Source organism: Lutra lutra, chromosome 15 (genome assembly GCF_902655055.1).
Source record: "Lutra lutra chromosome 15, mLutLut1.2, whole genome shotgun sequence".
In the NCBI taxonomy this organism is placed as follows: Eukaryota; Metazoa; Chordata; class Mammalia; order Carnivora; family Mustelidae; genus Lutra; species Lutra lutra.
The window spans coordinates 46,497,015-46,569,103 of record NC_062292.1 but is presented as its reverse complement, the minus strand read 5'-3'; the positions used below and the strand labels follow the sequence as shown (position 1 = coordinate 46,569,103).

At 34.9% G+C, this 72,089-nt stretch overlaps 1 protein-coding gene and 1 pseudogene across 1 annotated transcript; both read right to left on the bottom strand.

The window, feature by feature from the left end:
- Positions 1-47,705: 47,705 nt before the first annotated feature.
- On the bottom strand, positions 47,706-48,999 carry LOC125086158 (zygote arrest protein 1-like). Its single transcript, XM_047705322.1, is given in 3 exon segments — positions 47,706-47,890; positions 47,893-48,502; positions 48,505-48,999. Coding segments are annotated over 3 exon segments (1,290 nt in total).
- A 3,964-nt stretch (positions 49,000-52,963) lies between these two features.
- Positions 52,964-54,095, bottom strand: LOC125085585 (peroxiredoxin-2-like; annotated as a pseudogene).
- Between the last annotated feature and the right edge of the window lie 17,994 nt (positions 54,096-72,089).

The window sequence follows — 72,089 nt, the reverse complement described above, 5'->3', positions numbered from 1 at the left end:
GTTAATTTTAAGTTAAGGGAATTATCCTTGAGCATATGGGTGGGTCTATTAGTTGAAGGTCTTAAAAGTGTAAATGAAAATTTCCTAGAGAAAAATTCTGCTTCAAGATTGTACAGAAATTCTGTCTAAAATTTGAGGCTACTACATTGCCCTACAGAGTTTGGACTTGCCAGTGTTCACGATCATATGAGTCAACTCCTTAACATAAACCGCCTAACTCTGTGTGTGTGTGTGTGTGTGTGTGTGTGTGCATGTATGCCTGCACAATGTTCCTCTAGAGAATCTTAATTGATATACTGATAAACCAAGAAAAGAGGATGGGAAAGTGATTAAAAAACATTAAACATTTAAGCATAAACAACCACTTCAGGAAAGAGGATATACAAATGGTCAATAAACACATGAAAATGTGCTCTAACTCATCAGTTATCAGTAAATGCAAACTGCAGTAAAATGTCATTTTACACCAACCAGAATATCCAAATTTAAAATGACAATATCAATAGCCACTAAAGTTTTTGAACATCCAGAACTTGCAAACATTATTGTTGGAGGTATAAGTTGGTAATGTTATTTTAGAAAAAAAAATTGACAGTATTTAAACATATGTATATCCCAAGATAATTATATTTTTGGCGTCACGTGCTATAGAACAAATGACTATATTCACCAAAAGAACATGTAAGAATGTTCAGAAGCATGTTCAGTATAACCACAGACATGACACAACCTAAATGTTTGTCAACATGATTAAATCTCCATACATCTCTCTCACTCTCTCTCTCTCTCTTCCCCATCTCATCCCCACCCTCTGTCTGTCCCTGTATATCCCTTCCCTTAATTTTCACACCTGAGTAGAAACCTCTTCGCTGTTACTGTATCCAAGGGGCAAAACTATTCTTTATACTGCCTTATTACTCTTCCCAAACCTTTGTAAATAATCCTTAATAATCTCTCCTCAAATTAACCAATTTGAGTGTGCCTTATCTTTCCTGCCAGGACACTGGCTATTATAATATCCATATTTTCCTAGTTTGAGTAGATGCTTTCAACAGAACATCCTTGTGACGTGTTCTTCCAGGCATAGTGTTCAATTTTTGCTATTTTGTTCAAGTGAAATAGATTTGGTAGACCCGCTCTGAATGTTGCCTGATTTATACTCCACACTACTTACATTTAATCTATTGCTTCTGCATTTATTAATCCATATGTGAAATTATTGATTAAAAATTGATGAATTTTAAAAAGCTGATCAATGTCATGTTAAAATCGTTTTGATTCGTGGATGCTTTGCTTTTGAAACATGTTATAGCTCTGAAGTTGGAAGAAAAATATCACAATTTTATTAATTGAACTCATCAATGTGGAAGACTTCATGTTTTTCATTCTATGAGGAAAAAAATGAAGAGGAAATTATTTCCCCTGAATTCAAGCACTCCTAAACACTGTACTATTCAAAGTGCTGTTTTATATTTTTATTTAAAGATTTATCTGTACGTATACACTAAGAAACAGAAGCAAAATTTATAAGACAATCATTCCATCTTTCAATATAAGTACAAGGTCCATAGCAATTGGAAAGCAAAACAAAACAAAACAAAACAACAACAACAACAAAAAGATCACAACATCTAGATGTCCCCCAAATTACCAAATGTTAGATACTGAGGATGAATAGACAATATAGTCAGGAAGCCTATTCTAATTACGACCTGTTACAAAAGTTGGAGTTTGAGCAGTGTGTGTGTGTGTGTGTGTGTGTGTGTGTGTGTGTGTGTGTCTAGGGGGTGTGTATGATGACCCAGCAAGGCAGGATACCTGATGTCCTCTCAGGTTTCAGATTTTAACACCACTAAGTTAAAAATAGAACCTGCATGCGATTCAGCAAATCCACTACTATGTAACAAAAGGAAAAGAAAAGAGGACTCTGAAGAGCTATTTGCACCCCCATGTTCATTGCAACCTTATTCATAATAACCAAGATATGGAAACACTTAAATGGGCATCAGTGAACAAATGGATAAAAAGTATGGCATATACATATAATGGAATATTATTCAGGCTTAAAAATAAAGAGGAAATCCGATCATTTGAAACAACATGGATAAACCTGGAGGGTATTATGCTGAGTGAAATAAGCCAGACACAGAAAGACAAATTCTTTTTGAACTCACAGATGGAATCTAAAATAGACTCACAGAAGCAGAGAGTAGAATGGTCGTTGCCAGTGGAGGGGTGAGGGGGTAATGAGATGGTCAAAGGGTATAAAGTTTCAATCATGCAAGGTAAATGAATTCTGGAGAGGTAAGTGCAGAATGGTGACCATAGTTAGCAATATAAATTGTATATTTGAAATTTGGTAAGAGGATAGATCTTAAAATAAATCTTTTCAACACACACATGCATATACATACCCATGTGAAATATACAGATGATGGTTATGTTGTTTAACCTGATTGTGGTGATCTTTTCACAATGTGTACCTATATGAAAACTTCAATGCTGTATAGCTTAGATATATACAATTTTTATATGTACACAAAAAGATAGTATCATTACTATGTCTGTCCTTTCTACCCTTCCTCACACTCATCACTTTTTTAGTCTCCATATTTTTCAAAAACAAAATGAAAGTGTGTGTGTGTGTGTGTGTGTGTGCACATGCATGTGTACTCACGTGCATGTGTGTTTGAGTTTGATGGGACTACTTTTTTTAATATCTTCTCTTCAGTTCAAATGTAATGGGCTTAAAATTCATGTGATAGACATTCCTAGGCACTCATACAGTCTATATGAAAGAGAAATTATTTCCATCTTGTACACCCAAGCTCCCTATATCCTATACTAAGGCTTTGAGACTTCTGTCAATTGAAAAATTAAGTTTTCATTGATTGTTTTAAAAATCACCTAGAAAGAAAATAATCATAGAGCAGTAAACCAGTTAACATAATATAACCTAAGGACATGCCTAATGCCATGAGAAATAACATTGAAATCTCCAAGTTAGAAAAATATTATGGAAGAAATTATCTTCCATTTTCCTTAAGTTTGAGCCTATAACTTTTGTCTTCTAATTTAAAACTTGGTAATCTTTTGTCTGCAGGTCTACTCTATTATTGCTATTAAAAAGTTCTTAGATTGTTATTAAAAGCTCTAGAGATCTGCTGTACAACACTGTACCTATAGTCCACAATAATATATTGTACACTTTAAAATTTGTTAGAAGGGTAGATCTCATCTTAGGTGCTCTTACCACAATAAAATAAAATTTTAAAAACTCAAATTAATTATGTTTACCTCAGGCCTAGAAAATTATATTCAGTTTGCTTTTGATGTTATCTAGAAAAAAAATATTTTTAACTATTTAATGGAAGGGAGAGAGTGGTAGTTGTATGTAATATTAAAGTTTCTGTTCTCAATAATAGATTACAATTTTTTATCATTCCAGTGATATGCCTAACTTAAGTGCTCCATTTTCCAGCCTATCATTTCACCACTTGGGCATATTCTAACCAATTAGATGAAATCAAGTAGGTTATGTGCTACTGCTCCTTAAAAATAGGTATCCTTCTTTTCTACTCCAGTTTTGCATATAAAATTCATCTACTTTTCATTTAAGCTTTACCAAATAAATTTGGAGATTTAATGTATTTTTCTGATTTTTAACATATCTCCTATTGTTATTTGTGAAAAGAGAGTCAGGCAAATAACTAATGATTGTAGGATTTAATTAATAGTTGGGCAAATATGGGATATCAATCATTATACTTTATGCTTTTGAAAATAGGTTATTTATGAAAGATAGATATTATTACCCACATAATAAAATGCAAAATTACTGCATCAACTACTTTTAAAAATTAATCAAAACCAAAATAGCTTAAAACATTAATAAGAGACTTAGTTTTCTAGTTAAAGCAAAGGAGATTTAAAAAGATAAATTTGTGGGGCGCCTGGGTGGCTCAGTGGGTTAAAGCCTCTGCCTTCCGCTCAGGTCATGATCCCAGGGTCCTGGGATTGAGCCCCGCATCGGGCTCTCTGCTTGGCAGGGAGCCTGCTTCTCCCTCTCTCTCTGCCTGCCTCTCTGCCTACTTGTGATCTCTGTCTGTCAAATAAATAAATAAAATATTTAAAAAAATAAATAAAAAATAAAAAATAAAAAGATAAATTTGTAAAAATAAATATATATCTTTTATTGAAAAAAATATATAAAATAGGGGTGCCTGGGTGGCTCAGTGGGTTAAGCCTCTGCCTTCAGCTTAGGTCATGATCTCAGGGTCCTGGGATCGAGCCCCCCAGGAAAACTGCTTCCCCATTTTCTCTGCCTGCCTCGCTGCCTACTTGTGATCTCTCTCTCTGTCAAATAAATAAATAAAATCTTTTTTAAAAAGTATATAAAATAAAGTTACATTTTTATAATACTAAAATATGCTATCCCTATTATCTAAAAATGAAAGAGTTTCTTTCAAAAATAGTAATGTCTTTATTTGAATGCTTCAAAATAGGTTTATGCAAAATGTGCCATGGATTAGTTGATATTTAAAACATATTCTAATTTTTGTATATATTATTACCTAATTATCAATAATTTTTAATTTCAGAAATACACATTTGTTGATAACAAATCATGTTCTAGACACATGCAAGGTAACAAATACTTATTTCACTCATATGATTTCATTGCTTATGGGGTCTTAACATTTTCATTCTTTTCTTTCTTAAAAGCTGTAATAATAAATAACAATGACTTGAGTTTAATTTTTAAACCCCAGTCTTTCAGACAAATACCATCCCCACACTGTATTCCTCTCATCTAGACTTGTTCATCTAGGCTATTTACCTTCCTTTTCCATTTTTTTCTAATCTACTTTTCAATCAATTCTCCTAGCCATCTTCCCTTCAATTCTTTTTTTTTTTTTTTAAGATTGTATCTATTTATTTGAAAGAGAGAGAGAAATCACAAGTACGCAGAGAGGCAGGCAGAGAGAGAAGGGGAAGCAGGCTCCGTGCTGAGCAGGGAGCCGGACACAGGGCTAGATCCCAGGACCCTGGGATCATGACTTGAGCCGAAGGCAGAGACTTGAACACACTGAGCCACCCAGGCACCCTAGAAACTGATAACTCCAATAAACAAGAAAATGTTTGACTCTTGGAATGATAAATATAAAACTAATTTAAAGTATACCCTATTGTGGCGCCTGGGTGGTTCAGTGGGTTAAGCCGCTGCCTTCGGCTCAGGTCATGATCTCAGGGTCCTGGGATCGAGCCCCGCATCGGGCTCTCTGCTCAGCAGGGAGCCTGCTTCCTCCTCTCTCTCTGCCTGCCTCTCTGCCTGCTTATGATCTCTGTCTGTCAAATAAATAAAATCTTTAAAAAAAAAAAGTATACCCTATTTATATGAGAATAGATAAATTAACTTCAACAGGTTGTCATATAGCACAGTGTACAATTACTAAAATGAATAATTTAATTGTTTAATATTCAGTTAGAGTGCCTCCATGGTAACAGCTTGTGTTTTTATTATTTACCTTCAGTAAAGAAGGATGGGAGGTTCAGTTTTATGTTATATCTCAAGAGCGGCTAATGAGTCTTAATTTTAATCAAAGTATCTCTTATGAAAATAAGTAAAAAGATTGGAGAGTATTGAGAGAACAAAGAATGGACAATGAAAGCCTCAGGCAAAAAATTTGCTATTGACAGAGGCATTTAATATACAATCTTTGGGTGGTAATTTCATTAAAAGAAGATTAAAACTAGGCACATTTGTAATTTTTATCTAAGTCAAGAATTAAGGTTTTGAATCAAAATTTGAATCCAATGTTGCTTGATGTTTCATTTTTAAAAAGCTAATGTCTTTGAGCTGGATAATGTGCTATGTCGTTGAACCCTTGTATCAATTCTATGAAGTTGCACAATTACGTATACTTTTCAGTGAACACTGTGATTGCACAGAGAGGTTATTTAACTTCCTTAAAGTAACATTGTTGTTAAATTATAGACTCAGATTATGAATTTAGGCAACATCCACAATCTCTGTTCTTGTCTATTCTATTATTCTTAACATTCTACTATTGCTTAAAATATTCACTGATTTCCCTATCACCCTTTTGCATTCAGGAGTGGTCCTATAACTTGCCTTGGTTAATGGATTTGGTAAAAATGACATATACCACTTCTAATGCAAAGCTCTAAAAGCTAGTCCAAGATAGTCATACATCTCCCATTTTCCATGAAACTAGTGAATTACATGCAGTCACTCTGGTCCCAACATGAAGACAGTGTGGAGCAGGATTAGTGCCAACCTGAGATGAACCCATAAGATAAAAATATTCATAGCTATAAGTCACTAAGAATTTGGACTGTTGATTATTGTGGTATAACCTAACTTATCTCAACTGATACAGCTCATAACCACAATATTATTTGGTTTTCAACACAGTATGCGTATACTTAGTGCCAAATCACATTCAATATTTTATCAGTTAATATGTATGTCAGATAAAGGTGATACCTGGTTACTTTAGCTGAAAGAACAGTATAAATTGTAAGCCAATATTAACTAGGGTATATGTCCTTCTGCTTGATCTACTGATCAAAATTAGAGAAAGTCAAATAAATAAGCTAAGCCAAAAAAAAAAAAAAGTGGGAGAGAGAGAGAGAGAATTTCTTGTTATGTAATAAGACAAAGAATGTTTAAATAATCCAAAGCATGGATCTTGTTTTTATGTCTCAAATAAATCTTACTTAAAATAGCTTGTTGTTTTAAGTAAGTGAAAATTCCACATTAAACTGAAAATGTGTTCATCTTTTCCCCAAGACAATCTAAAGTGAAGTCCAGTAATTACATCTAGAGATAATTATCTATTTTTCTAGTTCATATTTTCCAGATGACATTTATTTCTTCATTAGTGTCATCATAATGCCAGTTTAGACTTTCCACAGTCTTTAGATTAAGTGATGTTTAACAACTCCAATATACACAATACAAAAAGAGAAATTACAGAACATTCAAACAGAAATCTCCATTTAAGAGAAAAAAAGGCAAGATTTTCACAAAGATGGCACCAAGTGTGAAGCAGGAGACTTCTGGCCGTCCTGAAGCTGAAGCTAAAGCAAAGAATTTGAAGACCAAGAAAGTAGTATTTAGAGCCAGAAGAAGAAGGAAAAGGAGGGAAAGAAGGAGATGGAGGAGAAGGAAAAGAGAAGGAGAGGAAGAAGATGAAGAAGAAGGAAGAAGAGGAGGAGGAGGAGGAGGAGGAAGGATTAGGTCAGGAGAAGGTGGGGGAAAGAAGATGCACAAATCACCCACTTTCTAGAAGCCCAAGACACTACTACTCCAATGGCAGCCAAAATATCCTGGGAAGAGCACCCCTGAGGAAAAGCAAGCTTGACCACTATGCCATTGTCAAGTTCTTTCTGACCTCTGAGTCACTCTGAAGAAGATAGAAGAAAACACATTTGTGTTGTCCACACACTGTGGATGTCAACACCAACAAGCACTAATTCCAGCAAGCTGTGAAGATACTCTATGGTATTGTTGTGGCCAAAGTCAACACCCTAATCAGTCCGATGCTTTGAGGAAGGCATATGTTCCACTAGCTTCTGAATACGATGTTTTTGATGTTACCAACAAAGCTGTGAAATGTGTAAACCTGATGATTCACAGGCCTGTACCCCTGGGGCAAATAATATATTATATGTTAATTTTTAAAAAATTGAGATCATCTAAATTGAGCCTAGCTGGTTAATTCCAAATATAAACTTTTTCATCATTAAAAAAAAGAAAAAGAAAAGTATAGAGTGGTCAAAACTTCAGAGCATATACCACATTGTGCTAGAGTAAAATACAAGGGTCTTCCAACTATGAAGTAATGTGGGTGCCTTCACCAATAATTTATCCACACTTTTCATTCTCTTTGAGTGAGTACTTTCTGTCATGCCCCTGCTCCATGTTTTCTAAAAGGAGTATACAAGAGAACTTTATTTCAGCTCTATGGTATTAAGAGTGAGCCTTCTCCCCCCACCCCGCCCACCAGTAACAAGAACTGGGTTATATTCAGAGATGGAGAAATTATAGATTCTTGTTTGCTAGTCTTCTTTGTCAATATTTTTTTAAATCTTACTAACTACATAGAATTAATTTCAAATAATTCAAAACTAGTAACTTCAGTGATAATAATTGTCTAATCATATTTTGAATATAGGTTTTTTCCTTTTAGTTATCAACAGACATGCACTTTCCACAGTGAATAAAGAGTAAATTAGTTTTGTTTCCCTAACTGAGTCTGAGAATGGAAACTGTAACATTTTAAAATGAGGGCTATGTTGTAGTAAAATGAACAGAATATCAGTTTATACAAGAATACGGGAATTCTCATTGTCCTATGCCCACTTTGATGCAGTCCATTCGTGACTTTATGGTTTGCCATTTATGATGACCCATTCTGAAATTCAATTTCTATATGATCAAGGACTTGGGCATCATGCATATTATAAAAACAATTTTCATTAATAGAATGGATATCTATGTAACAGAATGTGATGGGAATGTCTATTCAGGTATGGCTAGATCCAGGAGCTCGAGTAATTTCATTAGAGCCCTACTTCCTTATTTTAAGGTTGTCTTTGTCATTTCTTGCGTTGGATGTGATTATAGACTTTCTCCAATTGTAGCAAAAAATATGCTATCAGCTTTACATTCCTCTACATATAGAACTTTTGATCTAAAATAGAAACTGGGGCACCTGGGTGGCACAGCTGGTTAAGTGTCTGACTCTTGGTGTAGGCTCAGGTCTTAGTCTTGCAATTGTGAGATCAGCCCCACATTGGGGTCTGCTTAGTGTGGGGTCTGCTTCAGATTCTCTCTTACTTGTCCTCTGCCTCTGTTTCTCCCTGCTTGCACAAGTGTGTACATGTGTGCCTGCTCTCTCTCTTTAAAATGATAAATAAAATCTTTAAAAAAGGAATTCTTTTTCACAATGTCTGTAAATTAATTCCAAGGAAGATTTGGGTGATCTTTGCTTGTGTTCCATGTTTACTTCTGTAGAAAGGATTGGAATTAACATAAATTTATGATCTGTCCAAGCTGCAGATTTTTGCCTATGGGAAAACCTTGGAAAAGGTAAGGGACAACTAACTTCCTTCCTTCCTTCTTCCTTCCTTCCTTTTTTTTGTATTTCAGCTTTATTTAGGGATAAAATTGGCATATAAAATTGTAAGATATTTTAAGTATACATTGTGGTATATGATATACATTGTGGTATACACTGTGAAAAAGATGCCCTCCATCTAGTTAATTATATCTACTACCTCCTATGTTTATCTTTTTGAGTGTGTGTATGAAAACGTTTAAGTAACAAGAAATAAATCAAGCAATCACTGCAACAAGGGAAAATAGCAAAGGATTCAGTCTATAAAACTAGGGGTCAAAGTCTGAAAGTCAAGGACCGTGGAAACAGACTTAAAAAGACTGAGCATGATTAGAACTTTAAAAATCCAAAGATCCTGCTGTCTATTTGTAGAGAGCATAGTCGCCTGAATAAGTTTGTTGCCAAGAGCTCTTTATTTAGCTAAGTAAGTATGTCACACTGAGTATGACCTCTATTTTTTGAAATTTGAAGACACCTGTTAACAGTATCTTTGTTACATGTTGGTTTCGCTATTTTAACTATCTTTCTTTCTTTTTAACTTTTACCGGTTTTGCTATGATACGAGTTGTCTATGTATATTAATTTCCTACAGTGGGTTAAACAAATTACCACAAATCTTGTGACTGAAATCAATAAAAATTTATTATCTTACAATTCTTGGGGTCATAAGTCTGAAATGAGTCTAATGGGGCTGAAATCAAGGTGTTGATGGCACTGTGTTCCTTCTGGAGGATCTAAGGGAGCATCTGTTTCCTTGCTTACCAATTTATATAGATCGTCAGCATTCCTTGGGTTTCTGGCTCTTTTTTCTATTTTCAAAAAGACTCATTCCAAATCTATTCCTATTGTCACGTCTCCTTTTTCTGATTTTGACCTTCATATCTTCCTCTTATAAGAACACTTATGATTATATTGGACCCCTCTGGATAATGCAGGATAATTTTCACATCTCAAAACTTATTAATCCAAGCACTTCTGCAAAGTCTCTCTTGTCAAATAAGTTGACATAGTTGTAGATTCTGGAGATCAGGACGTGAAAATATTAAATGGGTATGAGTCAACCTACCACACCTACCATATGGATGTTTAAATCAGTGTTTTAAACAAATCTGGGAATTGTTAACCATTATTTTCAGCAAGGGTTCGATGTCTTTTTATCTCCCCTTTTGCAATTACAATTTCACAAGTGTTTGAATATTTGATATGTTTTGACAGATTTGTGAGATTTTGTTCATTTTCTTTCAATCTTTATGTCTTTTTTTTCTCCAGACTGGATACTTGCTCTACAGAAAAGTTCCCTGTTGCTTTCTTCTGCAATCTCAGATTTCCTGTTGATTTTTCCTGGTGAAGTTTTCACTTCCATCATCATATTTTCATCTCTAGAATTTCTATTTGGGTGTTTCTCATAGTTTCCATTTTATGTTAACTTTTTCTAGTTGTTGACTTGATGATAGCATAATTTCCTCTCCTTCTTTGGACAACTTTATATTTTTCTTGAGGATTCTTCTCTGCTAAATCAATTGTCTGATCCCACTCAGAAGCAGTCTCTGCTCCCTGTTTTTATTCCTGAGTATGGTTTCCAATTCCTGTGTCTCTGCATGCCTATTTTTTTGAGTTAAAACTGACATTACAAATAAATTGTTGTTTGGCTTGGATTATAATTTGCTCTTCTGAGGGTTATTAGTATTTATCTCAGTTGGTAATTCTTTTGTCCTTGTTGAAATGAGCAGCTATTGGTACCTCTTCTCAGATTTTGTTCCTGCTTATCCTCATCAACCTGGGAACTAGGATTCTGAACTATTGATATGCCTTAAGATGAATTAAAACAACCAAATATTAGTTGATCAAAATTTTTTCATCTGAGAGGGAATATTCCTTCATGCCACCAGGGATTAAAATGCTAATAATCACACAATCTGCAATTATCAGGACCATAGATTGAAGGCAGCAAAATATATAGGCAAAATCAAGACTGGGTGATAATCATAGTAATTTGTATTATTTTCTCGTGATTATTTGATTTCCTCTTGTTCTTTGTCATGCTTCTTTGCAGGCATAATACAATTTCCCAAACTATTGAATTGGAACTCCTGGACATTTGACATGCTTTGATTAATGAGTTATAAAAGGATTTGACATTTGTCTTATCTGAGCAAAAAGCCTTAATATATTTTGTTGAATTGTGTACTCCTGCATTTCACCATAAAAATATGACCCACATAATCACTACTCCTTTAAACCGAGTTCCACAATAAGAAGACATGTGCAGGTGAGTCTAGCCAAGCCCAGAGAAACCAGGAGAGACCAAAAGAAGAGCCGTAGTTGACCCACATCTCTTATGTAATATGGACAAAGAAAAAAATTGCTGTTGTAATCCACTGAGCTGTTAGTGATTTCTGTGACTATAGCAGAAAAAGGTCTAAAATAGCAATCTTTTATGTCTTCTTAAGTGTTTGAAAAAGAGTACATACTGCTTCCTACCTTAAGATGTAAACAATAAGAATACTGGAAATTAAATGTGTAAGTAAGAATTTGGAGTAATGAAATTTTTTTGTTTGTTTGGGGTTTTTTTTGTTTGTTTTTGAGTAATGGAATGTTTGAATGTTGATAAATCATCACAAAATTGAGGTAAAATTTAATTAAAGATTTTTATGTTATTATTGGCTTATAATTCTCTTACATAATTTGGAGAAGGAGTATAATGGTTATCTACATATTTATTAAATTTTTATCACAGCTAATGATATAGCATATTTATATACTCTCACTGGGTATTTGTATAATAAGTCTAATAAACCTATGAGAATTATCAGTCACCTGTTCTTAGTAACAATAACTTATACTCAAGGTGTTTCTTAGATAGTGGAGTAGAACAAGTAGTAAATTAGAAATAAGAATGGAGGGGTCGCTCCTGGGTGGCTCAGTCATTTGAGTGTCTCCCTTCAGCTCAGGTCATGATCCTGGAGTCCAGGGATTGAGTCCCATGGTGGGCTTCCTGTCCAGCGAAGTGCCTGCTCTCCCTTTCCCTCTGCCCTTCCCCTGCTTGTGCTCTCTCTCTCACTTACTCTATCTTAAATAAATAAAATAAAATCTTTAAAAAAGAAAAAGAAGTGGGGTGCCTGGGTGGCTCAGTGGGTTAAGCCTCTGCCTTCAGCTCAGGTCATGATTTCAGGGTCCTGGGATCAAGCCCCGCATCAGGCTCTCTGCTCAGTAGGGAGCCTGCCTCCCCCTCTCCCTCTGCCTGCCTCTCTGCCTACTTGTGATTTATCTCTCTTTCTCTCTCTCTGTGTCAAATAAATAAATAAAATCTTTAAAAAAAAAAAAAAAGAAAAAGGAGAATCAGGAATGATGACATCTGAAGTAAAATGTTTAACTTAGGGTATTTCAAGCTAATCATTACTCAAGCAGTATTTTTTTCAACAACTTTTTTTGTTGTAGTTCAATATTTAAGATACGGAGAAGTTCTGTGGCAGGCACAAACAATTGCATTATTTAAGGACAGAAACAAAAAGTGTACAGTACACAAAATGGATTCTCAGAAAAAACTCAGGACAAATAATTTCTAATAATGAAATCACTGACAAGTTCACCTATCTGATTATGGACATGTCTATTTCCCCCAAAATATTTTCTTTCAAAATATTACAAATCAACAGATATGGTGAAATGTAAATAATCACAACAAAAAATTATATATACCCTTCAACTTGATTCTATAATTGTTAATTAAACATTAGTTGAGTTACACAATTAAAATTTGTGACAAAATTTGAATCACTGAACAAAGTGGTTATTATATATCATATAAAATTTAAAAAGTACATTTTTCTGGCATTTGTATAATAAAAAAGCCTATCTTATCTGATTCTCCCTGGATATTCTCCACACTAATAGAGGAAAAAAAGTCTTATGATTTATTTGTATGCAGTTCCACAGAAGATTTAATGTCAAATTCTCAAACACTGTGTACTTGGGGCATTTTTCAGAGAGTCTCATTCTTTGAGGGGCTGTATCTGAAGTAATTTTACTTACACTATATTATCTCTACAAATGAAGAGAAAACAAGTAGCAACAAGTATTGTACTTCCCTCTGTGGGGAGGCGAATAGAATAGTAAGAAAATAAATTGCTTTTGCTGTGCTATCTTTTGATGTACTGCTTAGCAGTAGGTGGTCCTCCTCTGATCATTGGTTGACTGCCTTTAGGAACATTTCATGGCAGTTCAGAGACACACTCCTAGGAATTTTATAATTGGAGCAGAATACAAGGACTCTACAAAGAGTGATACCCTAAGGACAATCTGAGAAATAAAGACTATTACAGGCTGAAAAAACAAAACAAAACAAAAAAAAACAAAAAACACCTGAGATAACTTAAAATGATCATCTTCTAATATATTTTTCCCTTGTACATTATATCATTGTGGGTAAATAAACTTAGATAGCAGTGTTTTGTGTTCAAGTTATTATGATCTTCATCATATAACTGAATTATTATATATGGAAAACTACAAAAACGTTTATTCATGGTTTCTGAATACCCATTAGGTACTGTTAAATAATATTATAATCTTTCTTTACTTTAACTCCAGGAGAATTAATCAGAAAATGATAAACACACACACACACACACACATGTGTGTAATATACATACACATACACATATATATACATACATACACACATATATATGTGTGTGTATGTGTGTATAAAATACATGATAAATATTTTCACTCCTACATAATAAAATATTTATACAATATAATTTTTTTGCCAGACTCCTGCTAGGAATTTTAAATATGTTATTTTTCTCACTTTAAACCTCCTTTTCTAGTATGAGAAAATCGGAGCAGAAAGTAAGGCTGAACAGCTAGAAATTTCCAAAGTCTGGTTTTAAACCTTAATAAGTCTGACTATAGGGACACTTGAGTGGCTCAGTCGATTAATCATCTGCCTTTTGCGCAGGTCATGATCCCAGGGTTTTCAGATCTAGTCTTGCATAGGCTTCTTGCTCAGCAGAAAGCCTGTTTCTTCCTCTGCCTGCAGCTCCCCCTGCTTGTGCTCTCTCTGTCTCTTTCTCTTTCTCTCTGACAAATAAAATTATAAAATCTTAAAAAAAATCTGACTGTAAGACTCAAATCATTGTCATATTAACCCAATCGTTAACAGGATATAATATTTTAATATGCATCATTAAACTGGGAATAGACACAAACACATACATACATTTGTAAATTATATTGTACTTCAAGTAAAAATAACCTCAAATTTTCATATTTTAAAAGATTTTTGAATTGCTGATCATATAGTAAATATTAATAAATATAGATATTATAGACAAAAAATCTGTATTAGCTGATTGTATTGTTCCTTGCTTTGTCTGAGAGGAAGCTCAGACCCACGATTATGACCTTATCCAACAATTGGAAAGTGAATTATGGTGTGTTCATTGTGTGGTGTTGTTTGGCATAGGATTTAAACAAATAAACTTATTTTTTAAATTTTCATTAACTGTATTTCTCTTCTTATATACATGTCTGTGTGCCATCAGTTTATTTTTTTTTTATCTCATTTTAGAAAAAAATACATCGTAGTAACTTTGGGACCTAGTGGTAGACATAGAGTTATTAAAATTGACACCAAAAGTATAATCTATAAAAGGAAAAACTGATATATTATACTTCCAAACATCTGCTCTGCAAAAGGACAGGATAAGAGAATGGAAAGAAAAACAACAGGCTGGGAAAAAATATGTACAAACTACATGTCCAACAAATGACTAGTGTGAGGAGTAAACAAGAAGTTGTCGAAAATCAAGAATATAACAATCTAATTAACAAATAGGTAGAGAATAAGGGCTATTTCTCCAAAGTTGGCATACCAATGGCAAATAAGCACCTATCACAATGGCTTAAAAAAATAGTGACAACACCAAACATTGATAAGAATGGATGGAAACTAGATTACTCATATGTTCTGGATAGCAATGTAAAACACATTCCTCTGAAAAACAGTTTAGGAGTTTTTAAAGAACAATTCAGCATGCAACTACCATGTAATCCAGTCACTGTGCTCTTGGACATTTATCCTAGAGAGATAAAAATATATGTCTATGGAAAAAATTGAATAGAAATGTTAATAGCTTTATTCATAAGAGTAAAAAACTGGAAACAACCCAGATGTACTTCAGTAGATGAATAGTTACACACACACTCCTAAAAGAGATGGCATCGAGATCATGGCAGCAGAAGGTATCCCTCTTTGTGCTCTCCCTCCCTACCCCTACCTTAACAACTAAAATTTGGCATCCATTCAGAAACAAAAGTGCCTCTGTGGGAGTTGTGGGATTCAGTACCATACACCAAAGGACCCAAGAGGATTCTCATCTACCTGTGCTTTGGGTAATAGGCAGACATATCTTGGTACGAGCTGTGAAACCAGCAAGACCATGCAAGGCAGCCTCAGCTTCTCTTGGCTGAAGTCAGGGAACATTGAGAGAGCATTGATTTGGGCAGACATCCACAAATGAGAGAGCTTTTGAAGAAGACCAGGTTTCCTGAGGAGAGATTCCAGCACTCTACTGAGGGTGGGGGAACACAAGTTTGGATGTACCGGCGAGAGTAAGAGAAACCTTGCCAGCACCACCCCTTCCTTAAGCAATCGATCATATATAGGATTATAGGTTAATATCCAAAATATTTATAGAACTCATACAATGAAACAACAAGAAAAAAATCATCTGACTTGAAAATAAGCAGAAGAGGGGCACCTGGGTGGCTCTGTGGGTTAAACCTCTGCTTTTGGCTCAGGTCGTGATTCCAGGGTCCTGGGACAGAGCCCTGCATCAAGCTCTCTGCTCGGCAGGGAGCCTGCTTCCCCCTCTCTCTCTGCCTTCTTGTGATCTCTTCTGTCAAATAAATAAATAAAATCTAAAAAAAAAAGAAAGAGAGAAAGAAAGAAAATAGGCAGAAGAACTAAATAGCATTTTTTTTTTCCAAAGAAAACCTCCAAATGGCCAACAGGTACATGAAAAGATGTTCAACATCACTAATCACCTGGGAAATGCAAATCAAAACAACTGTGAGATACCACCTCGCATCTGTTAGAAGGTTCACCATCAAGAAGATGCACTGTTGGGAATCTAAAATGGTAGGGCCACTATAGAAAACAGTATAAAGTGTTCTTGAAAAATAAAAATTAGAACTACAATGTGATCCAGAATCCAGATCATTTAGAGACTAGATCTTAATTTCTACCACAAAAACAAAATTATGATTGTTTGATGTGATAGAGGTATTATCTAATGTTATGGTGGTAATTGTATTATAATCTATAAACCTGCCAAATCAACATGCTGTACAGCTTAAATACACATGTCAATTATATCTCAAAGGAAAAAAAAGGACTATAATGCACAAAACAATCTAGTATAGAAGGTCTGGAGTCTAAAGACTTGAGTGTTCTTTGATAATCATTAGTTGTATCACCTGTAAAATAGGTTAACAATGGTATTTACTTCATAGGAGTTACTGTAAGTATTATTACATATGCATATGAAATTCTTAGCATAAAAACTAATCATAATATGGGCCAAGTGAGTATTAGTTATTATGATTTACTTGTGTCCTTTTAAATGTAGTTACTGAAATACATAAAATAACAAAGGAATAATAGCAAACACATTTATTTACTGATGAAAATGGAATATATTTTACAAATACCATGTAATTGCCTAGGGAATATGATACTGAAGTGTTTATAGTGAGAGGAAGTTAAAAAGACTTAATTATCTACAGAAAGGAATTGGGAACCAAGTCTTGAAAGAGATTATTTATATAAATTGAAAAAAAAGAGAATTATAAAAAAATAAAAAAGGAAAAATCTCGTCCCACAGCAATAGTGTACTACTACCCACTAAGCACTAAAAAGTACAAATTATGAGAATCTCTGTACTTTCTTTATCAAAAAAGTGAACCAAAAACTAAAATTATATTTATGTATATATATATATATATATATATCTTCTATTTTATCTCTAAAGACAGTTACCTGCTAAAATTGGGGAGAGGGGGAAGAGGTAATCTCCAAGTTCCCTTCTTTTTTTTTTTTTTTAAAGATTTTATTTATTTATTTGACAGAGAGAGATCACAAGCAGGCAGAGAGGCAGGCAGAGAGAGAGGAGGAAGCAGGCTCCGTGCTGAGCAGAGAGCCCGACGTGGGGCTCGATCCCAGGACCCTGAGATCATGACCTGAGCCGAAGGCAGCAGCTTAACCCACTGAGCCTCCCAGGCGCCCCTCCAAGTTCCCTTCTGTTGTGAATGTTTTAAGATTATTTCAGAAGCCTGGCATATATATAAGAAAATAATTAGATTTACATTTTAAGAATTAAGTGGTATAAACAATGAAAACCTTTTGGGATGCTATGACACTGATTACTTATATTTCATAAAGTTACAATATATCTATAAAAATTTAGTATTTTTCTGCTAGTGAAGATCCATCTAAATTTATATTACATATAAATATGACATAATTTAATGATTACTATCTGCAAAATTATGATGTCTTATATACCACATAAATGTATTTTTCTGATAGTGTTAATATTTAATTTAGAAACATTTGAATTTGAAAAGAATTTAATGTATCAATTTATGATAAAATATTCTTAATAGATAATAAACACTTTGTTAAGTATTTGGAATGCCACTTTTTAAAAAGATTTTATTTATGTATTTGTGAGAGGGAGAGTGAGAGAGAATACGAGCAGAGGGAGGTGCAGAGGGAGAAGCAGACTCCCTGCAGAGGGTTGGGGGAGCCCAATGCAGGGCTTGATCACTGGACTCCGAGATGCTGACTTGAGCCTAAGGCAGGCACTTAACAGACTGAGCCACCCAGGTGTCCCTAGAATATCATATTAATTTTATCTAATAACATTAAACAGACAAATGAATGAAGGGAATAGACACATTGAAAACAACTATTATAAAATCAGATGTGGATAATATAATTAAAAAAGACACCTGATTCCACATCTGTGAATCATAGGAAGAGACACTTTTAAGGTGTTATGAAGGATGAGTAGAATTTTAGTCAAAAACCAGGAGGAGACAACTTAGGCAAAGAAAATATTTAAGCAGAGACACTGAAGGATCATTACATGTGTAAGTAGTAATCTAAGTTTTTCATACAACCAGAGAATATGTCCTGTTGATTTAGTAATGGAACTAAAACAGCTGTCTACATTTTGTATTCTGAGACATCCAAAATGGCTTCCATGTCCATAAGAGGGTACTCCAGAAGATCCATTATGCCTAGAGGAGAAAACTTGTATTTATTTTTATTCACAAATAAAAGAAATATTACTGATAAGTAATTAAAACAACATGTGAAGTTGTCTTGTATAAATACAGTATTCCAAGGGAAACTGGGTATTCCACAATATCCAAAGGATTGGAAAGTTAATCCTCTCTTCATTTGTTAACTTCTCACACATTTCCTCAGTCTGCCTGTACTGAATTAAGTGGGTTTATATTTTAAATAATTTTTAGTAAAAGTAAATCTCCCTTCATTTTGGAGAAAAATTTAAAGCTTTCTTTAAAGAAATTATAGAAATCCTATGTAATTGTTTATAGATTAGAATGCTTGATATAATTGAAATATTGATCTTCTCATGTTTATATATATCCAATGATTTTCAATTAAATAAATTATTTTGGGTTATTTTGTCACAAACAAGTTTTAATTATAATAAAATCAAAGACTCAAACTAGCCAAATTGATAATTTAAAAGAACAAAGGTAGGGCTGCCTGGGTGGCTCAGTGGGTTAAGCCTCTGCCTTCAGCTCAGGTCCTGATCTCGGTTCTGGGATCAAGTCCCACATCAGGCTCTCTGCTAGGCAGGGAGCCTGCCTCCTCCTCTCTCTCTCTCTCTCTACTTGTGATCTCTCTCTCTCTGTCAAATAAATAAAATCTTTAAAAAATAAATAAATAAATAAATAAAAGAACAAAGGTAAGTGGAAGATTGTGCCTTATCAGATTTGAAAAATATAATGAAATCTTACTCATTAAAATAGTTACATATTTTGGTAAATATTAAAAAATTAATAGAACAGAATATGGAACAGAGATTTGGATCTACACTTAAGTGAAAAGTTTTTTTATGATAAAGATTCCATTGCCAAGAAATGTGGAAAAGATGAACATTTCAAAAGATTTGCTTGAACAGATAAAGAAAAATATATTTTTCCATATAAAGAAAAAGTGAACCTTGATAATAGATAAAGAAAAAGTGAACCTTGATCATACAGAATCCATAAAACATAATTTTAGGAGAGAATATAGGAAAATATGAGTTCATGATAGGAGAGTATTTCTTAAATGACACATAAAGCATGGATATAATAAATATTTGACTTTATATAGTACACTATAAATAATATTTCACAATGATCAAAGACATGTAGAAGCAGGCAACAAATTTGGAGATACCATTTAGAGCACCAATGAAAAGAAAAAAGTTGAATATAAACTATATATATAAAACTATATATTTATATATAATATAAACTATAAATAAACTATATATTTATATATGTAAATATAAACTATATATACATTATATATATACACACACACATTTGTTCCTGTATATATCTATTCTTCTGAATTAGTAAGAAAATATAAATAATCTACTAGAAAATAAGAGAAAAAGAACAAGAATTTCATATTATTTATTTATTTATTTATTTTGGTAATAACCGGGATTTTTAAAAAATGAAGCAAAGGCATTAGTTCCGGAAAACATCTTATTAATCATGAAGGAAATGCAAAGAAAAATCATTATGATGTGTTAATTACTATTCCACAAAAATATTGATATCTGATAATACTAAGTAGAACAAAGAGAACCCTCATATTCTTCTGGTGGTAATATAAACAACTAGAGCCCATTTGGACACAGTATTATTATCAAAACACTCATACCCATAAATATTTTTCTGTTTGTCCACATTTGTACAGCCTAGTAAGTTGTTGATGGCTGATTTCCATTTGATAAAACACTGACCATGACATTAGGGTACACAAATACATTTAATACTATCCCTGCCCAAACTAAATTTACTACACTGAAAGTCTGTTTTCAGGTGAATATTTGATAAAGTCTTGCACTTGTCTAAGACTGTGGGCTGTTATATCAAAAACACCATAGTCTGGACAGCTAATAAACAATAGAAATTTCTTTCTCACACTTTTGGAGACTTGCAGTCCAATATCAGGATGCCAACAGAGTCAGGTTCTGGTGAGTTCTTTTTGCTTTGGGGGTCATAGATAATACCTTCTAGTTGTAAATTCACATGGTAGAAATAAGGAGAAGATCTTTCAGGACTCTTGTATGAGGTCACCAATGCCATTCATGAAGACTCCCCCATCACGACCCAATCACATCCCAAAGATTCTACTTCCTAATGTCACTACCTTGGAGGTTAGTATTTTGACATATGAAGTTTAAGGAAAACAACTATTCAGACTATAGCAAGTAGACATGTCCAAAACTAAACCATAGTTTTATTTCTCTTTAATAGAAAATATTTGAAACAAATAAAAGGGTTATCTAGAAAAGGATAGAAAATTAAATTATTATATATTTCTATATTGTAATACTGTTCAAAAGAAACAAGTCACAGAAACATATAAATACTATATTTATATAAATGATTACAGCACAGAACATAGCTTGATTCATTTATCATTTGTTATGAGTAATACTGTCATCCTTGATATTATCTTTTTTGCTCAGCTGCAAACAACTTTTGTTAAAGATCCAAATCAGAGTACACGCTTATTTCAATATGCATTCCTGGAAAACTCAGTAAATACTAAGCTGTGGGGAAAAAAAGGGGGGGGAGGTTGTTTTCATGAGTTAAATGAAGTTAGGATTTAGGACCAGATCATTATATACCAACTTTTCACCTATATGGAATCTATATTTATATGACTGTGCTGAACACTTCAGGGACTTTAGAATTCCTGGCCCCTATAAACACATTGTCGATAACAATTTCCTAATCATGGTAATGACAAAAGGTCTCCTAACTCTTCCAACATGATCTCAAGTGGTGTTAACATCCTCATGGACAGCCTCTGATCTAGTTACCGAACAAAATCTAGGTGATTTGGGTTTTTTAATGAACAGCATATGGCAACTAGTGAGGAGACTACAAAGAAATATAAATAGACAAGAAGAGACCTACGGACATTCCAAACATTAGAGATCTTTCCTCGGGGAATTCTTATTTTGGGGTTGCCATGGAAATAAGACTGAAGAAGATATTTTAAGGTTTGCAAGAAATGTGTGTAAATTTTCCTCTCTGAGACTAATTTGTGTTGGGCATTGCTTGATATCCATAGTTTGGTAGCTGAAATTTAGGCAATAATATATTCTGAGACTCAGCCAGATCATGCCTGTCTACCCTATACTATCTTGAGTCCTTATGGAGCCAGGGTTAATGACAGGATGAGCGATACTTCTGGAAATACCTGGGTTTTCCAACCTTTAGGATCCAGTAACACTGATCTAATGTTTTCTAGGAAATTGCATCTACTTTAAATAACAGTGTCAAAAACTAAAAAAATATAACCATGAAAATTATAAAAATGAAGACTAAAAAAACAAACAAACATAAAGAACTCATTGCACCCTGAGGATGGCAGAATGGTAAGCTGGCAGGAACCAAAGCTTTGGGCGACTTATATTCTACGAGCCTTGGATAGGTGACTTCTGAATTTTTAATTGAAAGTCTTGAACCTCTTCACTTTAAACTTCTATTATTTGACTTACTTTCTCACTCATAGCCTAATCCTAATTAATACAGAATTCCATACCTGGACATAGGATATTATAAATGACTATATTCTACATATAAAATGCTGCACTTAACTAAAAATCCATGGTGTTCACTTTGTAGGTAAAAAGGACTTAAATATTGTAAACTGATGAATTGATCATTTTTATTGGATTGTAGAATAATATTTGATCAAACTTTTAGTTGTCCATACTGAGGTGCTATGGTCTGAATGTTGGCGGCTTCTACTCTATTTTTGTAAAATCCTAGAACAGTCAGTTTGTGAACAGAGATGAAAGGAACATATCTGCTCAGGGTGATTTCTGGTCTATGATCTGATCGTTGGTGTTTTAGAACCATCCATATTCCAAATAGAAACAATAATAACCAGTAGCTCATAGTGGTATGATTAACAAAAAAGGTGCCCTAGAAATTTTTTGAGACCCTTCCTAAGAGTTCTGTACTAGAAAGCTGGGGCCAGCATAGCAGTGAAGATCATTTTAAGAGTTCTTTTTGCTTTAGATGACCTCAAAAGAGCTACCTGTCAGGTGATGGTGATAGTAGGCCTAACATGACCTCAGTAAGTAAAAGACAAACTCTTCAGTCTTTATGTCTGTACAATTATTTGTCTTGGCTGCTTATTTATAAAACTGTCTAAAAGAAAAAAAAAATTGAAGCCTGTTAATTTAGGGGGAATTTATTGCCACAGAGACAATAAATGGAACCTGAGATATTCTGTGATTTTTCAATCCCTGAAGAAACTCTTGAAATCTCGAAAATATACCAGCAGGATATAAGCTGTAAAGGCTTTGTAGCTATAAAGTCAGGCATACTGCTCAAAGCTCACCTCGAATACAGTCATGGACTTTCAGAGCCCTAGAGACCATCCCATAAAGCAAAGTCATGGTCCCTGGAAGACGTCCACTGAGGGATTTCTTCCCAGAAAAGAAGCAGGCTGTGCTAGATGGGCTAAACAAGGAATTTCTTCTGCTGACATAGAAAGGGACCTTTACTACTTCAGCTCAATAGGATTTGATAAAGTGTACGGACCGGTAACTGCTTTGTGTTTCTTTTATTCCTCTTTTCCAGACAGATCTTTGCAAGCACAGTTATTCTTTTACTCTATGTTAGGGACAAATAATATGTCCTTTATTATACAGATCACAAGACCATAGGATATTATACCTTATGACAGAGAAAGCTGAATATAATCCTGAGATCATGAACTTTAAGCTGAATGTGGTAATTAAATGGAACTTTTCTTTGGGAAAGTGAGAGACGGGATTTTTATGAGTGTCTAAATGGACTGTGGCAGAGACAGCTAACTGTTCCACAATCTCTGCTCTCTTCTAAAATCTAAGAATTCTATCTGAGCATGTGGCTTCACCAAACTAAAGTCCACTCCTTGGCTTTCTTAGCAGCTGGATATAGTCATGTGACAAAGTTCTGGCCAAGCAGAATGGATGTAACATCTAGAAAGCACGTATTAAAAGGAGGGGAGATGCCCTACTCTTTTCTTTCTGCCTTCCTGAGGACTGGAATGTGGGCATGAAACCTGGAGCTGCCATCGTCATTTGAAGCAGGACAATCACTGCCATTGCTTAGTTATGACAGAGCAGAAAGGTAGACAGTTCTCGGTTCTTGGACATCTTGTGTATCCACCATAACTGGCCACAGAAAAGGAATCTCTGGACATGAGAAAATTAAAATTTTAAAAAGAAAAAAAAAAAGAAAGAAAGAAAGAAAAAAGGTGATTTTCTGCAATATCCAACCAAACAGTGGAGTATATTTCTTCTGGTTTCTCATGATTCAAAAAGGCTCTGGGGAGGGAAAAAATTCCCTAGAAATAATCAGCAGGAGACAGATACTTAAGCAATCTGACATTAGTTGATATTTATCTATTTCAGTACCATTTCCTTAGAGCATTTATTCAGGATCTATAAATGAGGTATGACAGAACCCCTGTGGCTATTATTGATAAACAGTTTTGAAAGCTCATATTTTTATTTTGTTGTACTAAATTACCAAAAACAGTGACTACCACTAAGGTAATGTGTCATCCAAAATGGAAGCATAGTATTGAGCTTAAGAGGATTTGTGTGTGTGTTTATATTTTTTCTCACTTAAAAAAAAAGTGTAGGGTGTCTTGTCTATTAATTTTATATGATGAGTTCCCCAAACATCAGACTAGAAATATATTCTAAGTGATGGTGTTTTCATTAAAATATTTATCTTCTTCCATGGGTAAATAAATAAAGCATAGAATAGTCTTCACATTCCATCTCTACTTTCAACTCTACCATATTTCTTCTTTTAGCCTGCCTGTGTATTTATTGTTTACTTTTTATTTTTTATTTTTCTAGTCATAGATTCTAACTCTAGCTTCAGGATGATAATGAATCTATGGCTCTATGAATAGTTCAAAAGGAACTGCCAATAGTAGTTATCATATTTAAAACCACCAGATGCAGTTAAAATATGAAGTTTCATAAAAAACTCAAATGCTTCTCAACTTTTGATTTAGATAGCTCAACTTCAAGTATGATAGGGCAGAGCAGTTTAATGAGCAGCCTTTGGAACAAATATACTACATAATTCACTCTTTTGCTCACCCAGAAAATTCGTACTGCTGGTATTAAAAGTTCTTCTGGTTTCCAAATTAAATTATTTCTGAAGTTCAAGTAAGTCTTTTCACAACTCAGAGGGTTTAAAATAATGATGAGAGGATGAAAAGCAGGGCAAGAAAAATATAGGTATACCATAGACTGGTCTTATTTCATTTATATCTGCATATATTGATCAGGCACATATTCCTAGTTTATTAAAAAAGGTCCTTCCCTGGAAATTTTAGGTTGCCAAAAATGGATGTGATTTGTGATTTTTGAGATTTTCCTTGATGTCATTTATAAGGATTATAGTCACAGGGTATAGAAGAAATTATGAAACATAATTTTTAATTCAGATACACTTAATATTAAAACTGAAACCAGAGGCGCCTGGGTGGCTCAGTGGGTCCAAACCTCTGCCTTTGGCTCAAGTCGTGATCTCAGAGTCCCGGGATCGAGTCCCGCATCAGGCTCCCTGCTTGGCAGGGAGCCTGCTTCCTCCTTTCTCTCCCTGCCTGCCTCTCTGCCTACTTGTGATCTCTGTCTGTCAAATAAATAAAAAATAAAATAAAATCTTTAAAAAAAATACCATACAGACCTTCCATTTTTGCTTGAGAAAGAGGGATGGAATTCCTTGTAATTGCAGGCTTTCCTTGAAGGTATAGAGTAGTATCTCTTAAACTTTAGATTAACTCAGGGGAACAAAGCAAAATGAAGATTTCAGGCAGCAACCATACAAACTGATTTATTCCATGGGACTGAAATCTGTATTTGTCCAAACTCTCAGGTTCATCATCAGGTCCACTTTAAAATGCAAAATCATCTTTAGTTGCTGCTTCTCCCGCCCCTTATCATTTTATCCTCTGTGGGCCAATACCACTCACACTCTATAATCTCTTGGAGAAGAAAGATCATTCCACACACTTCACTACTCAAAGGCTATGTATGTATGTACGCACTTGTGTTTGTTTTTCCTATTCTTTATTCCTTTCCCTCTACCTAATTACACATTTATTAACAAATACCCCCAGAATTGGATCTAACTTGATTGTGGCTGGAGGAAATCTCAATCTAATTTAAGGGCAAGAGTAGACCCCCAAAGGAAAGGTTTATTTGGAAGGGAAACTTTGTAAGTATATATAGTATTTCATATCTTACTTAACTATTCCGAGTCTGTTACTTGTACATGAAATCATCAAATTTATTTTTATAAAATAAACTGCCAAAAGTTGGCATAAAACTCTTAAACCCATGTATTTTAATATGAATTCTTCAATACTGATATTTCATGTTTATCTCATGTTAAGTTCTTTAACTTTAGACCTCTGAATTAATTTTAAATCTCATGTTGACATTCTTTTTTTTTAAATCAAACTTTAATCCCTATCAGAAGACAACCAATGCTTTTTGTAATAAATGCATTTAATTTTTAAAGATATTTTTCTTTCTTCTTTTTTTCCTATAATTTTGTCAACTTCTAATTCTCCATTTATAGTTTAAAAAGCAATTTCCCATCTCTTATTTTTTCCTTTTATTTGTACACATGGATTTTCTTTGTTCTTATTTTGCATTTTGGCTTTGGTTTTTAACAAAAGATGACAAGACACAAAACCAGAGTAGTGGTGGCAAAGGAAGTGGCTGACATCATGAATTAGAAAGTCTTTATTCGCTCAGGTTCCTCTTTTGCTCTTTCTTAGTGGTTTTCCAAGAAAATAATACATTTTTTTAAAAAATCACTATGACTCTAGAGACTCACCATTCTTCTCAGCCAATGATATTTCTTCTTGGAATAGAACATACTATTTATTAATAAAGTTATTTTTTCAGATGTTTCTATCTGTGTAATCATTACAAGTAGAAGAGTCAAACTCCATTCTCTTCAATAAGTACAGTGGAAAATTACAAAAGCTGGCAAAATAGCTCCAAAAATGTTTTACATGTGAAGTATTTTAAAAACAATTCTTTTTTTTTTTTTAAGATTTTATTTATCTATTTGACAAAGAGAGAGATCACAAGTAGGCAGAGAGGCAGGCAGAGAGAGGGGGGAAAGCAGGCTCCCCGCTGAGCAGAGAGCCCGATGTGGGGCTCGATCCCAGGACCCTGAAATCATGATCTGAGCTGAAGGCAGAGGCTTAACCCACTGAGCCACCCAGGTGCCCTTTAAAAAACAATTCTATCAAACATGTAATCAAGGATATTGCTGATATTATTTAAATTACTAGATATCTTGAGAGGGAAGAGAGATAATCACCATAATTTCGGTGGTTCATTTTTTGTCCCTCTTTAGTAGCTTAGCAGAGAAATGGTTCAGTAGGTTTGAGTTGAATCAAGAGGAGGTCAGGCTGATTCCAGGTGCTGAGACCAGAAGAATGCCCATTATTCATGAGGTTACTCCTTGGATCAAGGGCTTCCATTGCTATGATTCTAAATGTTTCTCCTCCCACCATTGTATACATGAAGTTTATTCTGCAGAGTCTCTCTCAGCTGGGGTACTGGTCATGGTCCCTACAGATCATCTGTAGGGTAATGAAAGTTTGGGAGTTTGTGTGTTCTACTGATTTATGGCTAGTAACATTTTCTGCAATAAAACCCATTTATATGAGTACTGGGTAGTACTAGTGGATGTATGTATGCTCTGACCCATATGTAAAAAAGAAATAAACAGGAGAACTTTTCTGAGACTGATCTGCTAAACACACCTCTCTCATGAGATGAGTCAGGATCTGAAATCCACAAGACATTGATTGCCAATCATTTTGATAGAATATGAGGTGGTAAAGCAGGTTTGGAGACTGAGGGACTAACATGCCATAGAGTGGCAACCCCTAGGCAAGGACCCCAACCCCTGATATATTAAAGAAGCAACTGGAGTTGCCTCAATCAAGGAGACTGAAAACCTGAGAGCCTGAGGTAGAATGCCATGTGTTACTCTGAACCAAATAGTAGATCTGCTACTATTCCTGACCCTATAAGACTTGCCCAATAAAAGCTGTGTGTGGAATATATAATTCACCATGGTTTGCTTGACAAGATAGCTAAAAATTTATGTACCAACATGTTAGTTTAATCAGAGTTTGCAGCTGCTAAAAACTGAAATGGATGTCTGACAAGAAAAAGCTAATACAATAAAAAATTATACATTCATTCACAAAATCCTATGAAACCAACAAAATAATGTTAATGACACATACTATATTTTAAGTATAATCACATTCTACACATAAGAAAGTATTTGGTGGAAAACTAGTATGTATTTTATGAGTCTATATAGGGAAAGTGATTACACAAAGTTATGTACCAAAATATTAACACATGGCTACAGGCAGATTTCCATTTAACCTGTATTTTCTAACATTTTGCAGTAAAAGACAGAATACTAGCAGAAATTGGTAGTGTACATCCTTAATAATAATTTCACTAATATTTGCTTTTTAGGGATTTCGCCTTCCTGGTTTGCCTAAGATCATTCCAATTTTAGCACTGAATGTCTCTAGAAACCACATCAGTGCCAAGCAAACCAGGTGGCTCATTACACTATATACATAGGACAGTTAATAAGCATCCCAAGTACTAGAAGCCACTTAATAAATATTTGCTGAGTGACTTATTGCTAGATTACTGCATTAGTCATCTCTGGAAACTAAGGTAACAAAACTGGAAGCGGAGCCAATATACTCTAAGATCAGAAATTACTGTAATATGTAACCCAGACTGCTATGTGCTCACAAGACATCTTTCCTCCTTCTTTTCCCAGACACATAACCACATTATGTTTGCAATGCTACTTTGTTGAGCTTGGGATGATGAAATATGAATGTAAGTTATGTGCTCCATGCCAGGGCCTGATGCATAAAAACCTTTGGTAAGCTCTGTCATGTTTAATTGCCTTATCTTTTAGCTAGATGCTGAGTATCTAGCCTTAGCAGAGGGCTCTGAAATTCTAGGTGTCAACAAAGCCCAAGTCGGAGGGGCTATGAGTCCCTGAATGACTGTGTAAAATGCCATAAGCAAATCAAGAAAAACAGATTAGACTTTGCATGAGGGAAAAATGAACTTTAGTTAATATTAGTAGTCACTGACATTTAAGGCTTGGTTAGTTTGGAATCTAAAGTTATATAAGTACTTATATAATCACTGGAACTTGTCATATTAAGAACAAATGAGTGTTCCTAATGATGACAGATAATTTATTTTTAATTGAAATATTTATGATTATGTGACCTATGAGAATAGTTTACAAGTAGGCAGAGTCAATATTTCCCTTTTCTGGTTTTGCTTCTCAAAAAGTATAAAAAATAATTGGTGTAATATTCTTATTTCTATGTGTCTAAGAAACTGACCTTTGTAAACATATTCTTACTTAACAATTAGAAAATTAATTCAGCTTTATCATCAAAGATACACTGTCCACAATATATGAGTAGAACTGTTTATACCTGATCTATCCAATTAGATCAAAGTAGACAGACTGGACAATTTACACAATTTTTATCTAATAACAAATAGAAATTCATGGACTCTCAGCTCTTGAAATGTTTATAACATGGCCCATTTGAGAAGAGCAGCAACAGTATTAAGGTCATGACAAATTAAGTGAGACAATTTTAAATGTTTTAAGTGACCCACCTTGTTATATACCCTCTTCTAGGTGTGAATGACTCCTCTTTTTCTGTGTTGTTTGAATTTAATTTTAAGATTTGATTTCCATAAAGCCTAGCCATTTTGCCCTTTGTCAAGCTCTCTAGCCAAAAGGTTGTCTGCTTCATTTCCATTAATAAAAAGAACGTGTTTTTAAACTTTAACTAGATTACCTTAAGGGCAAAAAATGAATATAACTGTGAACTGTTTTTCAAGTAGCTAGATTTCCAACTCAGAATGATTGATTGCTCAGCAAATAAAAGCATTTTTAGGTTATTTCCATTTTTGTTAATTTTTCATTGCTTTTAGTTATTGAAATTGAGGAAAATGTGTAAGTAGTGATTTTCAAATTTGGGTTCCAGTCAAGTAATTTAATCAATCAAAATCTAACATAATGATAATATGAGTAATTTTACGAGTATAGTTATTTTTATAATTGTTATGTAAACATACATATTTTATATTTGCCAGGAACAACTGAGTTGTACTCTGTTAAGGATAAGAAAAGCTTAAAAATTCAAGGTCAGGACTTTTCATGCAGGAAAACTTGATAAAATGTATGCGTTCTTAACTATTTCCTCATTGCAAATAGATTTAATCTTATACCACTTCCCTATTTGTAGGTACATATTATAAATATTTATTTTTAAATGATCTGCAAGTATATCATCAATATTGGTTGTCCTGGTGTTTACAATGCACTTCTTTAACTTACCATACTTCATACGGGACCTCAGTTGAGGTAAATAATCTTTATAGTTGGATATGAGCATTTCTATCAGGTTTGTAGAGTGAGGATCCAGTTAATACAATCAGGAGTTGAGCTGGGTTATCCTTACCTTCAGCGCAGCACGTGTTCTAGTGTCCTCCAATGGCTAACTGTGCTTCCTTGTGCTTAGGGTGGAGTCTGGGGACCTCATGGTTTTCTCTCCATTTTGCTGCTTCCCCACTCAGGTTTCAGCTGTTCCTGCTCACCCATATCCCCGATAGTCTGTCTTTTCATGCAGCTGGCCCACAAGGGGTAGATAACTGTCTTTATTATTTGATGGGGAGCTTGTGGAGAAGGCAGGGGTTGTTGTCATGTCATGTCATGTCAAGACCTGTTGTCATGGTACAGCTACAATCCTGAGTCTAAATTCCTTCCTGACATTATTTTTTCCCCTTTCCCTTTGTTCAGCCCATGATAGGCAAACCCTTTATTGCAGTTCTGTTTGAAATCTAGAGATTCCTGCTCCTCCAACAGGAGCAGAAGACCCCTGCTTGGTTTAGGTATAGGACATTTCACTTACGATCCTTTGGGTCCCATCCCCAAAATAGGCATTTTATTTTCTTTCTTCCTCTGAAGTTTCAAAAGAAATTTGATTTTAGCCTGGGTGCCCGAGAATTGCCTATCTGTCCTATAGAAGTTGATCAGTTTTGTTTTTACTCGTTTTATAGAATCAATTGATTTTTTTTTTCCCCCTCTCTCCTGGGTTCTGAAAGACAATTTTCAGCTTCTTCCACCACAGCTTAAGAATTTTACTTCTTAGGAGAAAAGGTCATAGGTATATGAACAGGGTTTTGTGCTCATTCCCTCACAACCGCCAAGACCTGCTGAACATTTATGTCACGTAGGAAGGCTCTCTGTGGACTCCTGCACTAACCACCGTTTTTTTCATGAGCACTTAGTAGAAACCCCTACTAAAGAAACTTGTGACAGTTTGGGATTCTCATCTTGTATTTCCTACCCCAGTTTTTGCTAACTCTCATGAAAACTCAACCTTGGCTGGAACATGGTCTTTAATATTTTGCTGATTTCCTCTAATTTGCTTTTAAGACGGCTGCCACTTTTTCCCTTGCTCTGGCAAAATTGAAATGTCCCTGCTACTATTTCAGAAACTTCTCCCCCATTGCAAGTCAGGGTGTGGATCATCCTTTGAAGTCAGCTGTCAGCTCTCTGATGTGTTCAAGATAAATATATATAATTTGTTCTCTTCCTTATGGTTGAATTAAAGCAACATTATTTACGATGTTCCATGCCCTAAATTTCCGGTTGCCTTTAAGTTTTGTTTTGTTTTTTTCCTCTAATTTTAGTAATTTGATTATGATGTGTCTTCATGTGGGTTTGTTCATGTTCCTTCTGCTTGAGGTATGTTAATCTTATTGAAACTACAGGTGTCACAGTCAGAGTAATGGGCTCCCATCCAAGTCCAAATCCAGAGAAACTGTTAACATGTTATGTTACATGGAAAAGGGGAATTAAGGTTGCAGATGGAACAAAGTTTGCTAATAATCTAACTTTAAGATAGGGAGATTATCATAGATAAACCAGGAGGGGCCAATATAATGTTAAATTAACTGTGAAATGGAAATTGGATTTGAGAATTCCTGAGCAGACAAAGCTATTTAAGCAAAAGGAAATCTTGCTTATTTTATGAACAGAAGCTTATTTTATGAAACTTTACTTACATTATTTCTTGTAAATGCCTCTGATAATCATAAAGGAAACTTGTCATTTTGCTAAATGGTATAAAATAATCACTTTTAACCAATTCTCTGTCATATGGAAATCCCCACTGGAATAACCATCCATTGTAAAGATTACACAATTTCTTCATTTTTATTTTATAAGACATCCTGTAAATTCACATCTCTAACCATCAGTTTTTATCTTTTGAAAGCTCTCATTTTGAGAACTGTTCTTATATGCACAATAAACTCTTACTAGACACTATTTATTGATTTTTGTGGTTTAAAGTTTGTTATCTCCAGATTTTTTACAGTAATTACAAAGACTTTTTAAAAGTGGCAGCTGAAAACAGAAGATTCAGTGTCAGGGTGAGGCAGTGTGAAAAAGATTGGGCTGGTCACAGTTGGCATTGAAGATGGAACGGGTACCAGCCAAGGAATGCAGGCAGATTCTAGAAGCTAGAAAAGGCAAGAAAAGTGATTTTCCCCTACAGCCTCCAGAAAGGAATGTGATACTTCTGACACCTTGATATTAGCCCAGACCCACTTCAGAATTCAGATCTCTAGAAATTTTAGATAACAAATTTGTGTCATTTTAAGCCACTAGGTTTGTGATAATTTGCTACATTAGCAATGTGAACTTAATACTTTAATATTAATATTTAATATTCTTATCAAAAATATATTCATTTTTATTCAAATAATGTATTCATTATTAACTCAAATATATTTTCCTCTCTCCCCACTCTCTCTTCTTGTTGGATTCCAGTTATGTGATTCCAGATCAATTGATGTTAACACACAGTTCATTAGTGTTCTACTCACTCTGTCCTTTTATTTTTTGTAGCTCATTACATCTGTGTCATTTATTTGGCTAGGTTCTTTTGCAGTATCCTATAAGTAATCTTTTCTTCTGTGGTATTTAATCTGCTGTTATTCCCATTTAGTATATTTTTCATTTCAGATACTGTATTCTGCAGTACAAGTTTTATTATATTTTATTATCTTTTATTTTTTATTTTTTTTTCTCCTCATCACATTCATGTTTGCTTCTACTTTCTGTTTTCTTTTTTTAAGATTATTTATTTATTGGAGGACAGGAGCAGAGGAGAGAGAGAGTCTTTTAAGCAGACTCTGCACACTGTGGGGCTCGATCTCACCACCTGGAGATCGCAACCTGAGTCGGTTAAGTCAGACGCTTAACCGACTGTGCCACCCAGGTGCCCCCTTCTACTTTCTTAAACATATGAGTTATATTTATAATAGGTTTATTAATAGCTGTATCTGTCTTTTCTACTATGTGGGTTTTTTTTCTATGCCAGTTTCTGTTAATTGATTTTTATCCTGTTTATGGTTCTATTCTGTTGCTTCTTTGGATACCTGGTTATTTTTTATTGAATGCCACACATTGTGGATTTTACTCTGGTTGGTGCTGAATTTCTCTGGTTGGTGCTATATTTTTGAAAATGTCACTGGACTTTTAAGGTATAGTTAGCTTATTTTTAATCTATTTAGTTCTTTAAAGATAAGTTTTAAGCGTTGTTAGAGCAGGTCCAGAGCAGCCTTTAGCTGAAGCCTGATTTTACACCAGTAGTAAAATAAAAAAAAAAAAAAACCACTCTGAACATTTGATAAGGTATCCCTTGTTTTAGGAGGTTTTTCATTCTGGTTGACTGGAGCATGAACCAGTCACCAGCTTGTGTGAGCTCCAAGGATTATCCTGCTTACACACTTCCTGTAGTCTCTTCCCTGGCTGAGGTTAAATTCTTCTCACCCATGCCTAGTTCAGAACTCTGCTCAAGACTCAAGAGGACAATTATACAGATCTCCTGAGCTTCCTCTCTTTCTGTAGGATCCTCCTCTCCACTATTGTGGCTTCTAAATTCTAAGCTCCTAAGCATCTCATCAAAGAAGAAGCTCCCATCTAACCTTCAATGAACTCTAATTCCTCAACTCAGAAAGCTTACTAAGCTCTGTTTAGGAACCCCCTCTGTTTTATAACATGGAAATTCTCTCCAGTCAATAAGTTGGACCAAAGGAAAACTCACCTACTTCATTTCGCTTCTTTCATGGATCAATTTCCTGTGCTTCCTAATTTCTAGCATTTGAAATGTTTACCATATATTTTATTGATTGTCTATTTAAAGGAGAAGAGATATGCCAGCCCCAATTACCATGTGGTGGCCAGAAGCACAAATCCTCAAATGCAGAATAATTCAATTTTCTTTCTTTATAGAGGAAAAAAAAGATAAAAGAATTATTTCCCTCTGTTTATCTAGGGAATATAAAGAATCTCAAATAGCCTAAATAGAATGAATTAAGATAACAAATCTCCAAATGTTATAAAAAAAATCTTAATATGTTCCAAAACCACATAATGATTCCATGTATTTTTATAAAAGTCAAGATTAGAAACTGGAGAAATGTGCTATTCTAGTGTAACAGATATATGCTAATTTATTTTACAGAATATATTATATTAATAAACCCTGAGAGTATGTCTCTTTCCCAAGAACAGAAATGATGCACAGTGACACTAAAAAAAGTATTGAATTATGAATGTCAAAAAGTTCACCTACTTTTCTAATAATTTAAGCCATGTATATGTAAATTGAGATATCTTATTAATATTGATCATCTAAAAATATTATCTAAGTCTGGTGAGATCTATCACCAAAGGTATCATACAGTTTTAATAGCCATAACATGTGAGATAAAGCTATTATATCGTAATAGCTATTATTACATTATAATAATACCAGAATGAGTAAAATAAACACCAGTCATATAAACACTGTGTTCAAAAATATTCTCATTTATAACGTCATTTCTCTTAGTAGAAAATGGGGCAAAACAACTATTTAAGTAGTATCATTGATAAAGTTAATGATTATTAAGACAAAAAACTGAATTTTTGTTTTCCTAAATTGTATTAGATACTTATTACAGAACAATGACATAGGTAATAATTTTACTAAAACAATGTTACAGAAATGACACATTAGTTTTGTAAAGGTAACTTCTGCTTTTATCTGACTTGAATAATCAAAAGGTTTATTAAGAAATTCCTAAACTCAAAAAGAAAAAATTCCTAAACTCAGAAATCAGCAGCATAGACAGAAAATATAATTGTCTATGAGACATTATTCTAGACTATTCATAAATAAGTTGTTTATAGGGGAAAAATCCTTAATTTGTTTGAATCTTTATGAACCTGCCAATTTCATTATGACTATAAATGAACCAAAATGCAAAGATAATTAAATTAAGCCACTGGGATTTTAAAAGTCATACTACTTTCTAGTCATTGGACCTCAAGTATTGCTAACTGACAATTTTGTCATTAAGGGAATATAAAGCCATGATATCTAAAGGTAATAGCCGACAACTTGAATACTTTCCTCTCTCAGTAAAGGCTTCCAGTGCTTTAGCGGTGTCTAAACCTTTGTCAAATACCTACTGGTGCTATAAATCCAAACGCTTATCTGAATAAAAAAAGGAAAAAACATTATTCTTACCCTGGATCCTAATGATGAGCATGCTTTTTCTTCTCTTTTCTCTTCTCTTTCTCTTTTCATGAAAATCTGAATTTTCTAGTGACTTCTGAGTGTATTCACTGAAGGCAAATTTTGTGTTTTCAGACTGCTTGAAATGAAGTTAGTAAAAGTATTTTGGAAATCCTGAGGGAGAAGATGTAGGGGAGTGAGGAGAAATGAATCCAAATGATAGATAATGTTCTCAAACCCAAATATTCTTTCTTTTCTTTTCTTTTTTTAAGATTTTATTTATTTATTTGACAGAGATCACACATAGGCAGAGAGGCAGAGAGTGAAAGAGGGAAGCCGGCTCCTCGCTGAGCAGAGAGCCCAAAGCAGGGCTCGGTCGCAGGACCCTGAGACCATGACCTGAGCTGAAGGTGGAGGCTTAACCCACTGAGCCACCCAGGCCCCCCTCAAGCCCAAATATTCTTTCAAGGGTCAGATTTGTCAATTCTTTGCCAAGATATAATTTGTGAGAAATTCCTTTATGAATACTTTCCCTTCAGGAAAATGTTATCTTCCACTCTGGATAAAATTTGCATTTTTATGACATCATTTGAGAGAAGTTGGTAAAGAATTCAGAATAAAATATATCATTCTTGGTGGATCTTCATGGTGAGAACTTGAAATCTCCAGCTGACACCAGAAAGGATGTAAGCCCTGCAGGAAACCACATCAGAGAGCTTACAAGCAAATCTTTCCAGCTCAGCTGAGTCCCCAGATGACTGCAGTTAGCTAATAGACAGATTTCTACCTTGTAAGAGACTCTGAACCACAATCAGCTAAACTGAACTTCAGAAACTGTGAGACTCGAAATGTTTGTTGTTTTAAGGTACTGAATTTTGGGATAGGTTTTAATATATCAATAGATAATTAACAGAACTCATCATTAATTTATAAAGAAACTGAGGCAGAGAAGGATTAAGTGATTTGCCAAGGTTATTTAGGAGTCAATGACTACTTTAGATTCTCTTCCTTGCCTAAAATATCCATTTCCCCTACCACATTCTGCAGTAATCAAAACCCTAGTAAGTTGTGGTTCAGAGAAAAATGAGCCTTTCACAAACTTAGTGAATCTCGAATGATCTAAATCAATCACGGTGATCCCACTAGCTATACTGATTGAAATTTAAGAGACTAAGATGTGGCAAAATACTGGCCAATGAGGAAAATTTGTTGAGGGGCATATGAGTAAGGTTTTCTCTGATAAAAAAGAGGTGCTAAGGTAGAAAAACTTATTTCACTGCTCCTTGACATTATTATATATGCATCTAGTAGCCGGAAATTATGACAGGCATCTGGAGGCATGGAGAAGTAATGGACTTCTTATGGACTGAATGAATATTTGTTATCCCCCAAATTCATATGTTGGAGCCCTTACCTTGAGTGTGATGGTATTTGCACGTGGGGTCTTTGGGAGATAATTCAGTTTAAACAAGGTCATGAGGGTGGAGCTCCCATGATGACATTTGTATCCTTGTAAGAAAAAGAAAAAAAATTTCAGCTCCTTCTTTCCCTCCACTGATTTGTACTAAGAAAAAGTCAACTGGGGACATAGTGAGAAGGTAGACATTCGGAAGCCAGGAAGAGATCTCTCATCAGGAACTGAATTAGCTGGCATCTTGGACTTCCTAGTCTTCAGAATTGTGAGAAGTAAATGTTGTTTTTTTTTTTAAAGCCACTCAGTCTATGGTGTTTTATTATGGTAGCCTGAGCTAAGACAAGACTTAATAAAAAACACAGAGTGAAAAAAAATACAAAGAATTTAGGATTTGCTGACATGGGTATGTTAACTGATCTAATCATGGAATAACTCTCCATCTATCACATAATTACTTGGCACAGTGGTTAAGCTATTTTTGTTTGTGCCTTTTATTACTCAGCTGAAAATATCTTCATGGATAAAAATGTTAGAATCAAGAGAAGAAAAAACTACTAATTTGGCTACATTTTTCTTATTTAACCAATTGTCCTAGACTACAGCATTCTTCTGTTGTAGCAAACAATTGGCAATTTTCTACAAAATGCAGACATTACAGGCAAAAACAAATATATACAGGCATGATGTGTCATGGACTCATCAGCTAGCTTTGTAAAAATAGTCTGTCTAGTGTGGCTGGCCTGCCTGCTTGCCCTCCTCCTACTGGTGAGAAGCCAGGGAGCCTGGAACAAGCCGGAGTGCCCAAGTTGACTCAAGGGAAGGCTGGGGCCCCTCCAAGGGGTCTACAAACGGTGGCCCCAGCCCCCAGCCCATCTCCTGGGTGGCTGGGTAAGCACAAGTGCAAGCACAAATGCTAGGGGTTGCAGGATGACCTGAGACAGACCAAATCATAGGGCCCCTTTCATGATCATGCAGAATGGACCATGATAGTCATCCTAGAGCCTCAATGCCTGGAGTTTCGGAGCCCCTCCCTCTCCATATGCTTTCACACTTTTTGTCTGAAAGGGTCAGATTTGCCATCAAAACAATAACCTCTACTTTTTTCTTTTATATTTTGATAAACACTGAAGAAACTGGAGCTGTTCAACTTCATCTTGGGGAAATTCTCATCACTGGTAAATTTGGTGCCTGGAAACTCTTACTGCTTTCAATACACATCAACTGTTTTGTATACCTATTCTCAGTTACCATTTTGACAAGCAAGCACTGTAATTACAAGTTACTAGAATAAGATCTCTGGATTATTTTTAAAAAATAAAATAATTGATAAAACTAGAAACAAAATTTTCTGTTCTATAACTTAAACTTGAGTAAGTCTATTATCTTTCCAATAGTTGACATCTGGTATATACAACTACTTCTGTTGGATTCTTTGTGCTTTTTTTCTTATTGATTCAGACTATTTTGTGGCCATTGAACTAGACATCATACATTTAAGTTTAGTTTTCTTTGTTGTTGTTGTTTTTAACCTTACTAGGAATTTAATTAAATATTCAGATGTGTAGGTTGATGTCTTTTGTCAAATTTGGAAAAGAATGTCTTTGTGTTTCTTTTTCACAGGAGATCAAGATCTTTTATCCACTTTTCTGAAATGTCAACTATAATTCTGATACGAATTTAAATTCTGCTATTATTTTTGCCTGTTTGATTTTTCATGCTAAAACACATACCTCATTACCTAGCCATAAAGACAGATCTCTACATATATCTGGAGCCCTAGCAAGAGAAGACAGTCAAATGAGGTAGAAAAATGTTAGCTGTGCTAATAGCTGAAAACATCATCTGGGCATATATATATGTCACTGTATCATCTTAACATGTTTTTAAAAAATTCTGCTTCCATATAAATAAATATGCTGATGAATTTTAATGAGAGCAGAGTGATCTCAATTTCTCTTATTAATTCTAGTAGTAAATCTTGTTTCAAAACTATAAATGTATTCATCTTCGATGAGCACAGCTCTCCTTTTCTATTTTTTAATCTATTTTTAGTTTCAACAAATTTTATTTTATTTAATTTTTAACTCAATTTTGACATTAAATATCTTTTCCTTCAAATTATGTCATAATTCACTGCTATGGTAAGTAAAATGCTTTCTTTCTGAACTAAATATTAGTGGTGGTTTCAACAACAAAAATATATATAGAAGTATATATATTATTTTTATATGTATATATAAAGGATATGTTATGGATATGTATAATATATACATAGGGATCCATAGTAGAAATTATTGTGCAACATCATGTTGCTTTCATACCAGACAATTAAACTAATTAAATATTTAGATATGGTTAAGTGAATGTTAACAAAACTGTTATTAAGCTTTGACCAGTGTGACTCAATAACTTAAAAATTCTAAACTTCTAGATAATAATATAATTAATAGAATGGCTCTTTAAAATTGGTATAATATTTTAATAAATACTATTATTAGAAAAAATGGGTCATATTGATTTAGAAATTGGAATTATTTCAAATTATACAAGTATACATTTCATAAGTGGCATATTTTGTCATTTTAAGTGATAAGAATCAATTTTGTACATGATTTATACACACCCATGAGACACACTAGTAGCAAAAGAAAAAAATGAAAAACAGGACTTCAGTTTACTTTATACATAGTATCATATAAAACTTACAACCAAAACATAATATGTACTTGGAATTGGTAAACTATTTGTTATTTTTTCAAGAAAATAACATTATTTTTATCGTTTTTGGACCTACCCTACAAAATTTTTTATCATAAATATGATTGATAAAAATTAGTTTTCCCATCCTATCCACATTTTTGAGAAAGTTGCCTTCATCTGGAGAAAAAGCTTTTTAATTGTTTCAACTGTGTTTGCTTTACAATCATAGGTTCAATTCATCTTTATAAAGGTTTAAAATAGAGACTTGATTTTTTCAGTTGGTTAAAAGAATTTAAAACTATTATTTTCTTTGACTCATAAGAAATACTTTTTTAGGGGCGCCTGGGTGGCTCAGTGGATTAAAGCCTCTGCCTTCGGCTCAGGTCATGATCCCGGGGTCCTGGGATCGAGCCCCGCATCGGGCTCTCTGCTCTGCAGGGAGCCTGCTTCCTCCTCTCTCTCTCTCTCTGCCTGCCTCTCTGCCTACTTGTGATCTCTCTCTGTCAAATAAATAAAATCTTTAAAAAAAAAAAAAAAGAAATACTTTTTTATATCTGTTGTCAAGTCATGGTAAAAATAAATTTTTCCAATTGGGCAAACATTTTGTTATTAGGCATGTAAGTTCATATAAAAATGATCAGTTATATTATTCAATAAATGGATGAAACTTGCTACAAAAAATTATGAAGGCAAGGTTTTCGATTTCTTTTCAGAAACCAACAATTTCAAGAAAGTGAAATTAATTAAGTTTATCCATAGAATTTTTCTAGTTACATTTAAATATTTCGCTGGTCAGTAAACATTTTCGAACTGACCATTTCTGAACTGTCTGTGAGACACAAAAACCCTCTTTCATAGAAACTCAGAGGGATATTTTCCTGTTGCCTCCAAGAATGTATCCATTCTTTCCTTTCTCTGATAAATAACTACTATTGCTTTATCTGACAAATATTTGTTGACTGCATACTGCTTCGTGGCAAGTACTGTTACAGACAGTGGGTATACTATAATGATACACTGTAATCTTTGAGCTCCTGGAGTTTCCAATTTAATGGAGGAGAGATAAAATATACGAGTAAAATACAAATATCAAGTTCCAAGTGTAAGAAGTAAAATGAAACAGAGTAAGTTGATAATGACTGTCCGAGAAGGTAATTATAATTTATATCATAGGGTGAGAACAAGTTTTTCATAAGTGACCATAGTCAGGGTGAAAAGAAGAAAAGGAAAGTGTATTGAGATATTTGGGAGAAGAGCATTACAAATGAAGTAACAGAAAGTGAAAATACGCTACAATATTCTAGATGAAAGGGTGAACCTTAGCAACCTGAGTGTAAAATGTAACCAGATAGTATATTTAGTATCTGGTGTATCACTTGGAAAGGACTGATACTGTGAAATTGACACTTTCATAAGAGCTCACCAGGGATAGAATGAGAATGTGCAGACACGGAAAATGTTATGGGATCAGGTCCTGATAGCATGACCTAAGGGAAGAAAAATTACCTGCTTGGTCATCAAGTATGGTGAATAAAGCAAGTTGATAACTGAAAATGACCTACAGGGTGCCTGGGTGGCTCAGTGGATTAAGCCGCTGCCTTCGGCTCAGGTCATGATCCCGGGGTCCTGGGATCGAGTCCCGCATCGGGCTCTCTGCTCGACAGGGAGCCTGCTTCCCTCTCTCTCTCTCTCTCTGCCTGCCTCTCCGTCTACTTGTGATCTCTCTCTGTCAAATAAATAAATAAATAAATAAATAAAAAGAAAATGACCTACAGTATCTCGGCTTCCCATGCAACTTGCTGTGTGAAATAAGATTGTCTAGTAATTAAACTTCTGAATACCATTCAATGCTAGAACAGCAAAACACTGCCCTAGATATATCCAAATCTCAAATGTACACTGGCAAAATTCACAACCTGGGACCTTCACAGCATACCTGTTAAATGCCCTTTATTGGGGATGTTCCCAAAGCTGAGTACATTAACTACTAAAATATTCTTAAGTATCATATTTGTACATATTTTAATTTAGTTTTATGCTCTCAAAGCAAATGTGCAAGTGCCCACTCTCCTGTAAGGGAAATCTTATATTCTATTTAACCATTAGAGTGATTGGAATGCCTTCATGTTCAGAATATAAATGAAAATAACTCATGAAAAATGTGGGATATTTTCTCTCATCGCTTTATTTGTCATATTCATGTCATTCCAGCACAACCTGTACTGAACTAATTGCCTCTTTAATGAATAAGGGGCTAACTTAATTCCCGGTGATTAAAGGATTTCAGCAGGACTTCAAAAACTTTATTAAGCAGAAAGTCACCATATTGTTCTAGCCTAAACTTCTGATGAAAATTTGTAGGTTTTAAAATATGGATTAAGATTTAGGGGTTGCCCTTTTTTGTTTTTGGTTATTGGGTGCTATTTTTATTGACATTAAAATTTAAAGCCTGATATACCTTACTAATAAATTATCAGCCATCCCTCTGTTATCTGTTCATCATTTAGTACTTGGGTATTCCTAACTTTGGCAAGAATATGTATATAGTATTACGTACTTTGGCATCTATTTTAAAAGAAGATACTAAACCTCTCCTTATCAATGGACATATTGTGAAGACACAAATACTCAGAGCATTCCCAGAGTGTTCGTAGTTTCATTATATTTAAAAATGTCCATAGTATATAACTGGAAATCAATCTTATGCAAACATTGTAATCAGCCCAGCCCCCCCCCCTTTTTTTTTCTGTCTTTGTCTCCCACATTTTGTAACCATGGTTAGCCCATTAAATAATACTGGCATAAGATCACAGAAATTACCTTCTGGTTTTAAGTTCACCATTTATTAGCATTATTAGCTTAGATTTCTCCAAGTGTCTTCTATAAAATGAGGTGATAGTAACTAACATATAGAAATAAATGAGATATTTTTCATTAGAAATCATTACATAGAATACGATAAATAAATGGTATTTCTTTTTTCACCTTAAACATTGAATACGTATTTTATGAAATCTTTGCCTGTGCTAATTTAAATTTCTGTACCTGTACAGTATATCTTACTAAACATCTCTTATAAAAACTCAAAAAAGGTAAGTCCCTCTCCTCTTCACAGGTTGCTTTCAGAACTCCAATCGCCTCTTCCTAAAGTCTTACCTAGTTTCTAACCTAGTGACATTGAAGGTACTGGTCTTTGGAAAGAAAACTGGGTAATTACAGCCTGGATGGTGAGATATAGCCTCTCACTTCACTTTTATGAGGTTCCAATCTATCACTTGTTAGTCCTGTTAACAATGTGTATCCATTTATGGCTTGATTCCGTTTTAAAACTTTGGCTGTTTCTGAGAGTTCAAGGTGCCTTTAAAGTCAGCTTGATTCCCGGTACTATAGATGTTTGCAAAAGAATCACATTGTTTTCCAGTTTGGGGGATGTTGAGAGGAATCATATTTTCACTTAAAATATTAAATTTAAGTATTTTAACCATTACCATTCCATCTAATTAATAGCAACAATTTATTAGCATAGTAAATCTATAAATTAAATATTTATTATTAAACGTGCGATGTCTAAACAGACTACCATTGAAAATTAAATATAAACCATAATTTCAGTAAGCAATTACTTTGCATACTTTGCATTCTTTTTTATTTTTTTGCATTCTTTCATTAAACACATGGGTAAAGCACCTCAAAACCACTGTTATTGAATTTGGTAAACTTTTCTCCAAAATCAATGCTTTGTGAAGCTGTTACTTATTTGTTGATCTTGCTCTATGAAACATTAAATTAATTATACCCTACATGTCAAAATAATACTATAAAGTAATTATTTTTTTAAAAGATCTATTTTTTTGAGTGGGAGAGTGCGCAAGCAGGGGAGGGGCAGAGGAATTGGGAGAGAATCTCAAGCAGACTCCCCACTGAGTATGTAGCCCAAAGCCTGCCTCTCTCACAACCCAGAGATCATGACCAGAGCCGAAACCGAGTCTGATGTTTAACGGACTGAGCCACCCAGGTGCCCAAAATTATTATTGATGTCATACTAAAAATATGCAAACTGTTGTTTAAAAAAAAGCCGGGGACCTTATACAATAAAAGTTCATTTCTCATTATGCAGTGTAAGAATTTGCAGTCAAGGAACTTTAGGAGAGGTTCTACTTCCACTTCGAATTCCTAACCCCCTGTAGAGCCAAGCTGATCAGGCTACTGAAAAGTACAGCCTCGTTCCACTCTTCTGAACAGGTAGCTTTTTCCAAAATTCAGGCACAAAGCCTCAAATTACTGTTCAGAAATATGAAAAAGATAAGCTGATTGTATGCCCAGGATGAAGAGAGGACAAATATTGAAAGTGGAGCTACTTGTGCTATGCATAAAAATCCATATATCTAAAAGCTCATTTGCTATAATATTTGTTATCATTTTTACTGACTGCTAGGTTTATAGATGATTTTTATTTTATTTTTAGACATTTTGGTATTCTCTAAACATTCCACAGTTAATGCTTATTACTTTTGTTACTAAATACAAATCCATCTCTCTCCTCTTTCCTCCCTCTCCCTCCTCTTTTCATACTCCTGCTTTTCTCCTCCTTCTTGGTTCTTCACCCTTCTTGTCCCCCTCTTCTTCTTCGCCTCCTCCAACCCTGTCATGCTCTCTCTTTCTCTGCAGAAGAAATAGATTTCTCCAACACTTTTCCTCCAACCCGCTCATGCTCTCTCTTTCTCTGCAGGAGAAATAGATTTCTCCAACCCTTTTCCTCCAACCCTCTCATGCTATCTCTTTCTCTGCAGGAGAAATAGATTTTCCTTCTTTTCTTAATTCACCTTTAGCTAATAGCCTTTTTTTTTTTTTTTTTTTTTTTTTACTTTGTGGTATTTTGGAACTTTTCTTCAGTCTTGTACTAGAATTCCTTTTCTTGACTTACAGTAGAAACCACAACATTTTTTGACATTCCACAAAGTGATAGAAAAAAAAAAGACTCTTCATTCACAATTAGCTCTTAAGCTGAACCATCTTTCACTTGAGGTTGCTAATTGACATTTAGATATATTGGATTTACCATCATCGAACTTGTTCTCAGTTCAGTTCTTCTTTGTCAGTTCAATTTACTCTCTAGTCTATAAATTTTCTGTTGAAACTTAACTTACTCTGTATGTACACTAGTGGGTCATGAGCTCCTTGAAAACAAAAATAGTATCTATTTCACTGGGTATATACTCAGTGGCTAAGTCAGGCACCACTGTAAAACACACACACACACACACACACACAGGAATTATTAAATAATAGAGAATATAGCAGTAATTTCCTATACCTTTGTTTGATAAATGAATAAACAAAAAACATGCATTCTATTACTTAAATCATCTTTACATATGAAAATAATAATTTTTATTTTAACTGATAAGCTAAATACTGAAAAGACCATATATAAACCTTATTTCTTTTTTTGTCACATCTGAATTTCATGTAAAATTGCTACAAATGTACCCTGTTATATTAATAATGAAAGTTTCATACTTCACAGTGAGTTGTCCTTACAACTAAAGTCTTAAGGATGCATAGGTTCTTATTTTTTATCTGACTGTAAAATTTTACACTTTTAATAAACACCTCAATATAGTCTTTGAGATTCTATTTTTTTTCCATCTAACTAGAGATGTGATGAGTCAAATAACAGCCTATGAGTTCAGAAAGGGCCTCTACTTTCTTCACATATATTGAATATTATTAATATTCTGGTATTAATATTATTAATATTCTGGTGCTCTTAATATTCTCTCATTTTTTGACAGAAAAGGAGGTTTCATACAACAGAACTTAATTTAAGAAATTATAATTACACTTTTACATAAAAATCATAAGCATATGTTTTAAAAAGAGCTGCTATTAAAGAAAAGTGTTTAAACTACACAATCATTTTAACTTGATATTGTTTGTTTAAACTCAATGATGACAAGTTATTTTACTGAACTTTTATTTTCTAAAATAATAATTTAATTTTTTGTTCTTGTTTTTGATGAGTTATACACATTTCTCAATAAGAATTGATGAGTTATACACATTTCTCAATAAGAAATCATGTTGGAAATAATATATACTAACAATTAAAAAAAGAGGAAAGAATAACATCTCTAATTTACTAGTTTTTATAACTGTAAATGGTGTTTTTTAGATATTAATTCAAACTTTCATGTTAAGATAGATAAATAATATGTGTCACTTTTATAATGCATTTCCTTTTTTTTTCCCTAAATGTACATAAGGGCATTTAATCTTTCATGTGGGACATAAATTAGCCATTGCATCACTACTATGTCACTTGTTCTGTGACTTTTGTATCCTGTTAATTATTTATGTCATTTCTTTTGTCTATTAAATAAAAGTTTTCTTTTTTTATTATAAAATACCTTATATGTTGTATCTTCAGGATAAAGAAGTAACTTACATATTACCTATCAAATGTATTCAAAATAAATAACATAGATGCAAAATTTTCAATAAAATATTAGTAAGCTGAATTTAACAGTACATCAAAAACATTATGCACCAAGACCAAGTGGGATTTATCCCTGGAATAAAAGATTGATTGATTTAACATATGCAAATCAATCCCTGGGATATACCACAATAACCAAATAAAAGGTCAAAATAATATCTTAATAAATGCAGAAAAGGCATTCAAAATGTTCAGTGTAAATATCTGATGAAAACTCTCAACAAAATAGCTATAAAAGGAAACACCCCAACACAATGAGATCACAGCTAAAAAAAAAAAAACCTAACATCATAATCAGTGAAGAAAAAGGGAAAGCTTTTCCTCTAAAATATTGTACAAGGCAAGAATGTCCATCCTCCCCACTTCTATTTAACAGAGTACTGGAAGTACTAACACAAACAAGCAGATGAGAAAGAACAAAATGAGAAATAGAAGGCATTCAAATTGGAAGGGAAGAAGTAAAAATATCTGTTTGTGACATAATCCAATATGTAGAAAACCCTACAGAAGCAAAACAAACAAACTAACAAACAAACAAACAAAAAAACAACTGTTGTAACTTGGGACGCCTGGGTGGCTCAGTAGGTTAAGGCCTCTGCTTTCTGCTCAGGTCATGATCCCAGGGTCCTGGGATGGAGCCCTGCATCGGGCTTTCTGCTCAGCAGGGAGCCTGCTTCCTCCTCTCTCTCTGCCTGTCTCTCAGTCTACTTGTGATCTCTATCAAATAAATAAATAAAATCTTAAAAAAAAACAAAAAAACTATTGTAACTAATAAACAAATTCAGTAAAGTTGCTGGATACAAAATCAACCTACAAAAATCAGTTTTTTTTTTTTACATCAACAAAAGGAAATCAAGAAAGCAATTCTAACTGAACCAAGTACAGCAGTGTTTAAAATTAGTTGATTATAACCAGTTACATACTTCCTCATTCCTTCTTAACTCTCACTGCTTCATTTGACTAACCTTAAAAAATAAGAATAATTCCATTTATGAAAGTATCAAAAAATAAATAGGAATAAACAACAAAGAACGTGAAAGATGTACATGGAAAACTGTAAAATATTGCTGAAAGAAATTGAAGAAGATACAAATGAATGGAAAGATGTCCCATGTTCATGGACTTGAAGAATTAATATTGTTAAAATACCATACTACTCAAAGTGATAGATTCAACTTAATTCCTGTCAAAATTCCAATAGCATTTTTCACAGAAATGGTAAAGCCAACTCTGAAATGTATATGGGACCATGAAAGATCCAGAGTAGCCAAAGAATCCTGAGAAAGAACAAAGCTAGAATGATTGTGCTTCCATTTGCTACTAATTTTATAACAATGTCTAAATGAGGATAATAGTAAGCATGCTAATTGCAAGAAAGCTGAGTTAGATGTTAGGGCTGGGTTCCTTTTAAAAGGAACCCTCTGTGTATATCTCTTCCCTTGCCACTACAGTCTTGGTAGATCTCTTTTTAGTCATCTTCTCTTTTTACTTCTATTCTCTAAAATCTCTTTTTATTGGAGATAATTAGCTATGAGCAAATACAAGTTTTCTGCATTTTCTTTCAGTTTTTTGTAACTATAATGCATTTTAGAGAGGGTCAGACTATATAGTTCGAGTGATGTCTTTCCACATTTGGTAATATTAATATGATTTTATGCAAAGCAAGATCCAGTCTTTCACACAATCTGTTCCAGAAAGAATTTCTGCCATGATTACCTTTTTCTTTTTCTTTTTCTTTTTTTTCGTTTTTGCAGTACTTTTATTTGAAGGCTTTATCAAAAATACAGCCTTTCATGAAGTATTTTTGAGAAGGGAGAGGCAGAAAGGAGCGTAGAGAAAAGCTAACGTGTCTGCTCCGTTAGCTCATGTTCAAGTAGGACCATTTCTCTTTTTTACATTCATTTAAATGATATACTTGAAGCTGAAAGTGCTGTCACAGGACAGGCGTTTGCCTTTGCATCTCCCACACAAATCTTGACGATGGGGCCTTTTAGGGTCAACGTGGTGAACTTTTACAGTGCAGGAGCATCTAGTCTGTTTACAATTTTGACAGGTGATATCCTCCACTCGGTAAGGGTTGTAAGATTCTGACAAGTTCTGCAAAACTGCTTGAAGTAAACCTTGCTGGTGCCCTGCACACACCACACGTAAGCACTCTCCCATCGGATGCTGCAGTCCTTGCAGCGGTAGTAGCCGTACTTCTGCTCCAGGAACTGGAAGCGCGGCCGCTCCTTGGCCTGCTCCGGGCTCCGCGGCGACGGCGTCTCGCCCTCGGCGTCCTGGGCGCGCTCCAGCGGCGGGGGCGGCTCCGGACCCCGGGGCGCGCGCTGCCGGGCCGCCTCGTCTGTCCCGCTGTCCCGCGGCGGCAGCCCGGGCCCCGCGGCCGGCTGCTCCCAGCTCGTCCGCACGGCGGCCTGGGCCCCGGCTTCGTCCTCCTCCTGTTCGGGCCGCGGCCGTCGGGGCGCCTTCCTCGCCGACGCCTCTCTCTCCTCCGGGCCTCGGGGCCTCGCAGGCGGCGGCCTTCGCTCTGCCTCCGGCGCCGCGGGCCTCTGCTCCCCGGCCGTGCCGTCGGCGCCTTCCGGGCAGGTGCTGAGGCGGCGCGAGGCCACGGGCGAGTACACGGCGACGGTGCGCTGGAAGCTTACGGGCCGCGGGGCGCCGCTCGGGGGGCTGCGCTGCTCGGGGGGCTGCGCTGCTCGGGGCCCCGGCGCGCCGGCTGCGGGGACGCAGAGCCGCCGCCCGCCCCCGCCGCACCCTCGAGGCCCGGGCCGGCCGGCGCCGCGGGGTCGCGGGCCCTGCGCAGCAGCGTGCGCCGCCCCAGCGAGCACTGCACGGAGGCGTCGCGGCGCGGGTTCACCTGCACGGCCACGTCCCGGCTGCCCGCCCTGCGGGGCCGCGCGCCCAGACCCGGGCCCACCTGCGACAGCAGGGCCATGAGCTGCGCCCGCTGGTAGCTGTCGAAGTACTCGGCGGCCGTCAGCTGCCCGCAGCCGGGGAAAGACGACGCGCCCGCCCCGGCGGAAGAGGAGGACGAGGAGGAGGACGCGGGAGCACAGCCCCCGCCCCGATGGCGCCAGCCACCCCCGCCGGCCGCGCCCTTGCCCTTGGCGGCGGGAGGGTAGGGGTACGGGTACGGGTAGGGGACGCACGCCGGGTACATGTAACCGTCCAGCACCTCCTCCCCCAGGGCAGCCATAAGCACAGCCGGTTTTTTTTTTTTTTTTTTTCAACACTTTTTCTTTTTTCAACACTACTGAATTTACTGAAAGTCTTAGAAACTTGAACGTCCTTTTATTGCTATCATTCCAATTTAGATATCAAGGCAGTCTGTTTTTTTTTTTTTTTTAAACAAAGATATATTTATTTTAGAGAAAGAAAGCACATGTGAGTGGGAGGAAGGGCAGATAAAGACAAAAGAATCCCCAAGCAGACTCCCACCAAGCTTGGAACTCGGTGGGGGCCTTGATCCTAACACCCCAAAACAAGGACCAAGCCCTGACCAAGATTTGGGCGCTCAACTGACTGAGTTTCCCTGGCGCCCTTTAAGATAGTCTTACAAACCCTAATCTCATTTTCCACTGAGCAAGGCTTATGCTGCCCCACCCTACATCCATCTGTCTATCAAACTGAGGTAAGTTATCTGGTTAAAAATAATGATACAATATTCTTTTTTTTTTTTTAAAGATTTTTAAAAATTTATTTTTAAGCAATCTCCACACCCAACATGTGGCTCTAACTCACAACCTCATGATCTAGAATTGCATGGTCTACCAACTGAGCCAGCTGAGAACCCCAATAATGCAATATTCATATTCAGCTAAGCCCTTCTTACATATTTTTCTGTTTTTGAAAAAAAGTTTGAGTGTATAACCTGCTGAGAGAGGAGATCACAATTCAGTGACATTAATTAATGTTTCCAGGAGGATTGTGAGCTATTTTGGTCAGTTACTCATTTAATTTAAATAATGCTATAATAACCATAAACGAGCTAATATCCAACTGAGTAGAAACATGTAAATACTGTTAGAATATCACAAGGGTGTTGTTAAAAAGCCCTCAAACAAGAGAGAAGTTTTACTTTTTAAGTGTAAAAAAACCACTTTGCCAATTTCAAAAGACACAGTTTTAATACCCAGTGGACACTTTGAGGGCATTACGTACTAGAAAAGAAAACAAAAACTTTCATTGAGAACAAATGTCAACAGAGAAACAATTTACTCTTGTGCTTATCTCAGCAGACAAATGTCAGCAGTTACACACAATAAATATGCTTATCTCAAAACACTCTGGCAGCTTTCGTAGGAAATAATAACAGCATTTTGGGTAAGAAAATGTTTTATTACATAGAAATAGCCTGCACAGCATAGGACATTGAATATCTCATTGATTTGAGGAAACTAATATTTGCTATTGTTACAATCAGCCACCTCCCCAGCAATACTCTGATTCTACATTGTCATTCTCTGCCTGTTTCATCTGTTTCTCTTCTCATTTTCATCTTCTCTTCACAAAAATTTGTTAAAATCTGTATTTCAACAGTGACAACCCAAGCCCCCATTCTCTGATCTGTTTTTTCAAGCCACCATAGATTTATTTCAGTGTTAGGAAACAAATATGTGTTAAGTTCTTACTCTACTAGGTTGAATCAGAATTTTTAATAAGAGATAGATTTTTAAATTAATAATGAACACAAAACGTGTTACCATAATAACAATTTAATGTAATATACTCTTCCTGATCCATGTCATATGCGTCTGGGTCTGCTTGGCTGAATACAGCTTTGCCAAGTATGAAAACAGCTTGCTTTCCCCCACCAGTGGTTAGTGGTTTTCCTTAAAACTTTGTGAAGAGTTATAATGAAGTATAATGTGCATAGAAAAAAAAAAGCCCATAATTTACAATTTTACAGTTTGAAGAAATACTAGAGTGAATACAGCCAGGTAAATACCACTACAAGAGGTGTAACTGCACCATCTTTCTCAGAATTCCCATCTACCCTCTCCTATTAGTGTTCCATTTATCCTTCCCCAATTTAACTGCTGCCTTGACCTCAAAGTCCATTGTTCAGTTTTAATTTTTTTAACCTCATATAAATGGAAACATGTAATATATACTGTTTGTTTTTTACCCCTTTTTCTTTTTTACACTCAGCATCATGTCGGTAAGTTTTATCTGGTTTATTGGATGTGGCTGAACATTTCATTTTCCTTGTTGCCTGGGATTGCTGGGTCATAAAGTATGCCCACTTTTGGCAGAAATAGATACTACAAAATGTGGATCACCCTGTAGATCACGAGCATGTTTTGTTTTTAGTCTTACTTCAGAAAGTCATGAATCTTAAAGTGGAAATTTATAAAAACATTAAAAGGATATTCAAAGGATATGGATGTTCAAAAGAATAGCAGATATCTATTGTAATTAACTTAACAAATTCTAATGCAAAAGAGTTATTTTTAATTTCAAGAATTAACTTTGCAAAGTTCATGTAGTACTGAATTGTTTGTAACAAAAAAGCATCTACTTTGTATGAAAAGAAGGGATACACACAAAAACATATATGCGCACACAAGTGTAAAGCATCTTTCATTTTATGTACAATAATTCAAAAAATTTATTATAACCACAATTTTACTTTTTAATACAAGATGAAGGAGATAAAAAGATTTGTAATCAAATGGAATTTTTTATTTTATTTATTCACTACTCCCTTTATTAAACATAGTGTTTCCAAGGACTATCACATTTTAAGTATAATCTGAAGGTATAATTATTGATATTGCTCATTTATTAACACTCACAAAATAATCTTTTTTCAGTCAAGGACATTCATGCACATTGACTTTTTTTATATAAGATTTATAATCACATAAACTAATCTTCCCTTTTTCAGCAGTATCCATGCCAAAATCAAATAATTTTCTTCTGAGAAAAAAATTCTAAGAAGAGTGATCACAGTTTCTATAATAAAGGTAATGATGTTCTGTTAAAGATTGTCAGAGGCAGCTTGAGATTCTTCTCCCTCTTTTCCCCTGGAACTTTTAGTCAAGAAAAACATTAGCAAAACCAGGACAACTCTTAGAGAAACCAGGTGAATTAAAGGCAAGTTGAAAAAGTGGATCTTGTAGCCTGTGTAACACAGGAGAATATAAACCAGGTGCGAAGTGTGACAAACACGTCCCTTCGGGGCACCTGGGTGGCTCAGTGGGTTAAGCCTCTGCGTTCGGCTCAGGTCATGATCTCAGGGTCCTGGGATTGAGCCCCGCATCAGGCTCTCTGCTCGGCAGGGAGCCTGCTTCTCCCTCTCTCTCTGCCTGCCTCTCTGCCTACTTGTGATCTCTGTCTGTCAAAAAAATAAATAAAATCTTGAAACAAAACAAAACAAAACATGTCCCTTCATGTGTTCAAGTTACACAGTAAAAGCACCCTGACTCTTCCTCTCAGCATTTTAAGAAAGCAACTTTTGAATGCTTCCAATGACTAAGTCTACAAGAGGAACAGTAAGTTATGTGGAATTTAAGGATTTGTGCAGGTATGTATTCTCATTTCTCTTGGGTAAATACCCAGACATAAGATAATCAAGTATATTATGTTCATCTTTATCAGAAACCACCAACCTAAGTGGTTACGTTTTGACTTTCTTACCAACTGCAGGAGCTTACTAGCATCAGTTGTTTTAATGTTAGCCTTTGCAGTGGGGTGTTAGAGTAGGACATTGTTTCAATTTTCACTTCTCTAATGACTAATGATTTTGAGCACTTTTCATCATCTTTTGGCCAACTGTAAATCTTCTTTGCTGATGTGTAAGAGATGTAGGCATTCCTTATATATCCTGGATATAGGTCTTTAATCAAACACAAATGTGTAATTATTTCTTTCTCATTGTAAAAGTGTACTAGTATAAGGCCTTCCCCTTCTCAGAAATTTGTTTTTGTTTGGTTTGCTTCTGTTTTTGTTTTTCCTGTCCTCATACTTTATTGGCCACTTCTGGGCCTATGCCCAGCTAGGTGGGCTCCTGGAAGGGGGTCACCATTCACCAGCTCCCAGCAGGGAGAATGAGAAGGCTTTGGCCTAGCCCTCCAGAGTCATGGATTATGGAGTTTAAAGGGGAGAGTCTGGCCTTTCTTGGGTCAGCATGAGGTATCCAGGTAGGGATGTAGGTGTTACCAACAGCCCAAGTTTTCCACCTGTCTGCCAGCCTCCTTGTGTTTGGAGAAGTATTCTATTCTGTGCTGTTGTCCATGTTGGGCCTGACTGTGTTGTCGCCTGGCTTCCAGTCAGTGGCTTCCAGCCAGCGGGACAGACTCCCCCATCCTCATGTGTGTACCGGAAGGCCTGGACCAGCCTCAGAGCTTGGTCCACAGAGCACCCTATAGGCAAATCACTGACAGTGATCTGGCGAAGGGCACCCTTGCCATAAATGATAAAGACGTCCCTGTAGACAATGCCTTCATCTTCTTTCGGCAGGCCATAATCTTGGGACAGGTTTCTGGTACATCAGCCAGCAGGGGGACGTTCAGAGAGCCCAAACCTCTTTCCTTCCTTGGAATGCTGATCCAAGCTGGATGGGTGATCCGGGAGTCTACAGAGACCCCCAGTAGTGCACAGCCTGGCTTGCCAAAGTCCTTGGCATGCTCACTGGAAGGCATGATCTCCAGAGGGCAGACAAAGGTGATGTCCAGCTGGTGAAAAAGAGGACTGAATATTTCTCTCTGTAGTCACAAAACTTCCCCTCCTGGAAGGTGGCCTGGTAGTTCTGGGCAGGCTTTCCCAAGTGTGCTTTGCTGGGGAGTCATGACTGAAAACTGCCTGAGCAAGAGCAGGACACACGTGATGGCAGACTCACGGATGTCTCCCCCGCCCCCCCTTCTCAGAATTGCTTTAATGCTATTACAATTTCTCCTTTCTTTATAATTATTTAAAATATGTTAATTTAAGCCTAAATTCCAGATCAATGAATACTTTTGTGTAAATATTACAAAATGGCTTTTTTAGATAACTGGTTTTGCATTGTATTTGATTAAAATCCACGTGCTGAAGAGGCGGGTGGGTTATGGACTTTGGGGAGGGTATGTGCTATGGTGAGTGCTGTGAAGTGTGTAAACCTGGTGATTCACAGACCCGTACACCTGGGGGTAAAAATATACTATATGTTTATAAAAAATAAAATTAAAAAAAAATACACGTGCTGAGATTTTTAAATGGCATATATATACATAGGATTATTCTCAGCTGCTTTGTTGCAAACCCGAATTTTTCTCTAGACATGCCTGAACCGTGCTGCTGCTGATTCATGGCCAATAAAAGATTACATGTGCTGCTTAATGACTAAAATAATTCTGTGGTAAGATTTGAAACATATCATGGGCAAGCCTGTATCCAGTTTATAAGTACACACACACACACAAACATCCGTATATAATATAAATTTCAGTCTTAGAGTTTCTGTTATCTTTTAGTTGTTTGAGTTAACTTTTAGTTTTAGTTTTTGAGTTATTGAGTTAGATCATGTAGCCAAGCTTGGACAGTAAAACCAGATAGCATACAAAATACCCATTCTCAGATGAGACTGTAGCTTCTGCGACCAGCGTAACTGATATCTAGCTTGGTGCTTTATGGTCCATAGATAAAGAGTGTTCTGTGCCAATGAGGTGACAATGTGAAAGCTGTTTTTGAATGTCTCACTCTTGCCTGATAATTGCCTGTGCTTTTCTCCTCCTACTGAATAATATCCTTCACATTTATGTACACTCTGTAGAGCTTTATAAATCCTTCCAGTAATTCAAGAAAGCAAAATTATTGCACATGGCATAGCATATTACCATATTTTTGTGTGTTTGGTGCATAATTATTTGTTGAACAAGACAATTCCAATTAAGGTTGGAATCCAATTGAAAATTAGGTTATACTTGATAACATATTCAGTCATATAGAGGAAATTATTAAATATGCTATTTTATGTGATTTCCCTTATTTTTCTGTATGTCCAATAATATTCTATGAAAAAAATCATAAGGATATTTTAATCCTATATATTTTACTTTAATTTTAAACACTGATTAATATCAATAATAGATATTCATAAAATATGAACAATAGTTAAATGATAGTCAATTAATTGTCAAATAAGCTTTTTGATAATTTTCTAATAGAGGTTTTTTATTATAATAATAAAATTATTCAGAAATCAAATGTATCATGGCTTGCATCTTCACATGCTTGCTTTTTCTCTCATTCCTTAATTTTCCTTAATTTTATTATGTTCACAAAGTAAATATTCTGAGCTAGTTACCATCTAGCTAGACAAAACAAAGGAAAGCACCGGTGAAGCTGGTTCCATTAAAAAGATATAGAATGTTTGGTGTCCCAAATTTATCAGTCATTGTCCACAGAATATAGTGGATGAGTGGTTGGTTTTTGGAGACCCGAAGATTTGTGCTTGAACCCATTCTGGCTCAGGCGACATGTTCTGTGACTTTGGACAAATTACCAAACTATCTAAATCCAGTGTTCTCATATATAAGATGGTAATGATTTTATTTGAAGTGATTACAGGATATGAAACATACATATTGGTTTGTCATTTTCTTGCATAGTGTAAGCAATTACAAAATATTAGCTGTTATTTTATTATAGTAATCTCCAGGCTTCACCATGCTTTGTGAAAAAAGGCTCCATTCTAAGGCTCTTTTCTTGTCTATCTCAGTATCTATCCTTTTGTCTCAGTAATGTCTCATCTTTCTTAATAGAATAGCTTCTCTGTATGTATATTGCCATGTATTTGATTATGAATAAACTAATTGTTAGATTCTGGATCCTTCCCTTTCTTCCTAACTGAAATTTGTGAGAACTTATTAAAAATAATCATGTTTTTAATTGTTTTACTTTAGGGCATTGTTATCTGTTTTGCTATAACTAGACTCTTAGTGCCAACATAACTCACAAGTGGCCTTTATTTTACTGGGCAATTGATCCAAAACAATACAACAAATACTATAGGGTAGAGGCTACTTGTATTTTCTTCTATTCACCAATATTTATCAGTAGTCTAGCACAGTACCTGAAACAGAGTATCTATAGAGTACCTCTTGAACATATGGATGAAACTAGCATACCAAGACCACTCTTTTGGAGAGAATCTTAAAGAAAATGTTTCTGGATCTCCTAAGTTATTTTAGGCTTCTTTGAATATATTATAGAAACATTCATGGATATAGATAATATAACTTGTCAATCTAATTTGCCTAAACTCTTTGAATTTTTTTTTTTTTAAATATTTACTTGTTTAGGGATGCCTGGAGTGGCTCAGTCAGTTAAGCCTCTGCCTTCAGCTCAGGTCATGATCCCAGGGTCCTGGGATTGAGCCCCACATTGGGCTCCCTGCTCAGCAGAGAGCCTGCTTCTTCCTCTCCCTCTGCTGCTCTCTCCTACTTGTTCTCTCTACCTCTCTGTCAAATAATAAATAAAATCTTTAAAAAAAAATTTACTTGTTTATTTTAAGAGAAAGAGTGAGCATGTGTGAGAGGGGCAGAGTGAGAAAGAACCTCAAGCCGACTACACTGAGTGCAGAGCCTGATGCGGGACTTGATCTCTCGACCCTGAGATCAGGACCTGAGCCAAAACCAACAGTTGGACACTCAACCAACTGTGCCACCCAGGCAGCCCAATATTTTAATTTTAAAAATTATCGTACAATGAAATAAAGCTGATAATTTTAAGTTGACATTAACTTAATTATCTACTCTGTGCAGTAAACTGTGTCTTGCTTTACATAATTAGTTCACATAATAATAAAATGACATTGTGATCTGGGTTGTATCATGCCCATTTTACAACAATGTAGAGTTGTTTATCAAAGTTTATACAGTTTTAACTGTGATTTAAATTTAATTTTATATGACTTCAAATTGTTCAAAACCTCAGCCACTTTACTACTAGATTTCTTTAAATGCTTCTAAAAATGAATTAACTTCTGAACTTATATGTTTTGAATCTATATACACTCATCAATAGCTAGAAAAAAATATTTTTGCTGAAACTGCATTATCATTTTTAATATACAGTAAATGTCCCTTCAGTCTGTAAGTTTTTGTTGGTCTTACTTTTTGTGACACTGTTTTGAATTAAGAAAAAAATATCTTCTGTACTGGGGTGACATGCATAACAGTATTTAGTGATTTCTAAATCCTAGGAAGATGCATTTCTTTCTTTTTTTTTATTTTTTAAACCAGAACACAACACTTACAAGTATTGAAGTATAAAGTATATAATATTTTGAAGCAATATTTAATAGGAGTTTCTGGGGCACCTGGTTGGCTCAGTCGGTTAAAGCCTCTGCCTTCCACTCAGGTGATGATCCCAGTGTCCTGGGATTGAGCCCCACATCGTGTCTCTGCTCAGCAGGGAGCCTGCTTCCTCCTCTCTCTGCCTGCCTCTCTGCCTACTTGTGATCTCTGTCTGTCAAATAAATAAATAAAATTTTTTAAAAAATTAATAGGAGTTTCTCTTTACTGACCCAGACTATTTTATAGAACTTTCATTTCTGGGGAGAAAATAAATAAATAAATAATCTCATCTTGACTTAAATGAGACAGAACATTTGACATAGCACAGGTGCACTGCTGCCTCTATGAGGATGGCAACACACCAAACTACACATCAGAGAAGCTCATTCTAAACCAGGAAGCAAGCTGGTATTCCACTGGTATTTATAAGAATAATGGACAACTTGAATGAAGAACTTAAGTAAAAGGTAAATCTCTGTATCATGTTTTCTGATTCTCTCTTGACTTAAAGAGACTGTATACCAATTTTATGTCATTTTTCTATTTGTCCTATTTAACCTCTTTGTCTCAGCTTACTGGTCTTTTTATTTTATTTTTTTTTAAAGATTTTATTTATTTATTTGACAGAGAGAGATCACAAGTAGACAGAGAGGCAGGCAGAGAGAGAGAGAGAGAGAGAGGGAAGCAGGCTCCCCGCTGAGCAGAGAGCCCGACGCGGGCCTCGATCCCAGGACCCTGAGATCACGACCTGAGCCGAAGGCAGCGGCTTAACCCACTGAGCCACCCAGGCGCCCTTACTGGTCTTTTTAAAATGATAATAACAAGGTGCCTCAGTGCAGTAGGTAGTGTGTCAGTCTCATAAAATGATAATAACAGTGTTGTTCAGTGTCGTCAGAAACATATTAAGTGCCTCAATAGTAGCTGTGATGGTAATAGTAGTAGAAATAGGAGCGGCAGTGGGCTATAGTGGGCTTGTTTAGCAGTATGGGGGGAAAACACTTTATATTCAAAGCTCATGGAAGGACACTTAGAAATATTTGCAAAACAATCTTTATGGTGTTGCATGGGATGGATGTAGGGCTGGGGAAGGAAGGAGCCCTTTCTCAACCAGCTCTATCTCATTACAGCATGGATCCTTTGGAAGTGAAGGAGTTCCATGCACTAAAAATAAGTCTTCCTTTTAAAAATATGTGTTGCATAAATAGTGTAAGAGGATGCATGGGACTTCTTTTGAACTGCTATGAATATGCTTGAGGTTCAACAGGCTTTCAAGAAGCTGTTTAAGTGCTGCATTAGAACCTAGGGACAGTGGTGCTTAGTGAAAGTGTGGGTGCAGGGGGATCACTCTGCTTTCTCAGAAACCAATCTGCTCAGACTGAACAGTCCACTTCTGAGCTAAAAAAAAAAAAAAAAAAAAAAAAAAAAAAGGCAAACTACCCCATCCTAAGGAGAAGATATTGTTTTAACTTTATTTTTGATCATATTGTTACTGGTATTGTTCATTCTAAGCTGAAAACAAAACTATCCTGGGAACAATATCCTAGACTTTTGACACTTGTAATAGGTGGAAAATAGATTGTAGTTTGTCTCTTCTTAAACAAGATTCATTAGATCAAAAATTTAAAGTGAGAGATTGAATAAAAAGTAATTTTTAGTCTATAAATATAAAAGTTTAGAAACTAAATATGTCATGGTTAAAAGATGAGTAGTGTTATACTGGATTATGCACTATTATACTTGGGACTTACTCCCTGAAGACAGATTGCTATTAGTTCTGTTAAAAAAAAAAAAGAAAGAGGGACGCCTGGGTGGCTCAGTTGGTTAAGCAGCTGCCTTTGGCTCAGGTCATGATCCCAGCGTCCTGGGATCGAGTCCCACATCGGGCTCCTTGCTCGGCGGGGAGCCTGCTTCTCCCTCTGCCTCTGCCTGCCATTCTGTCTGCCTGTGCTTGCTCTCTCTCCCTCTCTCTCTGACAAATAAAATCTAAAAAAAAAAAAAAAAAGAAGAAAGAAAGAAAGATAGAAAGAAAGAAAAGTATACAAGACATTTCTTTGAAAAATACTTGCATTCTTTCTGTTTGTCTTGAGAAATTTAAACTTAGTTTTCAACAGCATATACTTCTGGAAAAAGAATCTTAGTTTAGGTTGCAACTGTCCTGATGAAATCATGTTATTACCTTTTTTTGAAAGAAGTATTGAAGATCATGTAGACTGATTCATCCCCAGTGCTAGCTCTTCACTTCCCCCACATCTCCAAAAGGCTGCTGTGTTGTGTAGCTACTATCTGACAACTATCATGATGTACTACTTTACATCATAGCATACTCCAGAATTATCTTTTTTAGGAAACAAAACTAAGAAAGGAACAATGCAAGAATTATGGCCTTGTTAATAATTGACCACAATATATTTCAACTTCCATCACACCATCTTGATATAAACAGCTACATATATCTTTTCATTTACTCAGTTCTGTTTTATAATTTTTAAATAAAAATTTTTTAATAGATTTTATTTATTTATTTGACAGACAGAGATCACAAGTAGGCAGAGAGGCAGGCAGAAAGAGAAGAGGAAGCAGGCTCTCTGCTGAGCAGAGACCCCAGTGCAGGGCTCTATCCCAGGACCCTGGAATCATGACCTGAGCCGAAGGCAGAGGCTTTAACCCACTGAGCCACCCAGGTGCCCCAATTTTTAAATTTTATAATTTTCTCATATATATATCCCATGCTTCCTGATTGAATTTATTTTTGCATTTTTTAGGGTTCATTTTTGTATTTGTTTTTTTACTATTATGAACAGGTTCTTATTTTCCTTTCTACTGGCAATAAGAACAAGCATTTCCTTGATTTTAAATGTTCATAATAGGGGCGCCTGTGTGGCTCAGTGGATTAAAGCCTCTGCCTTCGGCTCGGGTCATGATCCTGGAGTCCTGGGATGGAGCCCGCATCGGGCTCTCTGTTCAGCAGGGAGCCAGCTTCCTCCTCTCTCTCTCTCTCTCTCTCTGCCTAGTTGTGATCTCTGTCAAATAAATAAAATAAAATCTTTAAAAAATATAAATAAATGTTCATAATATACTTTCACAATTCAGTGCAAGAATGTTATATTCAGGAGCCTTGAATATGTCTGTCTTGTCTGGATGTAGGGTAGGGGTGTTTGTATTTTATATGGTGAAGGGGGTAGCACGTGGAAAATAAATGTATTCACTACACAAATAGATTATTTTAAGCAACTCTGAAATATAAGGCACTGTGCTAAAGAATAACAAAGATAAAAAGAAATAAAAAGTATGGTTATTCATTTTGGAGTAATTTGCTACTAAAAGATCAATTAAGAAATACACAAAGGAGTAAAAACATAAGCTAAAAAATAAGCTACAGACCACATGGCTAGAGCACCTACTTTATAATTTAAACTTTATGAAATTTGGGGGTTGAATCAACAACACAAAAATGTATTATGCACCTAACACATATTAGAATTTGAATACATGTATCTCCCTGAGTCTGAGAAGACTGCTATATAAGTACCACTAATCATAAATGGAAATGCACACTAACTGGGCAACATAACAGCAGGGCCAGATAGTGAGTCTAGGTCTCAATGAAATAAATTAGGAAACTTTTATAGTAAAAATTAACCTTACTTAGTAAATAGGAGTGAGCTATATAGAGAGAGTTTGAGAGGATATTATTTTACTTACTAATGCAATCATTTACCAATGAATCATTTAATCATTTACTAAGGTAATGGTAATTTTAATGACTCTTACATATATATGCTACACATATATGTTCATATATATGTATATAATGTTTCTAAAGTCTGCTAAATATTGATTCTGTGAATAAGAGAGGAAAGGGTAAATTGTGTATGAAATTGTGATTCATTAGACTATGTCTTACTCATCTTCAATTACCCTAATCCTATCAAAGGACATTCTCATTAATTATTTCTTGACTGAATACCTGAATTCACATGAGGGAGACAGATATAGAAACAAATAAATTTATTAGGATGTTTTAGGGATAGAATATATAGATTGTAGTGAGATCACAAAAGAAGAATTATTTCATTTGAAGAGTTCAGGAGAAGTAACAAATGAGTTGAAAGTTGACAGATGAGTAGTTGCTGCCCAGTAAATAGAGTCATTTTGGAAATTAAGTTCAACCCCAAAAGACACCTGAGTCATTGAATAAGGTGCTCTGCAGAACTGTAGATATTTTGATAAGGTTGGTTTGGAAAAATTGGGGGTAAAGTGAAAAAAGGCCCAACTGGCACTGGGAGCATCCCAATCATGAAAGCCTGGGCATAATATACTAAGAAGTTTGGGTTTCATCCTGTAAAAAACTATAATCCATTGAAGATTTTTAAACAATGGAGTAATATGGTAATCTTTCATCTTAGAAAAATCACTCTGACTGTCATGGAAAATATGAATGGAGAAAAGCAAGTTAGGAGGCAGAGGAATGAGGTTGGAGAATATGACAATGGTTGAGAAGAGAAAATGGGAGTCTGAACTAAGCCATTTACTGTGGTGTTAAAACTGAACACAGGAACAAAAGGTGAAAAAATATAAAAGTTGGCACTTGTAGGAACAGGGATTAAAAACATAATACGGTTAAAAGATAGTTCCCAGGTTTATTTCCTCAATGACTGAGATGAAGGAAATCTCTGTAGTCAAGAAAAGAAAAAGAGGAATAGTACAGAGATATCTATGGCATTTTTTTCATGGAGTCATCAAGCACCAGGATACAGAGGACAAAACTTTTGAAGATGCAATGGGCAAAATAAATAATCTTTAAAACCACTTAAAAGAGATGGAATTTGAAGCATGGGAGAAAACAAGTACAAAGATGAGGAGTGCATTAGAAGAGGTAGAAAAGAGGACTTACGGAAGAACACGGGGCATAGCAACACATAAAAGAAGCAAAGAAAGAAAGAACATCCTGTGAATGAGGCTGAAAATTAATAATAAGGGAGAAACTAGGAGATAAGACAGAATACATTATACCAAAAGCCAAACAAGGGTATCATTTCAGGAGTATAGATTTAAAAATCTCTCAAGGCATCTACAGACCCAACCAGAGGCAGTAATAACACCTATGATTAAGACATCTGAAAGTGAAATTCTGTGTGCAGAGAATGCCTGAGGTCTCTCTCTCTCTCTTTTTTTTTTCAGGCTAGAATCCACTAACATCTCATTGATTTGCTAAATCCTTCTGAGATTAAATGGATCCCTTTGATTATTAAGAAAATAGCATAAAAGTAGAAGAGACTCCATCATTTCAGATGCCTAACACCATCTCATTAAGTAATGGGATTATCAGTTGCTTACAGAAAAGTAAGAACAATAGAATATGATTAAATGGCAAGATCTGTTATACAAGTAAGTGCCGAAGAAGTCCTGGGGCCTGAGAAGTCAATTTCAGATGAATCAGATTGAACAGAAACAAGAAGTGAACGCCATGATTTCCTTGGGAATAGTGTTCAGTGGAATTACTGGATAGGTATCTGGTACTTGTGGGTATAATAAGTGAGCTAAAGAGAACACAATAGAAAAGAAGCACAGGAAAGTAAAGGAAAGAATAGTTCTGAGTAATGAAATGACTTGACTTTAAAAATGCTAATTATACCTTCAACTTCTCATCCCAACTGAAATAAGTCGCACCATTTATAAAAGGGAAACAAACCTGCATTGATTCTTGAAACTGCACACATTTTGTGTAGCACACACAAACAAGGTTAAAAAATAATGCCAAGACTGACAATTTGCCCTCCTAATAAAGAATGATTCTCAGAAAATAATTGGAAAACCTTTGTACGCATTCCACTAATACACAGGTTTGACAGGTGTGGTAGGTGGTGAGAACAGCCAAAAGGCGAATGTGGGAACAAGATTTAAATTCTTCAATGCTGTAAAGCAAACACACACCACAAATGGTCTGAAATCAGGTAAGGTTTGCCCGGTGACTTTCCTAAGCAGGAACTAGACAGAGGAGAGTAGAGAAGATGTTTCTTTTTTAAAAGAATAGGTGAATAAACCCACAAGGAAACTGATTTTTCACAAAATTAATACCTGGTAGGGAAAAAAGTTTCATAAGAAAGCTGTATGCTGAAACTGGTCATAGTACAGAGTTCTGCAGAAGATGAAATAGTGTAATGAAGATAAATGCATCCAACATCTTGAGACTGCTGTGCCCTCCAATTTTTTCTCAGGATACTTAAGCCCTTGCCAGACAAACAAATGAAAATTAGCAAATCTCTTATCCAGAAACCATGGTGTTATTCTTAAGTCTTACTTTCTCAAAACCCCCAAAAGTTGCTATGGTTCCATGACCCAAATCCAAGACTCAGCCAACCAGCAACTTTAATGCAGACTTGATTTGATAAATTCTGTTTCACTCTTATGGTCTTACAATACATTAACCATAAATACAAAGAAAAATTTTTTAAGCATAATAAGGATATTGCTTGTCTGCTTAAAATTCAGTGATTCCTGATGCTCAGGGTTAAGTCCAGAGAGCTTAACATTGTTTACAAGTCCTTTCTGAGTTTGCTGCTGAATATCAACACAGCCTCATTTTTAGTAAGTATGCACTTTGAAGTTTATCCTCTAACCCTACACAGATCTCCTTATAGATCAGTAACAAAGCCACACGCTTGGGTCTCTTCGTGCCTTCGAACATCCTCTTTTTAATTCCTTGCACCTTGTTCCTACTCTCAACATCCTAAGCTATATGAATTTCTACACTTTGAGGGTAATAGAGAAGTATTAGAGAATGAAAGCTTGTAGAACAGTCAGATCTGGTTTAAATTTCTACGTCTTTCATTTGCTAGATATGGCACCAACCTATGCTTTCTTGTGAAGATTGAAATACATTAAATTAGACATTGAAGGATTGTACCTGGCACAAAGCAAGCCTTCAAGAATATGGAGTCGTTGGAGCATAACAAATAGCATGGAGGACAAGGGGAGATGGAGAGGAGAAGGGAGTTGAGGGAAATTGGAAGGGGAGGTGAACCATGAGAGACTATGGACTCTGAAAAACGATCTGAGAATTTCGAAGGGGTGGGGGGTGGGAGGTAGGGGGCACCAGGTGGTGGGTATTGTAGAGGGCACGGATTGCATGGAGCACTGGGTGTGGTGCAAAAATGATGAATACTGTTATGCTGAAAAAATAAAAAAATTAAAAAAAAAAAGAATATGGAGTCGTAGAAATAATATGATCACTACTAATTGGTTTTGTGAAAAGTGTTGATACTTCTTGGAATGCAAAGCATAGTTTGACCTTAATAATGTATTTCATGTTGATTTGGAATATTTGATTTATTAGAGAAGTTGAAGAAATGTATATAAGTTGTTTACGGAAAATAATTTGTAAATTCACCAAGTGCCCTGTTTTCACAACACTCTTTAAAACATGGAAAAGTTAAAAAAAAAAAACACCTATCACTTATTATCAATCAGTTATAAGCAGTCATTACCAAATCTATGAGGACAAGGCTGATACAATCAGCTATGAAAGTCTACTTATCTCAGCTGAGAGAGGAACCGTTGTGACTTTTTAAATCATTATCATCAGAGTAAGTAAAGAAAATAAAAACACCATTGACTGGACAAAATAAGAGAAATGGCTTTTCTAAATCCATTAATAATAATATTTATATCAAGCTATCCTCTCTACAAAGGAAAATTCTTATATAGTAGATTTTCTTCCCTTGTTGATTGTCCCAGGTGAACTGTCTAGTTATGAAAAAAACAGAAATGTGTTTGTGACACATTTGACATAATGACAGCTTACTTCACAGAGAAGAAATAATGAGGAGACCAGACTGTCCAGTGCAGCTGGTCTAAATTGCAACCTCAAAAACTATCATTATTAAGTGATTATCAAATGGTTCACAATTTGCCCACCATCACCAATCAAGAGACATTTGCTCAAGCCACATTCCCTTAGACAAAAACTACAAAGTAATTATTTCTTTTAAAAATGTACATCAATTTCACCACCATAAAAGTTACAAACATGAAGGGGGTGACTTTTTTCCTAATGTAAAGTTGTTATTAGTCTGCAAATATAGGTGAATATGATACAAGAAACCTCTCAAATCTCCAATATTAATAATGGCTAACCTGTACTACCGTATACATACACACACACACACAAAGAAGAAAGCTAAATTGAAATATCAATTTACTGATAAGTACTTTTTCCTGAATGTACTTCTTTACATAAAGTAATTAATTCAAAGAGACAAAGGTAAAATGAATGAATAATTATCATATTTTACAATAGTTAAAATAGGATTGAGAACAAGCAAATTTAAAATATCTTGAATACAAAGACCTAGCTTAAGAAATAATTGTATTTTTGTTTGTTTAAATCAGTTATTTTCAATAGACTGCATTGTTGTTCTTAACAGGCATTTAAACATTTCTGAGGAAGGGGCACCTGAATGGCTCAGTCAGTTAAGTATCTGACTCTTAATTTTTGCTCAGGTCATAATCTCTCCCTCGTGGAATGGAGCCTTAAGTCAGGCTCAGGCTGGGCATGGAGTCTGCTTATGATTCTCTCTCTCTCCCTCTGCCCCTGCTATCCCCCTCCTCACCTCCAGCTCTTACTCATGTAGTCTCTCTCTCTCCCCAACCCCTCTCTCATTTCTGAGGAAAATACGAAAATCCTGGCTAAATGATTGTTGTAAACTACCGGCATTTAGTGGGCAGAAGATCCAGATGCTAGACATTCTCCAGTGCATAAAACAATTCTACACAACAAAGAATTGATCCACATGATTTAGGAATGACCTCATCTACCTCTAAGATAGATCACATTCTAGGTCACAAAACAAACCTTATTAAATCTAGCAAATCAAAACTGCTCAAGCTATGCTCTCTGACAAAAAGAGAATTAAACATAAATAGCAGAAGGCTATCTGGCAGACCTAAAAATATTTAAAAGCAAGCCTACTGTATAACACACTATTACATAATCCACAGATCAAAAAGGAAGTCTCAAGGGAAAACAGGAAACATTTTGATCAAAATGAAAGTGAAATACAAACATATCAAAACTGAGGAATATACTTAAAACAAGATTAGAGAAAATTATATGAATGCTTATTGAAGAAAATAAAGATCTCAAGTAAATAATGTGTCTACCTCAAGAAATTATAAAAAATAATAGAAAATTAAACCAAAGCAAACAGAAAGAAGGAATTAATAAATATAAGATCAGAAATCAATAAAATTGAGAATGAAGAAACACTACAGAAAATCCAAGAAATCAAAAACTTCTTGTTTGAGCAAAATATCTATAAAATTGATTAAATGTCTAGTTAGTTTGATCAAGAAAAAAAGAGAGAAGACAAGTCACCCACATCAAGACTGAAATAGGAATTATCACTGTAGATTCTATGGATATTTAAGGGATAATGAAGGAATATTGCAGAGAACCCAACTGACAAAATTTGACAACTTAGATGAAATAGATCAATTCCTTGAAAAACACAAAATGAATCCTCACCCAAGAAGAAATAGATAACTTCAATTGTACTAAATTTGTAGCTAAAACCTTCCTAGGGGATTGGGGGAAGTTGGGGTTGAGTCAGGCCTAGATGGTCTCCCTGGTGAATTATACCAAGCATTTAAAAAAGAATTAGTTCCAGTTCTTAAAAATGTCTTCCAGAAAATGTAAGAGAAACAACAGTTCTCATCTTACTTTATGAGGTCAGTATATACTGACACATCAGAGATTATTTTTTTAAAAGATCAATATTATTCATAAAAATAAATGTAAGAATTCTGAAGAAAATACCAACAAATCGAAATACTTTATAAAAACAATAACACATTAAGATCAAGAGGGTTTTTACTAGGAATGCAAAAGCAAGTTCAACTTTTAAAAAATCAATGCAACCCATCATATTAAGAGTAAACAAGAAAAAAAAACATAAAATCATGGCAATAGGAAGAAAAAAAAGTATTTGACAAAATTCAACATTCGGCCATGATTTTTAAAAAATTCTCAACAAACATCGAGTAGAAGGGAACTTCTTCAATCTGACAAAAAAAAAAAAAACAACTACAAATATCTACAACTAACATCATAATTTTGAAAGGCAATGCCTTTCTCCTACAATCCATATGTAGGCAAGGACATCTTGCATAACTACTCCTATTCAAACTTTTTCAGTCTTATACCTAATTTTCTTCTTCTTCTTCTCATTATTATTATTACTCAAGAAACCCTCAAAATAATATTGTACAAAAGAAATACTTTTATAGTCTACAGGCAAATATCTAAAATTTGAATGACAGTCCTAGCATCTCTTCTATCTGAATCTTGCATTCTGCATCTGTAAAAAAGAGACTAATTAGCCGAAAGTATTGTTAAAAGAGAAGGAATGCTTTGTACATTGTAATAATGTGTTACAAAAAAGAAAAATGAAGTTCTTTTCATGTGAAAATTATAAGAACTCCCAAATTCAATGCAAATTTTTTTCTGTCCATTGGAAAAGTTATGATAAAAAGGAAAATTAATTACAAGTTTTTTTAACAAATATTGAATGTGCTGACTTCATTGGCAATTAAAATGAAGGAGAATTAAATTTTTCATAGTGGTGTGGTAAGAGATCCATCAATTAAGAGGAAGAAAGGTGAAGCTTGAGGGAAAAAATTATCTTGAGTATGTCAGAAGTTTTAGCTCACTGTTTTTAGGTACGGAAGATATAAAGTACTCTGAAGCTATCAAGTTTAATATATGAAATAATGGTAAAGTAAATGAGTTTTTGTGCTATTGACCTTTTTTCCCCCCAAAGTTGAACAAATAAATACACATTCTGGGGAAAAACATCATCAATCCTTCAAGTTTTAAGGATGATAACAAAAATAATTTCAATTAAATGTTGTTCAGTGTTTAGAGTTTTCTCTTTGCAAATAAAATTCTATCACTTTAATAAAATACTCAGATATTCTTACAGTCGTAATTTTGTAGTAATCTAGTTAAAACCTTAGGAGAAAATTGTTACGTCATTCATCAATTTCACATTGCAAATTTTCAACAGAAATTGTCAGTTTTAATTTTACAGACTATATGAACTATTAAATCAGGAATTTCAAATATAATGCTCTATCTCACATTGTTTTACATTACGCATATTTTTAAAAGATGATGTTTTAAAAAGCATCGAATGTATTTATCTTAGAACACAAGAAAATGTAAGACAAATTCAGGAGGAATCTACCAAATCGAGGAGCAGGTGTACAATACAGAGGAATATTCTTTTCTTAGAAACTATTAAATTTGTGACAATCATTAAAATGATCATCAAAGTTTTGAGGTAAAGCTTAAAGCTCTGAAATTCCCCCCAAATAGTCAATCTAATAAAATATTCAATAAAAAACTTTATTATATTCTATTATGTTGAAACCCAATTGGAATGGAGACACTTATTTAGCAATTACTAACACCATTAATGGCATAGTGTTATAGCTAGATTACATTATCAGTTTGTTAGATACAAGAAAATACAAGCAATAATCAGTGAATAATTTTTTTATAACTACCCCAAATTCAAATTTACTAAAGAAAACTCCAGTTGTTTTGTTTAGAAAAACATAATATAAAAAACAATAGGGTGTCTGAGCTTGAGACTTCATTATTTTCTTGCTACAGCATGAGGTATTACAGATATCATTAACACATTTACTCTTGGGAGAAACTGGGAAGGAAGTGGCACAAAATTCTCACTAGTTTTAGGAGGTGAAAATTGTGACAATCTGAATAAATAAATAGTGTTAATTGCATTTTTAAACATTGGCATGCTGCATTTTACTACCAAGAGAAAGGAGTGAGTTGAAGAAAAAAAACTTTAAAATACTTCTCATGCATAATTTATCCATTTTTTATGAATTATTTCCCAACAAAAGAAAAGTGACTATAAGATTAGAAGGAAGAGAAATTTGGAAAAATATTATTGAAACAATCCATAAACATGGAAAAACATTCTCCATTTTATTTGCAGTAAGCCGGCATAAAGGAAAATTCTGAGTATGTTGGATATTTACATTTACTGTGTGATCCTGAGATAAGACCAGCCCTTAGCATCTACAGGGTTGGTTAAGGTATAAAAATGAAGGCCTACATTAAAAAAAAAAAAAAGAAGAAGGCCTACATACCATGTGTCTCGATACTTAAAACATATAAATTGAGTCATTAAAACATTACATAAAATGTGTTCTATGCTCTCATCTTGAAAATTATACTTTCATAACAACCTGGGAGACTAAGTTTGGGTTTAGAATTCTTGGACCCTCAGAATTCTGGACCAGAATTGGAGGCACAAAGAAAACCACCAAGGGTGGATATTATATCCTTAGCCCTAGATTCCTCATCTATAAAGAACAGCAGGGCTGGAGAGGGACCAGAGAGAAATCCTTTAAATGATAGGGTACTGCCTAAAAATTAAAAAAAAAAAAAAAAGGTGTTATTTATCTTAATAATTTATTAAAGAACTATGAGGGACAGAACTAATTATATTTCATGAGGGTTTGATACTGGGTTCAAAAACAATGTGTCTTTTATAGTTTTGGTAACATAGTTCTTGATTTATACACTTTCATCACTCTACCACCCTAGAAAAAGCCCTAGAAATTTTTGATGGATTATTATCAAATTTGTTTGAAGTCTATTATGAATGACAGTATGCAGAAACAATGAAGATTAATACCTCAAGAATTGGGATAAAAGAACAATTCAAAATAGAGTAGATAAATCTAAATTAAAATAAACTAAGTAACATGAATGAAAGGGATAAATTGCATATCTAATCAGACTGCTGAAATAATGCCAAAGATACTAGTGGAAAAGTTTAACACTTGACTCCAGTATTAAGGAAAAGTAAGGGAATGTTTGTCCTTCATGAAATTCCTTGAGACACTCATTGAAACCATATACTCAGTTGGAGACAAATGAGCGTCCTCATGAGGTTGCTATGTATTGATTATTAATTCAAGAATGTTTCTAAATTTTAAAAACTGGTTATTAATATTTTTTAGAAGTGTAACACGTATTTATGACTTTAGCAGCACTACAATGGTCCATACCCCTTAAAGTTCAACTCCACTAGCAAGATGTTTATGTTGGGAAGGCATAGACTCTTTAGCTTTGCTGTGTTAATGTAATCCTCACTTTCATTAGGTCTTGTCTCAAGATCAAACATAACTTGTTTGGGGCATTGACATTGGGAATCATATTTATGTATATGAGTCTTCTATGAAGCTCTTTGGCGCTGCTGCTGTGATGCTGCTCTGTTCCCTATTGTGTAAAATTTCTGAAAATTTTACTGGCTAAGAGCAGTGTGAGCTTGATTAACAACATGTTACTGAAACCCACTTCAGTGATCTTCTGGTTACTCCCCTATTACCTGGAAGAAGAACCTAAAAAGAGATTTGCAATTTTTAAAAGAAATGCAGCATCGTCAATGCTCCTGGTGGCACAAAAGATGGTATCCATAGCAAAATGCCAGAATTGGCTATGGCGGGGCAGGGGAGTTATATAGGGGGCAGGGTAGCTCAGTTGGTTAAGCATTTGTCTTTGGCTCAGGTTGATCTCTGGGTCCTGGGATACAGCCCACATGGGGCTCCCTGCTCAGCAGAGTCTGCTTCTCCTTCTCTTTCTGCCCCCCCATTATCTCTCTTTCTCTCTCTCTCTCTCAAATGAATAAATAAAATCTTTTTAAAGAATATTTATTTAGAAAAAATGGACTTTGCGCTTGCATTTCAGAAGTACTTAATTTACCTCGTGTATGTTTTCTTTTTATTTTTGTAGAAAATCCTAAGTAACTCAAAAGACTACAACCCATGTGTATCAAATAAAGAAAATATATAGGTAGTAACAAAACATTGTTACATAGTTTAATTTGCAGCTGGTTTCTTTTCAGAATGTACATGAAATAATGACACATCTTATAATTGGCAGTGTTTTTGTGTTAATGAAATGTAATATATTCAACTCATAAGCACTACTTGAATACATTTCTCTTTGTAAAGTATGATGATTAGTAATGAGTTGATTATCAGTTCTTCCAGAAAAACTTAGGTAAAAATGTAACATGGTTGTATGAATATGCCATGAGTTTCAACATTGCACACTTTAGGTGTCTGCGTGATTTGTTTTGTCTCTTACCAGTCATGACACATTTTAGACTCACCGTATAGAGAAGCTTGAATCAGTCAGGTTCACGGAAATATTGACTAGACTTGTATACAAAAACAATAGCTATGGATAGAGTTTAAGTCACCTTATTAAAAGATTAAAATCAATTTAAAGATGAATGCAAATGACCTCACATAAGCATAATTTTACATTTTAAAATTCAATAAATAATGAAAATGTTATTAGTGAATGTCTGAAACTCTATTCCATATTGCTAAGACTATATTACTTCAACATGAGGAGCATACTACCATTTTAGGATGTTTCTACTGCTTTATTAAAAAACCATTTAAAAGTTTTTTAAGATCAAGCACATGTCTACTCCTTTAGCATCTCTATCTCTAAAAGAATAATTCAATATAGTTTGTCTGTGTAGGGTAAAGAATATAAAAGATTTAGAACTAAAATATACACAAAACTAATTCTAGAATGATCAAAGCATATAAATTGTCCTTTCAATTCTTAGACATTTCTTGCTATAGGGTGGTTATGGTAGACTGATCTATTTTATATTGTTTTACTTGAAACACACGATTAACCAATAGTCAATTGCATCATTGACATAAATTTTATGATCTATGTGGAAAATCACAGAAAAAATATTTTAGTTTGACTCATTGCCGCATACTATTGCCATGACCATATTAATTGGATCCCATAGGGATACTTTGACAGAAACAGAAGGTATGCCTACAACACTAATTAGTTTTTAGTACTTTATCAAACTTCTTTCCATTTTGCCATATGCCAAACCAAGGAACTAAATTGGGAAGTAATGGGAATAAC